General features: G+C 38.2%; 1 protein-coding gene and 2 pseudogenes across 1 annotated transcript; 1 reads left to right on the top strand and 2 right to left on the bottom strand.

Moving 5' to 3' along the window:
* Nucleotides 1–11,076: 11,076 nt before the first annotated feature.
* Nucleotides 11,077–11,168, bottom strand: LOC141565188 (U6 spliceosomal RNA; annotated as a pseudogene).
* Nucleotides 11,169–18,398: 7,230 nt separating this feature from the next.
* LOC141562624 (sulfotransferase 2A1-like) lies at nucleotides 18,399–32,904 on the bottom strand. Its single transcript, XM_074302629.1, has 7 exons — nucleotides 32,898–32,904; nucleotides 32,145–32,252; nucleotides 29,722–29,924; nucleotides 24,128–24,254; nucleotides 23,291–23,385; nucleotides 19,422–19,602; nucleotides 18,399–18,585 (listed from the first exon to the last, which is right to left on the bottom strand). Exons 1-7 carry the CDS (start codon nucleotides 32,902–32,904, stop codon nucleotides 18,467–18,469), a joined length of 840 nt encoding a protein of 279 aa, XP_074158730.1. The 3' UTR covers nucleotides 18,399–18,466.
* LOC141562623 (sulfotransferase 2A1-like) lies at nucleotides 32,903–54,772 on the top strand (annotated as a pseudogene).
* The last annotated feature ends 3,858 nt before the right edge of the window (nucleotides 54,773–58,630 follow it).

Here is a 58,630-nt window from a genome sequence, read left to right as displayed (position 1 = left end):
TGTTGCACAGGAAGAATTGGATTCAGAAGGTAAAAATAACAGTTTACACTCATTTCCCAGTGTTTCTTTTCTGGATGTAGCTGATTTTGTCTATTATTAATCAAATGGAATTGGATTAGCTCTTCTCTATGTTGAAGATATCCACTTCCATCAGCATACATCCTCGCACAGTATCATTGTTGAAGTGTATAATGATCTTCTGGTTCTGCTCGTTTCACTTAGCATTGGTTGATGTAAGTCTCTCCAAGCCTCTCTGTATTTCTCCTGTTGGTCATTTCTTACAGAACAATAATATTCCATAACATTCATATACCATAGTTTACCCAACCATTCTCCAATTGATGGACATCCATTCATCTTCCAGCTTCTAGCCACTATGAAAAGGGCTGCCACAAACATTTTGGCACATACAGGTCCCTTTCCCTTCTTTAGTAGTTCCTTGGGATATAAGCCCAGTAGTAGTATGGCTGGGTCAAATGGTATGCACATTTTAATAACTTTTTGGACATAATTCCAGATTGCTCTCCAGAATGGTTGGATTCTTTCACAACTCCACCAACAATGCATCAGTGTTCCAGTTTTCCCACAGCCCCTCCAACATTCATCGTTATAATTCCTGTCATTTTAGCCAATCTGACAGGTGTGTAGTGGTAGCTCTGAGCTGTCTTATTTGCATTTCTCTGATCAATAGTGATTTGGAACACTCTTTCATATGAGTGGAAATAGTTTTAATTTCATCATCTGAAAATTGTCTATTCATATCCTTTGACCATGTATCAATTGGAGAATGGCTTGATTTCTTATAAATTAAAGTCAATTCTCTGTATATTTTGGAGATGAGGCCTTTATCAGAACCTTTAACTGTAAAAATGTTTTCCCAATTTGTTACTTCCCTTCTAATCTTGTTTGCATTAGTTTTGTTTGTGCAGAAACTTTTTAATTTGGTGTAATCAAAATGATCTATTTTGTGATCAATAATGGTCTCTAGTTCTCCCTTGGACACAAACTCCTTCCTCCTCCACAAGTCTGAGAGGTAAACCATCCCATGTTCCTCCAATTTATTTATGATTACGTTCTTTATGCCTAAATCTTGGACCCATTTTGATGTAATCTTAGTATGTGGTGTTAAATGTGGGTCCATGCCTAGTTTCTGCCATACTAATTTCCAGTTGTCCCAGCAGTTTTTGTCAAATAATGAATTCTTATCCCAAAATTTGGGATCTTTGGGTTTGTCAAACACTAGATTGCTATTTTTATTCACTATCTTGCCCTCTGAACCTAACCTATGCCACTGATCAACTAGTCTATTTCTTAGCCAATACCAAATGGTTTTGGTGACTGTTGCTTTATAATATAGTTCTAGATCAGGTACAGGTAGATCACCTTCACTTAATTTTTTTTTCATTACTTCCCTTGAAATTCTTGACTTTTGTTGTTCCATATGAATTCTGTTGTTATTTTTTCTAGGTTATTTAAATAGTTTCTTGGAAGTCTGATTGGTATAGCACTAAATAAATAGATTAGTTTAGGGAGTATTGTCATCTTAATTATATTCGCTTGGCCTATCCAAGAGCACTGAATGTCTTTCCAATTATTTAAATCTGACTTTATTTTTGTGGCAAGTGTTTTGTAATTTTGCTCATATAATTCCTGACTCTCCTTTGGTAGATATATTCCCAAATATTTTATACTATCAACCGTCATTTTGAATGGAATTTCTCTTTGAATGGAATCTCTTGCTGTTGTATTGTGTTGTTAATGTATAAAAATGCTGAGGATTTATGTGGATTTATTTTGTATCCTGCCACTTGCTAAAATTCTGAATTATTTCTAATAGCTTTTTAGCAGAGTCTTTGGGGTTCTCTAAGTATACCATCATGTCATCTGCAAAGAGTGATAATTTGATTTCCTCATTTCCTACTCTAATTCCTTGAATCTCTTTCTCGGCTCTTATTGCCAAGGCTAGAGTTTCCAGTACTATATTAAATAGTAATGGTGATAGTGGGCAACCTTGTTTCACTCCTGATCTTATAGGGAAAGGGTCTACTTTATCGCCATTACATATGATGTTTACTGAAGGTTTTAAATATATGCTCCTTATTATTTTAAGGAATAGTCTATTTATTCCTATACTCTCAAGAGTTTTTAGTAGGAATGGATGTTGGGTTTTATCAAATGGTTTTTCTGTATCTATTGAGATGATCATATGGTTTTTATTAATTTTATTATTAATATGGTCAATTATACTAATAGTTCTTTTAATATTAAACCAGCCCTGCATTCCTGGTATAAATCCCACTTGGTCATAGTGTATTATTCTGGGGATGATTTTCTGAAGTCTATTTGCTAATATCTTATTTAAGATTTTAGCATCAATATTCATTAAGGAAATTGATCTATAGTTTTCTTTCTCAGTTTTTGATCTACCTGGTTTAGGTATCAGTACCATGTCTGTGTCATAGAAGGAATTTGGTAGGACTCCTTCAATCCCTATTTTTTCAAATAGTTTACATAGCATTGGAGTTAGTTGTTCTTTAAATGTTTGGTAGAATTCACATGTAAATCCATCTGGTCCTGGGGACTTTTTCTTAGGAAGTTGGTTCAATAGCTTGGTCTATTTCTTTTTCTGAGATGGGACTATTTAGACTACTTACTTCTTCCTCTGTTAATCTGGGCAAGCTATATTTTTGAAGGTATTCTTCCATTTCATTTAAGTTATCAAATTTATCGGCATAAAGTTGAGCAAAGTAGCTCCTAACTATTGTTCTAATTTCCTCTTCATTAGTGGTGAGTTCACTCTTTTCATTTTCAAGACTAACAATTTGCTTTTTCTCTTTCCTTTTTTTAATCAGGTTTACTAAGGGTTTGTCTATTTTGTTGGTTTTTTCATAGAACCAACTCTTTGTTTTATTAATTAATTCAATAGTTTTTTTACTTTCAATTTTGTTAATCTCACCTTTTATTTTTTGAATTTCAAGTTTTGTGTTTGTCTGGGGTTTTTTAATTTGTTCCTTTTCTAGCAATTTTAGTTGTAAGCCCAATTCGTTGGCCCTCTCTTTCTCTATTTTATGCAAGTAGGCCTGTAGAGATATAAAATTTCCTCTTATTACTGCTTTGGCTGTATCCCACACATTTTGGTATGATGTCTCATTATTGTCATTTTCTTGGGTGAAGTTATTAATTATGTCTACGATTTGCTGTTTTACCCAATCATTCTTTAGTATAAGATTATTTAGTTTCCAATTATTTTTTGGTCTATTTTCCCCTGGCTTTTTATTTAATGTAATTTTGATTGCATTGTGGTCTGAAAAGGATACATTTACTATTTCTGCCTTACTGCATTTGATTTTGAGGTTTTTATGCCCTAGTACATGATCAATTTTTGTATAGGTTCCATGAACTGCTGAGAAGAAAGTATATTCCTTTCTGTCTCCATTTAGCTTTCGCCAAAGATCTATCATATCAAACTTTTCTAGTATTCTATTTACGTCTTTGACTTCTTTCCCATTTATTTTGTGGTTTGATTTATCTAATTCTGAGAGTGCAAGGTTGAGATCTCCCACTATTATGGTTTTGCTATCTATTTCCTCTTGCAGCTCTCTTAATTTCTCTTTTAAGAATTTAGATGCTGCACCACTTGGTGCATATATGTTTAATATTGATACTGCTTCATTTTTGATGCTGCCCTTTAGCAGGATATAATGCCCTTCCTTATCTCTTTTAATTAGATCAATTTTTGTTTTTGCTTGATCTGAGATGAGGATGGCTACTCCTGCTTTTTTGGTTTTGCCTGAAGCATAATAGATTCTGCTCCACCCTTTTACTTTTAGTTTGAATGTCTCACCCTGTTTCAGGTGTGTTTCCTGTAAACAACATATAGTAGGATTCTGACTTTTAATCCAGTCTGCTAACTGCTTCCTCTTTATGAGGCAGTTTGCCCCATTCACATTTATGGTTAGAAGGACTAATTCTATATTGCTTGCCATCCTATTAACCCCTGCTTATGCTCTTCCCCTTTCTTTCCCTCTTACCCTCCTACCCAGTATTAAATTGGTGAACACCACTTGCTTTTCACAGCCCTCCCTTTTTAGGATCCCTCCCCCACCTTAAAGATCCTCCCCTTATTTTACCCCTTTTCCTCGAAATTTCTGCATTCCCTTCCCCTTAGCTTACTCCTTCCCTTTCACTTTTCAATGAAGTGGAAGAAGTTTCACCATAAATCGAATATGTCTATTGATACACACTATGTTCATCTCCCTCCTTTCTTCCTCTCAGATATAATAGGTTACCTTTGCCTCTTCATGAGATGTAGTACCACCACTTTACACTTTTTTATGATATAATTTCCTTTCCACCTCTAGTTTCTAAGACAAATTGTACATATGTTCTTTACATATTTTTTTGGCAGAAGTATAGTTCTCAAGATTTCTTTTTACCTTTTTAGAAATCTCTTGAGGTCTGTATTTGAAGATCAAACCTTTTATGTAGGTCTGGTTTTTTCATCAAAAATAGATGGAATTCATTTATTTCGTTAAATGTCCATCTTCTGTCTCTTTAATCTGGCGCTCTTCATCCTGGCTCCCTAGCCTGGGTGGCTAAGCCGAGATGGATAGCCAACAGAGGTAAGGATTTTGGTAGTGAACACGTGGGTCTTCTGACCAGGTGTTCACTCGGGAACCAACAAGTCAGGGCATCAGTTAGGGCATTATGTGAGTAGGTATAATAAAGGCTTTTAAGATTAAAAAAAAAAAATGTCCCTCTTCTTCCCTGGAAAACGATGCTTATTCTTGCTGAGTAAGTTATTCTTGGCTGCATACCAAGTTCCTTAGCCTTTTGGAATATCATGTTCCAGGACCTTTGTTCTTTTAATGTGGACGCTGCTAGATCCTGGGTTATCCTTATTGTGAATCCTCCATATCTGAATTGCTTTTTTCTAGCAGCTTCCAATATCTTTTCCTTTGTGTGATGGTTCTTGAACTTGGCCACTATATTTCTTGGCATTTTGATTTTAGGGTCCCTTTCAGTAGGTGATCGATGAATTTTTTCAATGTCTATTTTACCCTCTGTTTCCAGAACGTCTGGGCAGTTCTCTTTGATAATTTTTTCAAAAATGATGTCCAAGCTCTTTTTTTCCTCACATTTTTTCAGGGAGTCTGATTATTCTCAAATTGTCTCTCCTGGATCTATTTTCCAGGTCTGTTGTCTTTCTAGTAAGGTACTTGACATTCTTTTCAATTGTTTCATTTCTCTGGTTTTGCTTGACTACCTCTTGGTTTCTCCCTGAGTCATTCATTTCTACTTGTTCCAGTCTAATTTTCAATGATGTATTTTCTTCACTCACTTTTTTTTATATCTCTTTGTAATTGTCCAATTGAGTTTTTATCTTCTATGGAATTTTTTTCCATTTTATCCATTTTATTTTTTAGAGAGCTGTTTTCTTTTTCCAGCTCACTAATCCTGTTTTCCTTGGAGTTGTTTACCTTTTCCATCTCACTAATCTTGTTTCTCAATGATTTGATTTCTTTATCCACTCTGCCTTTGAATACATGGGATGACTTCTCCAGGCTCTCTTGCCAAGCTTCCCTTTCCTTTTCCCATTTCTCTTCCAGCTCTCTTGTGAGAGCCTTTTTGATTTCCTCTATGAGATTCTTTTGTATTGAGGAGCAGCTCATATCCCTCTTAGGGGATTCCTCTGGGGACAGTCTGTTTTTAGTCTCCTCAGCATTCGAAGTCTGCACCCTCTCCACACAGAAGCTGTCAATGGTTAGAGCCCTTTTGAATTTTTTGTTCAAATCGAAGAAAACAAACTGACAAGAGAAACAATTGGTCTGTTTTGCGGAGGATGGGGCTGGATGGTATTAATGGGCTTCCTGTACATACTGGGGGTAGGGCAGCAGAGAGCCACTAACAGAACAGCAATGACTGTATGGAGTCTGCGCTCTGAGGCTCTGAGAACGCACTGAGTCAGTCCAGGTGGGGGTTGGGGGTGGCTGGGTTCTGAGGGAAACTGGCTTTCTTGGGTTTTAATCTTCACCTCCAGTGTTTACACCCTCTCCACTGATCCTGGCTTGCTGCCAAGACAGAGTATCCACTCTGGGGAAAAAGTCCTTTCGCAGAAACGGCAGAGATCGCACCCCTCCCCCTCCGGTCTGAGCTGTGTGAGCTGCCTGTCTCGCTCTGGCTTGCCTGCCCTCAATCTGCACCCAGTCTGATTGACCCTCCCCCGAGCAAACATAGACCTTTTCTGGCGACTTTCAAGGATGTCTTCTCTTGGTGATTATTTGTGGATTTCTTTCTGGCTCAAGCATTAAGTCTGAGGCTTGTCATGAAGTAAGTTCTGAGAGAAAATGAGGAGCTCAAGCAGCTGTCTGCCTCCACGTTGCCATCTTGGCCGGAAGTCTCTCTCACTTGCTCTTGAAGTTCCTTAGAGAGCTGACATATATTAGAGGCCACAAATTTTATTTGGGCTGGGGCAATTCTTTGCACCACACCTACTGAATAGGCCAAATGAGATACATTTACATCTCCTAGATAATAAGTAAGAGCACATGATTGCATACAACTTATTCTGCTGAGTGGACTGAAAGGAAGTTCTGAACACTGGGAAATGAGTGTGGACTGCTTACATTTTTGTTTTTTTCCCCAGGTTATTTTTACCTTTCTAAACCAGATTTTTCTTGTGCACCAAGAGAACTATATAACTATGTACACATATGTCATATTTAAGATATACTTTAACATGTTTAACATGCATGAGACTGCCTGCCATCTAGGGGAGGGGTGGAGGGAAAAAAGGGAAAAGTTGGAACAGAAGTGTTTGCAAGGGTCAATGCTGAAAATTACCCATGCATATGTTCTGTCAGTAAAAAGCTATAATAATAAAAAAGAAAGGAAGTTCTCACTACTCTTTTTATAGCTAAGTCAGGAGAATGTACAGCACAAATATTAAATTTAGACATATCTATACAGATGGTTGGTCCTTTAAAAGGAACCTTTGAAACATTTTCTTCAAAAATCCACGGCCAATTATAATAATATCTGGATTATCTTTAAGGGGGATCCGTATGTAAAATTTGGAGCTATGGCCCAAGAATATTTGCCACTCTGGGATGGTTATAGTGTACATTAATTTGTGCATTGGTATAGAAGGGATATATCTTGTCAGGTTTTATCTCAGATAAATGTATTATTCATTTAATGGCCTTTAATAAGATTCTATCCACAAGCACTGGGTAAGGAGTAAGGCTTTTGTCTGGTTGTATTTGAAGGGTCACCCACTTGATTACACTGTTTCCTTGATGAAAGACTGTAGGTGCCTCTTTTATAGGAAAAATGGGTATTTCCAAGGGTTTTTTGAGTGACGCTTTCAACCACACTTAATAAAGTCAATTCAATCTCTCTCTGTTCAATCCCTTTTGGGCTTCTTTTGTAAGCTGGTGGGGTCTGCCTAAAGTACCTCCCCTTAAAATGTCATACAGTGGTTGTAATTGATAAGGAGTTAGACCTAACACTGGACGCATCCATTGGATATCTCCTAGCAATTTCTGAAAGTCATTTAAGGTGTTCAATTTCTCTGTTCTTAAAGAAAGGTTTTGTATGTAAGTACCTGGGGATATACTTCATATCCTAAATATTGAAAAGGAACATGTCTTTGAAGTTTTTCTGGGGCTGTATACAATCGATAGTTCCTTAATGTTTCTATGGTCTTTTGTAGACATGCTTCTAAAATTTGCTCCTCAGGGGCACACTCCAAAGAATCATCCATGTAATGTAATAACATGACTTTTGTAAATGCTATTCATACTGGAGTAAGAGCAGCAGCCACATACATTAGACACATAGTAAGGCTAGTTTTCATTCCCTGTGGCAAAACTGTCCATTCAAATCTTTTATAAGGCTCGGCTAAGTTAAAAGGCAAAACTTTTTATATTTTCTGTCTGGATCCTACCACCAGAGGCAGCTAGGGGTCTTACCATTACCAGTCTTCAGAATACTACTGGACAAGGCTAGTCATGTTCTTGAGAAGAAGAGTCAAGAGCCAGAGGAAAGAGAAGACAGCTTTATTGCCAACCAGTTACATGTTCAGGAACTTCTCCTCTGCCTCTCTCCCTGCCTCCTTTTTTATACCCTATAGTTCTTAGTGCCCCATATAAGCTGAAAGAACTAAAACCAAGTTACAGCTGGGGAGGGTCTCCTTAGATCTTTGTGCTCACTCCTGCACATTTATCATTGTCAAGGTATTCTCATGCATGACAGCAAACACTCTGAGATCCTCAGCAATGTTCAATAACCACAGTCTCAGTTTGATGGAAAACAGGTCCTGAGTACATGCACAATGAGTTCTGGAAGTACCACCAGCAGTCCTGCCTGTACCCATTCTTAGTCAATGCTGTTATCCATCAAGCTGATAAGCTGACCCTGCACTAATTCAGCTTGGTATTTTCTCATTTTCCCAGGCTATCTTAACAATTCTCCTTATCCAGAGGGATAGAATAGAAACAATCATTAATGTGTATAACCCAAAAATGTCATTCCTTAGGCAACTGAATAGGAGATGGATGCCCAGACTGAAGAGTTCCCATAGCTTCCATCTGTTCATTCACTTTTCTTAATTCAATCAATATCCTCCATTTTCCAGATTTTTTTTAATATATAGAGCAAAATACAAGGGGATTCCAAGGACTTAGAGAAGGTTGTAAATGTCCTTGGCCAGGTGGCTCCTGTCCTTTATCTAATAAGGCCTGAATTTTTCCCTTGGGTAAGGGCCACTGTTCTACCCACTGGTGTATCAATATTTTATTGGATGGAAATAGATGGAAGGGCTGGCAGACATTCATCAGCCACTCTGTCTAAAAAGCTGAAGTGCTCAATTGTAATCCCAACAAAATGTCTCTTCAGTTTTGTCTTGCTTCAAGACAGGAAGGCAAAACTGTGCTGGAGGTGCCCAGTGTGTCACTATCCCTCTGGCTCTCCTTCTCCCAAGCATGTAGGTGGAGTTGAGGGAGTTGTATCTGAAAGCAGAGGATACCCCAAGGGCACATGCTTTGGCTTAGGCAGAAGTGAAGGAAGGCTGAGAAACTGAGAAGCGCCCCGCCCCTCAAACTTCTCAGCACAGTCCTTATCTCCCTTCTGGCCCAACTGCCCAGGCACCTCCAATCTCCCAGCCCAGTAACAAATAACATAAATAAGCAAAATACTCTAAAAGACTTCCTTAGTTATTTCCCATGTGCTGTACCCTCCACAAATTTGGGCATAATCCCCTGGTTGTTTTTCTCCTCATACTTCCTTGTTTGACTCCCCATGCTAAAAGCTTTCTTTTTCTTTTTCTTTTTCATGTATGTCCCTAAGAAAAACAGTGTAAGGAGCCTTCACTTCTTCACTTGGGCCAAAGAAAGGGTGATAAGGTTCTGCAGCTGGAACATTCTCCTATCCAAATCCCTCTTCTAACACCAATGATTTTATTTGAAATTTGCCAAACAGGAAGATGGAAGCAAATCTGCCAATAATTCATCATTGATTATAAGGAGGATGTGACCTGATAATAAAGGGTAGGTCTAGTGATCTTGGCTCTGGCCAACTTGAGGATATACACTTTTATAAGCACACACCAAAGTACAGAGAAGAAATCATCTAATTGGTCAGCACCACCAAGGTGAGAGATTGTCACTGGCTGCTTCCAAAGAAGCAGACATAGGTGCCGTGTGTTATGAAGACCACCTCATTCACTACCTCCAAGGAATGCCTTTGGAAACGTACAGGTCCCAGCTACTCCCAGAATTCCCTGATGGCAACAGACTTACTGGCAATTGGGGAATTTGGTAAGATCACCCTAATTGTTAAAGATGGGACAAGGACAGGTTCTCCTGGCCAAGTTGTCCTGGCTTCTCAGGAATAGCCCAGAAACCTTGCAAGAGGTGCTGAAACAATTGTGACACAATGTTTTATGAGACTATTGAGAACATAGTATATCTTTAACTCATGGCAACTGTATCCTTAGTGTGTTGTAACATGCCTTCCTGGCAGTTACAATTACTAGTCTGTCCTAGGCCCAACAGAGTACCTTTGACCACTGACCTCTGCAGTGTCAACTCTACCCGGCTTGCCTCCTCTGAGGCCTTCAAAGGTCTCTGGCCATGATCTCTTGAATCTATAGTTTAATAACTGGTAGTGCACTCAAGAACAGCCACATGCAATCTTAAAAGCCTTTATTATACCTACTCACATAATTCTCTGGCTTAATTCCCTGACTTGTTGGTTCCCTAGTGAACACTTGGTCAGAAGACCCACGTGTTCACTACCAAACTCCTTACCTCTCAGCTATCCATCAGCTTGGCTTGGCTTGGCTTGGCTACCCCAGGCTAGGGAGCCAGGTTAAAGAGTGCCAGATTAAAGAGAGCGACTGCTGTCTGCAGTGGGCTTATAAAGGGCCTGTGAGGTCACACACACAGCCAACCAGCAAGAGTCGTCACCCATTACAAAGCTATCTCAATATGGACAAGATCCCACCAACAGGGCAGTCCTATATCCACAGAGAATACTTCTGGGCCACTCAAATCTCCCGTTGCACTGTGGTACCGCCCATTTAAAGGGCCCTTACAGTGTGTAACATCAGGGAGGGAAATGTGGACTCTAGCACTCCTAAACTTCTTCACCCAAAAATGAGAATATGAGCTTCATATTTAAGAGCATCATAATAATATGTGCTGGAACTCTGTCTTCCCAGAAATCAGCCGGAGTCAGGATAATCAAAAGTCTTTATTCTTAGTCTTTAGTGGTGGAGGTCACTAATCTTCACACCTCCTTTCTCTCTCTCCATTGCCAGGAGAATGAATCAATTTCCTCCTCTTCCTCCACCCACTCATGTCACTTCCCCTTCTTTGTCCACACCCACCAATGGAGTCAGCACAGAATAGTTGGGGAAGGTCATCCTTCAAACATGTTAATAGAGAATTGTCCAACTGGCAATTAGTCTCAAGTGCTCCATTATCCAAGTGCATTTGCTCAGTTCTAGCCCTTTACAAGTATCAATTAATGATTTTGTACAAGAATTGAATACAAGAAGAAGAACCAAAAATGAAAAATATATGGAACACCATGGATTTTTGTGTCATCCTTGTGCAGGGACCATGCCAATTTGTATCATTCCAATTTTAGTATATGAGTTACCCATGTGCTAATAATAACAAGACCTAATAATAAGTAATAGATTAAAGTTATGAAATCAAAGAATTCATGTTGAAAAAGGACCAAACCTCCTTCACATTACAACTACGACAACAATCATAATAACCTCTCCTTTACAGGCCAGAAAAGGGGGGTGGTTCGTTAACCTTTCCCTCCCTTTGGCCAAAAGTGAGAAAAGTCAAGTTCTCCATTACATAATCACCCTATCTCTTTTTACTATGAGGATGCATATTTCCAGAGTTGAAGCCCAACAACCAAACTGTGTCTTGAAACTGGCAGAACAACAATTCTTTGCACACAACATGTGGAGAACCTCAGCCACAGAACACTCTGAGAATAATTCCACATCAGCACTGGCTGACTATTTGGACAAGTACCTGTAATCCCCATGCTCTATTCATGAGTCCTGCTTGAAGGCAAATTTGTGCATTGTTGCTATTACCTCTCCATGGTTAGGGCTACTGCTTACTGTGTATTTATTAATATAAGTATTGAGATTTGCCCACTAAAGGGTATTTCCTCTAGAAGACCCAGAGCTCATGTGTCTTGATTTCCTCTTTAAATGGAATAAAGAAAGCTTTTTACTTATGGTCACTGTTATCTTTGTGTTTTTATTTCATTATTAGAGTTAACTGTGCTTGTGATAACCTATAGGAGCTCTCTGATCCCTTCAATGTTAATAGCTTGTTGCAGAGCTGCTATGACTGTCTCATTTTGACAGCGGTGACACCCATAAAGGGCTGCTCTAAGGAACTTGGAGCTCTCTAAGGTACTGGTGATTCACTATGGCCAACCATCACCTCTCAGTCTGCTCTCTGCACAGGAACCTCCAGAAACATAAACCTTGTATTCACAAAGGGAGAGACTGAAGGACTGACCATCTACTTCAGATTTTCTAGGGCTGCAAGTAGACATTTCTGGTGACAAATATGAAAGAGGCAGACTTGAATTCTGAACATTTCCTCTCAGAGGCCAGAAGATCTTTCTTGGCATTTATCCTCGACTGGTAGAATACTGGCTGGCTCAACAATCATTCAAACAGAAATGCCTAGATTCACTCCCCAGAACAAATCAATGTGTCCTAAGGACTTCTGCCTCTCATCAGGACTTCCCACCTCCAGTTCAGGGCAGGTCACTGTTGTTTTTAGCTAAACAGCAAAGTTCACAGTCAATAATGATTACCCCCAAAAAGTTTCAGTTGGTTACTTTTTTGTTCTTCATTTAACACATTCTGATGCCAAAATCCATTACAAGTAACATAAGAAATCGTACCTTTCTGGTGACTTTCACATAAAGTGAACAAATACATGATAGTTTATTCACAAGCCAGAAGAACACAGATTATCTTTATCCTGAAGAGTTTAAAGTGCTGTTCCATATTGACCCGTAGGGCCAAAGGGGCCATCTTTAACACTGGGGTAAATGAACCAAACTGGATTCACTGATGTAACTTAGACATGTCCCAGACGAGGAGAAGTTGATTCCATTGATTTCATAATCAACTGATGAACCTTGAAGTCAGGAAGGTGTGGGTGTGTGGGTGTGTCTGTGTGTGTGCAGGTTTTGTAGAACCCATCTCTTTGGATCATCATTACCCACATTCCTGCAGTTATTTTTCTTCTAGAGCTGAGAAGGTTTTATGTTCTTCCCAACACAGAACATCCATTCTGTAGTCTCTTCTCTGTTATTGAGAGTTCTCGAGGTCCCTTGTCCCTTTTGCTTAGTCTTTTTTTTTTTTTGAGGCTGGGGTTAAGTGCCTTGCCAAGGCTCACACAGCTAGGCAGTGTTAAGTGTTTGAGACCAGATTTGAACTCGGATCCTCCTGAATTAAAGGCTGGTGCTCTATCCACTGTGCCACCTAGCTGCCCCTCCCTTGTCTCTTTTTACCAATTCCTGAATGATCTTGACCTCTTTTTCCTCCTCTTCCTCTTCCTCCTCCTCCCTCCTTCCTTCTTCCATTTTTTCCTTCTTTCTTCTTCCTCTTCTTCTTCAGAAAACATAAAGTACCCATTTGAATCCTTAAGACTGTCTTTAAGTATAGGACACTCTTTTTTTCCAAACAAAATAATAACAATAATAAGTAACAAATCAATAATCTAATAATAATAAGATCTAATGATAAGTAATAGATTAAAGTTATGTAATCAAAGCATTCATGTTGAAAAAGGACCTAACATCCTTCACATAACAACTACAACAACAATAATAATAGCTATGAGAATATATGTGTATTTCTATAAGTATAATGTATGTATGTATGTATCTATCTATCTATAATGATTTATAGCTCTCTTCCCATTGTATTTTCACAATTTGGGAATTGGTATGATTATAATCCTTACTTTACAGATGAGGAAACTCAGGGAAACAGAAATTATGTGGATTCCAAGGATCCCACACCTGTAAGAACTTCCTTTGGTACCTAGGATCTGCAGTGACTCTGAAACCAAGAGGACCTCAGTTCAAATCCAGCTTCATACACTTATTAGCTGTGTATACTTAGGCAAATAACTTAATTTTGTTCTCACATAATTATACACTTTTATATATAATTAGCACCAAGAACCAGTCAGGGCCCAAACAATGACCAAGTGAGGCTTGGCTTAGGAACTGATTGTTGGTCAGCCATTGAGAAGCAGACTGATCCGGGTTTAAGCCATGGTCTTTACCTAGATGCTACAACCCAAGATATCTTGTGAGGTTTCAGCTATCAAAATGTACATTTCTTTGGGCAGAGCAGCTAGAGGTAACAGTATGATATCTGTGTGGACAGAGGAAAGGGAAGGGAAAGAACAAAGGTAAGGTAAAGCAAATCATGTCATGTACAGAGCAATAGCATTATTGTTCAACGATCAACTGATAACTCCTCCCAAGTGTAACAATGATTCCAGCTTATTCCAAGGTAATAGGATGGAAAATGCTACCCATATCCAGAGAAAGAACTCTGGAGTTTCAATGCATAGTGAGACATACTATTTTCCCTTTCCCCCCCTTTTTTTTTCTTTTTGTTCTGTTTCTTCTTTTACAACATGAGTAATAGGGAAATGTGTGTCACATGATTGCACATGCATAACATGTATCAGATTGCTTGCTGTCTTAGGGAGGAGGTAGCTCAGGGAGGGAGTGTAACATGCTGTTGTCTCCAGAAGCTGCTGATCGCTCTCTGGGAGGAGATCTGCTGTGTCAACTCAAATGTCTTGGACAGATTCTTCTTCCTGTAGTGAGCTGACTTCCCTTCCTGCAGAGAGCTGCCTCAAGTCTGTCTAGAGCAGAGACTGACTTTTTCTTCCAGAGCTGCCCTCTTTTATCCTCCCAGAGAATAGGCGTGGGATAATACAAAGGCTTCTGGGAAAAATTACTTCAACCAATGAACTTGCTCCTCCTAAGCATGCAAGCTCTTCCCCAGGAATTCACAAGTCAAACTCCCAGGAAAGGCCAGAACTAGAAAATTGTTAAGTACCGACTTAGCACTTAGTAAAAACCTAATATCTCATTATCTCATTTGCACTTAGTAAGAACCTAACATCTCCCCCTTTCTTTTGATTTAGAACATAGGGTGGTCGTGACCTTGAAACATAAATCCATCAATATGGGAGGCATTACACATAATTACATAGATTAAACACATAATAACATAGTAACATAACACATGCTAGAAGCATGTAACAAATAACATGATCAAATAATCATAAATTGAGAATTTATAAATGTCCATAAGTCCATTGTCCATTAGTCTCATCTTGTGTTAGAAAATCCAATGATTCCTGCTGGTTTTTAAAGTTCTTTAACAGTCTTCTTATTAGCCATGCTCTCTCTGTGTCAGATGTTTCTTAGATTTTCTCCTTTGTTTTGAGGTCTTTCTCTTTTTCTGTCTCTCTCCAATTGGAAAAAGCCAATACGACTCATTGGCACACATCTGATTCCTTCTCCATCTGAAGAAATACAAGCAAACCCTCTCTCCCAGGCAGTTAACCTATCTAAGTATCTTCTATTTACCGCTTTCTAAATCTCTTCTCATCATCTGACAATTACATTGGAGTTGTTTGCACTGGACACAGCCCTGTTGGTTTAAAAGGCCTGTATTCTCCCCAAGTGTAATCCATTTTTGCAATCTGATTGCCTTTTGGCTGACTTATCAGGTAATCCCTTTCTGCCATGTGATTGCTTTTCTGTGGGTTGATCAAATCAGAATCCTGATCTTCTAAAAGCTCTTTGGGTGTAACATCAACTGCCATCATGCCCCAAGTCTTTTTTGCCTGAGGCTCTGGACCTGGGCCCCTCACCCCATTTTCCTGAATTATTCTACACTCTGATGCCCAATGGAGTACTCTGTTGCATTTTGGACATGGGGTTTTAGGTCTTGTTCTCCCACCCTGTCTTCTCACTCTATCTCCATATTTACACTGAACTTTTAGATGTCCAATTTTTCCACATTGGAAACATCGACAAATTTCTCTACAAGTCCCTTGCCAGGAGGGACCCTGTCTTTCCATGTCCATCATAGTCTGGGTGTAAAAAGCATTTGTTCCCACTGTAGCACAGCGTCTTATGATATCTTCTAAAGGAGCATCTTTGTCTAATCCCCATATAATTCTTTTGCAAATCTCATTGGTATTTTCCTTAGCCAGATGTCTGGTCTTTATATCTGTAGCTGCATTTTCTCCAATAGTTCTTTTGACAGCAGTTTGCAAACGTCCCACAAAATCTGCAAAAGGTTCATTGGGACCTTGCTCTATTTTAGTGAAAGCCTCTCCGTGATCTTTCTGTCCAGGGAGGATACCCCAAGCTTTTATTGCAGCCTTAGCAATTTGCTCATATATTGTCATGGTATAATTAATCTGTTCTGAATTCTCTCCATACTGACCTTCACCAGCTAAGTGCTCAAAAGTGAATTTTGTGTTAACTCCTATTTCCAAATTGCATCTGACTTGGATTTTACATAATTCATGAAACTCTGCAAGCCATTACAAATTTTCTCCAGATTGTAGGCATGTCCTAACTATGGATTTCCAATCATTTGGGGTTAGGACTTGATAAGACAAAACATCTAGTAACATTTTAACATAAGCTGATGTAGCCCCATAAAGGGTACAATCTTTTTTCAAATCTTTAATTTTATTCAAATCTAAAGGTGCATATTTTCTCCTTTTATGACCTACAGAGTCAATATTTTCAATCACAGGATATGCATGTATAAAATCACTTATATCCTGTCCTTCTCTCTTAGCTTTAACCAGTGCTTTTTCTAATCTTGTCATAGGCTTAGGGTGCTTCACAGGCCATTCTGTTTGTGTTTCTGCCTCTTCCCCTCCTCCTTCTTCCTCCACCTCTGAAGGTGGACTTGATGTGGGCCCCTCAATAATCTGCTTTCTAGGCGGGGTTGAAGCTTCTTCAATAGAATTAGAGTCATAACACCCTAATTCCTCATTTAAATCCCTTTTGCTCTTGGGCAAGATCTTCATCTTTCCTTTTTTCCTCACACTTCCTCCTCTGTTCATTTTAAAAACTTTTCTTTGTCCTACAACTTGCTTGGTAGTTTAAGGCTAATTGAACTATGTTGTAGATATAAAATACCTCTGCAGAAATTGAATGAGGCCCATTTTTTGCAGGAAATTCTTTCATTTCAAATCCCACTAGCTTCCAGTTATCTACATCTATTTTTTCTTCCTCTAAGAACCAAGGGGACGTGCGTCTTAATGCAGCCAAGAGTTTAGCAATTTGTACCCAGGTTACAAGTAAACTCTGTTCCTCAATTATCTTAATTATATTCTCTATAGTACCACTCCTGAATGGGGGTGGAGCTGAGGCTGCCACTGGGGCTGGGGCTGACTTGGCTGAGGTTGAGGGATTGTCTTTAGTTAACACCTGCCCCATTTCAGCTATAGGAGATTGCTGGTTCAGCCCTTAACAAGTTAAATTACTTATTTATCTATTAGCACACTCACTTAATCTTTAACAAAGTTTCCTTGTTACTCTCGGTTCTGGGTCAGAGAGACTAAGATCTGGATCAGAGGCTTTTCCAGTGGAATCAAGATAGTGTCTGTCCTGTTCAGGTGCCAAATTGCAATGGTCCAGTCTTGCTCCTCCTTAAATGCAAAGGTCTGGGCTAGCTCCTCTGAAGGGGTCAGAATAAGTCCTTGTCAGGATAAGGAAAAGTCCTTGCCCCACGTTGTGGATGCCAATATGTAACGTGCTATTGTCTCCAAAAGCTGCCGATTGCTCTCTGGGAGGAGATCTGCTGGCATAGACTGCGGGCTTAAAGTCTCATTTGTTAATTTTTCATTTTTTTTTAATTCAAAATTGATCTTTGTATTAGGCTAATTCATCATCTTGATACCTATACTTTAATGGACATGGGATAGCATGGCTTTCACTCCTTTCTTTGATTTTGTTTCCTCTGAATTCCTCAGTATCTCACCCTCTATTGTTTTCCCTAAATTTGGGCTACAATTAGGTCTGAATTAATGCAAATGATGAATTCCATAAAGGAGTCCTATGCCTTCTAAGTTTCATTATTCAGAGTTATTATTATGAAAAATATACCCACTGGCTAGAGCCCAATGGAAAAATGCAATGTGAATCATGTGCACATTTGTGATTCATTATACACACTAACCAGGACCTGGCTGTAATTCTCTATAGACTCAACTTTGGTCAATCTAGGTAGACAGCTTTCTTTTTTTTTAACCTTTCCTTTAAAACTTTTCAGATTATATTTACAAAACTCCAAAAAAAAAGTCTTCTCACCAGCTCTCTTTATATGTAATTTATCTTTTGTTGTGTGCTGTTATTTTATTTATTTATGTTCCAGAAATCAAAGGATCAATTATAATGCAAAAATATCTCATTTTGCAAACTATTCTTCATGACAAGGTTGGGGTCATTAAATTTATTTCATCAAGGCAAGAATTATTTAACATTACATAATCTCAGCATTATCAATTTGTTGAGAAATTATTACATTCACCATCATCTCAACAGGCAGATCATGCCCACAACATTCAGCATTCATTTATGTTTAAATCACAGGCTTAAAAGGATTGTTCCACAATAGCATCCAGAGTATGTGTGTCAACGGTACAATTAGCATGTTGAGCAAGGGATCCCCACTGGAAGCTTTCCTTTGGGAAGCAGCATGGATGTCCTTTGTCTCAATTCTAATTTTCTTCCTGTTAGTTATAGCAATGAGAGTAAAAGCAGAAGAGTGATGCAAAGGAGGAGCCAGAATGATCATTTGTTGATCATATTTGGGTGAATCAGAGACGACCAGATGATCTCCATCTCAGCATTGATCCCATAGGAAGAGATCTTGGTCCATCCCCTTCATCTTCTCTTGGTACAGCTTGTTGAATGTTTCCATTTGAGTCACTGTGAAGTGGTTTTTCCAGTCTCCACAGATTCCTGTCACATATGGAACAACAGGTGCTGGGATCATGTCTTTAGTGATCATTTTTTCCCATCCCCTTCTTCCCTTCCTTCTTGGCTCAGGAAGGAGACATGAGTAGACTGCAGTGACTGATATTGATGGGATATCACCCTCCCCTGCAACCAGTGAGTTCTCTAACCCTAAACTCCCGCCATCCAACTGGCAGGGAGGCTTGCCTCTTCCTCTGCTTGGTTTTCCTCAGATGAACAAAAACTTGGGAGAGATTTTCTTTGAAACTCATGCATTCTATCTCTGAGTGTGTCATTGCATAAAAATATAAAGGGAAAAAGAGAAAACACTAAGGACAGGGGGAAAAGACATTAGAGTGGGTCCTAGGGAGTAGTGGGAATGGGAAGGAGGACGAAAAGGAAATCAGGTAGGGAAGGAGAGAAGGTAAACAATTTGAAGGTAGAATAGGAAACAGGAACAGGAGGTAAAATAAGAAATTATGCTGAGTTGATGAAGAGCTGGTATGGGAGGTGGAGATAAAGGAACAGAAGAACAGAGAACAATTGAAGCTAATAAAAGAAAGAAGAAACTTGTAGGAAAAAATGAGAAAAGAGAAAAAAACAGAGGAGCTGGGGTAAAATAGAAGAAGAAATAGAGGCAAAGACCAAGGAAGAAACAACAAATATGAGAAATTGAGAGAAAGAAAGAAATTAAATTCTTTGGCTGCCTCTTTTCTGACCTACTGTTTTGTGATTCCCACCTTCTCTGATTCTATTTCTGAATGCCCAGATGTCAGCTGGGATAGGGGGAGGGGTGAACCACCTACTTAACTCTCTTGTGGTCCTACAACATTGCTTCTCACCTTTTCTCATCAACATAATTTTGCAAGTTTCCATATTTTCTACTGGCATAGGTTCTTTGGTTTCCAGAATGTGGTTTTTCATAACTGGGAAGGAAGAATTCTCCATGACTGAATTGATTTTTTCCTCATTCAGCTCCTTGCCCAAGAATTGGCAAATTTTTTCCACACTGACCTTAGGATTCTAGGAAAAAATACAACCTATAATGGTGGGATGAAAGTCTTAGAGAAAGAAAAGGAGGGAAAGGGAAAGGCCAAAAGTGTAAAAGAAGCAGAAACAGGGATTTTAGATAGAGGGAGAAAGAAAAATCTGAAGGGAAAGTTCACTTATTTATTTATTTAATAATTATAACATTTTTTTGACAGTACATATGCATAGGTAATTTTTTTAAAAAGCAACATTATTCCTTGTACTCCTTTCTGTTCTGAGTTTTTCCCCTCCTTCCCTCCATCCCCTCCCCTAGATGGCAGGCATTCCCATATATATTAAATATCTTATAGTATATCCTATGTACAATATATATGTGCAGAACCGAATTTTGTTGTTGTTGTTGTTGCAAAGGAAGAATTGTATAAATAATCTGGGATGAAAAACAAAAAAAAAATGCTCACAGTTTATACTCATTTCCCAGTGTTCTTTTCTGGGTGTAGCTGATTCTGTCCATCATTGATCAATTGGAATTGGATTAGCTCTTCTCTATGTTGAAGATTTCCACTTCCATCAGAATACATCCTCATACTGTATCATTGTGGAAATGTATAATGATCCCCTAGTTCTGCTCGTTTCACTCAGCATCAGTTGATGTAAGTCTCTCCAAGCCTCTCTGTATTCCTCCTATTGGTTATTTTCTTACAGAGCAATAATATTCCATAACATTCATATACCATAATTTGCCCAACTATTCTCCAGTTGATGGACATCCATTCATTTTCCAGTTTCTAGCTACTACAAAAAGGGCTGCCACAAATATTTTGGCACATACAGGTCCCTTTCCCTTCTTCAGTATTTCCTTGGGATATAAGCCCAGTAGTAGCACTGCTAGGTCAAAGGGTATGCACATTTTGATAACTTTTTGGGCATAATTCCAGATTGCTCTCCAGAATGGTTGGATTCTTTCACAACTCCACCAAGAATGCATCAGTGTCCCAGTTTTCCCACACCCCTCCAACATTCATCGTTTTTTTGTTCCTGTCATCTTAGCCAATCTGACAGGTGTGTAGTGGTAGCTCTGAGCTGTCTTCATTTGCATTTCTCTGATCAATAGTGATTTGGAGTGGAAATAGTTTTAATTTCATCATCTGAAAATAGTCTGTTCATATCCTTTGACCATTTATCAATTGGAGAATGGCTTGATTTCTTATAAATTAAAGTCAATTCTCTGTATATTTTGGAGTTGAGGCCTTTATCAGAACCTTTAACTGTAAAAATATTTTCCCAATTTGTTACTTCCCCTTCTAATCTTGTTTGCATTAGATTTGTTTGTGCAAAAACTTTTAATTTGATGTAATCAAAATTTTCTATTTTGTGATCAATAATGATCTCTAGTTCTCCTTTGGACACAAATTCCTTCCTCCTCCAGAAGTCTGAGAGGTAAACTATCCTCTGTTCCTCTAATTTATTTATGATCTCATTGTTTATGCCTAAATCTTGGACCCATTTTGATCTTATCTTAGTATGTGGTGTTAAATGTGGGTCCATGCCTAGTTTCTGCCATACTAATTTCCAGTTTTCCCAGGAGTTTTTGTCAAATAATGAATTCTTATCCCAAAAGTTGGGATCTTTGGGTTTGTCAAACACTAGATTGCTATTTTTATTCACTATCTTGCCAAGGGAAAGTTTTGAGGGAAAAAGAGAAAACACTAAGGACAGGGGGAAAAGACATTAGAGTGGGTCCTAGAGAGTAGTGGGAATGGGAAGGAGGACGAAAAGGAAATCAGGTAGGGAAGGAGAGAAGGTAGACAATTTGAAGGTAGAATAAGAAACAGGAACAGGAGGTAAAATAAGAAATTATGGTGAGTGGATGAAGAGCTGGTATGGGAGGTGGAGATAAAGGAACAGAAGAACAGAGAACAATTGAAACTAATAAAAGAAAGAAGAAACCTATAGGAAAAAATGAGAAAAGAGAAAAAAACAGAGGAGCTGGGGTAAAGTAGAAGAAGAAATAGAGGCAAAGACCAAGGAAGAAACAACAAATATGAGAAATTGAGAGAAAGAAAGAAATTAAATGAAAATAGAAGAGTTGAAGAAAAAGAAATAAAGAAAGAGAACAGAAGGAAGAGATGGAGGGAAAGAAAAAGGAAAAGGAAATAGGAACAATAACTGTAGTGAAAGAAAGAAAGAAAAAAATTGGAAGAGATGGAGGGAAAGAAAATGGAGTAAATGGAGTAAAAAAAAACAGAAAGAGAAATGAAAAGAAATGAAAAAGGGAGAGAAGTAGGTGGAAGTAAAGACAGAAAGGAAGAGAGAACAGGAAAAAGACATAAAGGGAAAGAAAGAAAACAGGAAGGAGATATAAAGGAAAAGAGGAAGAAAGAGGAAGCTGGAAGAAGTATTTGAAGGGGAAGTTAAGGGACACTGAGTAGATGGGGAAAAACAAAATATATACTATTAGGAGATGGAGTGGTTGAGGAAGGAGAGAGGGAAAAGGGATTAGAGAAAACAGGGAAAAGAAAACCAGCAGGGTAGGGTCATAGGGAAGAATGCAAGAGATCTCTGAGGAAATTTTTTAAAGGCTAGGAAATGAAGAGGAGAAGGAAGATAGAAGAAAGAGATAAGGGATGAACAAAACCATAATGAAATGAAAGGAAGGACATTAGGCAGGAAGGAAAGTAGACATGGTTGGTGGGTAAGGGAAAACTCAAGAGATTCCTGAGGAGGAGAAAAGAGGTCCTTCTTACTCAAGATTGTGGAGCTCCTCCCACCAAGTTCTCAAACCCCACAGAGAAAATCAGCCTCCAATGGCTGTCACAGGAACAAGCTTCTGACAGATGTGGAGATATCCTGCAAAGAGCTCTTAACAAATGCCAGGATCTCCATGGAAGAGATTCAGAGTGAGCAGCCATGACTGGACCAGAGGATGGACCCAGGATCAGAACTGGCAGCTACTGTAAAGAACACTTAATGGTTTGTTTGTTTGTTTTTTGATAAATAAGTTACTGCACCATATGTTGGTACCTTCAGAACCAAACACTGGCATATGGAGTCCGGCCTCTTTGAACTGGGACTCAATCTTCCTTTCTCTTTCTCAGCTGCTCTGTTAATGCAGTTTCTGACATGCTGGGTTGATACTCCAGCTTTCTCCTTAGGTTTGTGTGATCTGTCCCGTTCCTAGATGTTTGTGGCTGCTTTCCCCTCTTTCTTGACCCAATGTCAGTCACTGATGAAGAAGAGCCTCCATGTCTTGGTTTGGGGCATTTGTTCTGACTTTCCCCCATGCTTGGAAAATACATCACTGTCCATTCTGTCTGACTTCCCTGGCTTTTAAAAAATCCTAATGGAAATCCTACCTTCTAAAGGAAGCCTTTCCCAAGCCCTCCTCATCCTAGCCTGCCCTTCTCCTGAATGTGTCCAATTTATTACAGTACTGTTCTTATTCATACAATGTTGTTTGCACATTCTCCCCAATTAGATTTTATGGTGGCTGAGGGCAGGAGCTATCTTTTGCCTTTCTTTGTATTCCTAGCACTTAGCAAAATGCCTGGCACATAATCCTTAGAAAATATTGTTCCTTTTCTGAATGAAACAATATGCAACCTGTCATGCAGAACTAAGATATATGCAAGATTAATTGGAAAGAATTGAAAAAAGAGAAGGCCGTAACATTAATGGGGACCCCTGGAAAGATGAAAAGGGAAAAGGACAAAGACCTTACTTGATGAAGTTCCTCATAGGTTAGGAACAAAAACTTCTCTGAATTTCTCATGGGTAGCCATCCTTTGATGTGGTCAAACCAGGACCCATATAGAACTGGAAATGAATAGAAAAAGAGAGATGGGAGCCCAGGTTATTTCTGTTTCATACTGATAAGGTGCTTACTCTGCCCTAGATGTTTGTCAGAATGAGAGTCTTGGACAAAGAACTAAGTTTTACTCTTACCTTACAGTGTGTGTCTAGGAGAGAGGGTAGGGGGAATAGTGAGGTTGGGAGTAGAGAGGGAGCTTGATTCCTAATCACAGCAAAATGTCATCCAAGAGCAGTCTAGCTAGGAGGAGAGCCCCAGGGAAGTCACAAGTACAACCAAGAACATGGCTCAGGTGCTGGCCTTAGCCTGAGAGTTCTCAGCAAGACAAAAAGCTAGGTTGGCCCCTGAAGTAAATGGAGGAAGTAGGGGAATTGAATGATTTACATTTCAATCCAGGCCCTGAGATGGTTGGTGTCTTGAGCTCTGCCTTTCCTAAAGAACACTGGTCTTGGACTCAAAAGGCCTGGGCTCCAATGAGTGTCAGCTCTGTAAATTTCTTGGTCATATAGTCTTGAAAAAATCCCTTTTGCAGTCTTCTCTTCTAACACTCTTCTCTAAGATGGGGGAGGCAGTCTTTGCTCTGTCTATATTGCTGAGCTGTTGGAAGGCATGTGCCTCCCACGAAATGAAAAGATGTCAATAAAATAGGGATTTTCATTATGATGCCATAAGGGTGTGGAATAAATATAGGGAAAAGTGATAAGGATGGGAAGTAGGATGCAGTTCCAGCATTCCTTCTTCACTCACCTTTTCCCTGCAGGAAATCTTCGAAGAAATGCTCAAAAGTTGAGTATAACGGGTAACATGGGATATAATTTTTAAAATGGTATAAAGATACAAGGATGTCCCTTGGATTCCTGGCAACATAAAGGATCTGAAAGAGAATTTGGAAGATTGCATGGTTAGCACATCCATTTTCCTTCCCCATGAAGCATCTGTAGCAGGGAGAACATTTGACCCAATTTTGGAGCTGCCTTCTCCATCCATTTCTTATATCCCTAGTCTTTACTACTGTGCTGGCAGATATCAGGTGCATAATAAATCCTTTTTGGCTGGCTGACTTAATTATCTTTGACCATTGGTGCTACTGGTAAACTGTTTCTATTGTATGTAATTACTCATAGATGGATCACTCATGTTGGTAACTACATATTTCTGCTATGGTCATGACAGCACCTACTCACCCCAGGGGCTAGATTGCTTTTCCCTAAATACTCTCATAATATCAGATCCTGCTTCTCATAGAAAAACCACCTCAGAATTGGAGTTACACTTAGATTTTGTCAAAATTCTACACATGATTCTTTTGTGAGGAATAAAATTTCTTCATTCATGACTTTAGTTTTTTAGTTCTTGCCAATGTCTTTCTATTAATGCAAAGCAGCTATTCACAATAATGTGAATATTAGATATAAAATATAGTCATTTACTTAGCAATAAGGAAAAATAAGGAAAGAAAGGGAATAAACATGTATTAGATAGTGACTTAGAATAAAGGCATGACAATATCCTGGCTGAGGATGGCATTCAAATAAAGGACAGATAATAATGTGTATGGCAGCAGTTTGTAACTCAAATTAAACTAGTTTTCAACTGAAAAGTATGGAAAAGGGAAGTATATAATAGAAAGGATGTCTATTCTGGAGGAAGTGGAAATTTTATAAAGAAAGGACACAGAAGAAAGCAATTCTAGGAGCACACTGAGTGCTTATTAAATGTTTCATTTGATTGACTAGAAGAAGTAAAGGTTCTATGATCAGAAGGAGTACATGAAGATGCTCTGGAAATATGCTTATTAACAAACAGGGTGCAGACAATGCAAAGAAGGACTGTGGTTTGGATGACTGCTGCTATATAATGTAGCTTTAGATCAGGTACACCTAGACCACCTTCATATGACTTTTTTTTCATTAGTTCCCTTGCAATTCTCGACCTTTTATTCTTCCATATGAATTTTGTTGTTATTTTTTCTCCATCATTAAAATAGTTTCTTGGGAGTCTGATTGGTATAGCACTAAATAAATAGATTAGTTTGGGGAGTATTGTCATCTTTATTATATTCGCTCAGCCTATCCAAGAGCACCGAATTTCTTTCCAATTATTTAAATCTGACTTTATTTTTGTGGCAAGTATTTCGTAATTTTTCTCACATAATTCCTGACTCTTTTTTGGTAGATGGATTCCCAAATATTTTATACTCTCAACATTTGTTTGAAATGGAATTTCTCTTTGTATTTCTTGCTGTTGCAGTTTGTTGGTGGTATATAAAAATGCTGAGGATTTATGTGGATTTATTTTGTATCCTGCAACTTTGCTAAAATTCTGAATTATTTCTAATAGCTTTTTAGCAAAGTCTTTGGGGTTCTCTAAGTATACCATCATGTCATCTGCAAAGAGTGATAGTTTGATTTCCTCATTTCCTACTCTAATTCACAAGACAATGTTTTTTTATGATTGTACATATAATTTATATGAGATTGCTTTCTTCCTAAAGGAGGAGTAAGAGGAAGGAGAGGAGAGATAAAGTTTGGATGTCAAATTTGAATAAAAATCAATGAATGTCTAACAATTATTGTTACAAGTAGTATACTCATAGTTGGGGGATAATAAAATGTTATTTTACAAATTTGAAACAGATATCAAACAGTTTGAACTGGGAAAAAATATTTCCCAAGTTTTTTCTCCATTTTTTCCCTCATAAACTGACTCATTATAAAATGATCAATTTAAATGAGTCTATTTGAAATCTCTTTTATGAAACTGTTGGGAAAACTGGAAATTAGTATGGCAGAAATTAGATATGGACCCACACTTAACACTATATACCAAGATAAGATCAAGATGGGTCCATGATTTAGGCATAAAGAATGAGATCATAAATAGATTAGGGGAACAGAGGATAGTTTACCTCTCAGACTTGTGGAGGAGGAAGGAATTTGTGACCAAAAGAGAACTAAAGATCATTATTGATCACAATATAGAGGAAGTAACAAATTGGAAAAATATTTTTACAATTAAAAGTTCTGATAAAGGCCTCATTTCCAAAATATATAGAGAACTGACTCTAATTTATAAGAAATCAGACCATTCTCCAATTGATAAATGGTCAAAGGATATGAATAGACAATTTTCAAATGATGAAATTGAAACTACTTCCACTCATATGAAAGAGTATTCCAAATCACTATTGATCAGAGAAATGCAAATTTAGACAGGTCAGAGATGCCACTACACACCTGTCAGATTGGCTAAGGTGACAGGAACAAATAATGATGAACATTGGAGGGTATGTAGGAAAACTGGGACACTGATGCATTGTTGGTGGAGATGTGAAAGAATCCAGCCATTCTGGAGAGCAATCTGGAATTATGCCCCAAAAGTTATCAAACTGTACATACCCTTTGATTCAGCAGTGCTACTACCAGGCTTTTATACCAAGGAAATATTAAAGAAGGGAAAGGGACCTGTATGTGCCAAAATGTTTGTGACAGCCCTTTTTGTAGTGGCTAGAAACTGGAAAATGAATGGATGCCCATCAATTGGAGAATAGTTGGGCAAATTATGGTATGTGAATATTATGGAATATTATTGTTCTGTAAGAAATGACCAGCAGGATGAATACAGAGAGGCTTGGAGAGACTTATATCAACTGATGCTGAGTGAAATGAGCAAGACCAGGAGATCATTATACACTTCAACAACAATATTGTATGAATATCACCTGATGGTCCACATAGAAATCTCATTCTTTATATATTGTGCATTCAAATGTGGAGAAACGCTATGTAGTCAGTTAAAATAAAACCTAAAGCTGACTATGACTCAGATCCTGAACTTCTTGTAGCACAATTCAGATTTCAGTGGAAGAGAGAGGGGGAAACTATCTGACCCTATAGGTATGAACTAATTTCTATCATTCATGAATATAAAATGAAGATTAATTGATAGATTAAAAGGATAAAGACTGGTATATAGAGTGCCTAAATATCTCTGGACAAAAGTTTGAAATATTGTCTGGGAGGCAGCCACAAAGACAAAGCATTCCAGATAAAAAGAAGTGTGAAAAAGCTAAATGGTTGTCTGCTGAAGTTTTACAAACAGCTGAGGGAAGAAGGAAAATGGAAGGGAAAGAGGTAGATTAAATATATGCCCAAATGAATGCAAAATTTCAGAGAATAGCAAGGACCCAAAAGAAGGTTTTCTTAAGTGAGCAATGGAAAGATTTAGAAGAAAACAATAGAGTAGGATGGACAAGAGATCTCTTCAAGAAAATTAGAGATTTCAAGGGAAAGTTGGATGCAAAAATGGACAAGATAGAAGATAAAAATGGTAGGGGGTTAGCAGAAGAGATTAAGAAAAGATAGTGAAAATACACAAAAGAAGCAGACAAGACATCTCTTACCATCACTAATAACCAGGATGGTGTGGCTACTGATCTAGAGCTAAACATTCTGGAGGAGGAAGTCAAGTGGTTTTAGGAAGCCTTACTGAAAATAAGGTTAGGAAAATGAGTCAGAACATTTCAAGCTCTCCAGATTTTCCCCACAAACAGAACAAATTTGTGCCTCAGAGTGAACATAGACTTCAGAGAAACAAAGACTTGTAGAACAGTGTTCCTCCTGAGAACAGAAGATGAGAAGAAAGTCCCCAGGATGAGGTTTCCTTGGGTGAAATGCAAACAGCTCCAGGCCAGCTCCACAGAAATAGCAAATGAAGAACCCTGGGGCTAGTTAAATTTGATTGGAGACTTAGTCAGAATCACAGATAGTGTGAGAAATCAGGAGTCTGAATACAAGAAGACTGGGGGAATTAGGAATACCTGGCCCAGCTGTACTGCTGAGACATGGCTCTGCAAAAGAAGGAACCAGCATACCCAGTGAGTAGTATAATTCTTTGAAATGTTTCCCTGCCCAGAGAGAATTAAAGAACTCAAAAAAAGAATTTAAAAATTAAAAAATGAGACATCAAGAAAAAAATCCAAGAAAAAACAAGAAGATTGTGGGGAAAAGTTAACCATACAGAGTCTCACAGATGAAAATAGCTCTTTGAAAATTAAAATTGGACAAAGGTAAGCCAGTGAAGCGATTAAGAGACCAGGAAATAACAAAATAAGATAGAAAAGGATGAAAAAAAAAAATAGAACAGAATATAAAACATTAGAGAAACAGATCTAGAGAACAGATTAGGAAGAGAAAATATAAGAATCATTAGGCTGCCTGAAAGCTGTGACCAAAAAAGTAACCTTGAGTACAGAACATGAGGAGAAAGTAGAAATGGGGAAAATCCACTTACCATCTCAAAGGGATCCTTTTAGCCTCAATTAGCTCTATTTGTCACTTTTCCTCTTTGCTCCTGGCTTTCTTCCTTGGAGCAAGGCATAAAACAAACAAACAAAACCTAACCTTGTATATATATTGGCCCATTAGATACTGGAAGAAGAGCTCTTCTGTCTCTCCTGAATCCCATCCTACTATTAAATCTCCAGGAAACCTTTCAATTCCTTTCAAATTTTATCATCTCAGTGTCGTGTCTGAGGCCAAATACAGTTTTCAGCATTTCTTCAAACTTATCCAAATTCTCTTCATGCTTTCATTTTCTCTCCTTTCCCTTCCTTATCTCTTGCTCTTGTCCTGAATGTTCTCTGTAAAGTCCTGTCATCTCTCAATTATAATCCTTCTCTGGGAGGAGGTTTCTTTTCTGTAAATCCTTTTCTCTGGGAGCAGGTTTCTTGGGAGGCTTCAGGAGCCTCCAGCCAGAGTAAAGGTAGACATGAGAATGAAATCTTGACTCAGAATCTCCTAGAGTATGGGAGTCAGACTCTGCCTCCAAGAGTGTAGGAAGTCTTCTCCTTGACCTTCACCAGAATGACTCTTCCAGACTCTAACTTCTCCTTTTATCCTCCCAGAGAATGGGCTTGTGGGTACTCCCAGGGGCTTGTGGGAATTCCTATAGCTAATGGGACTAGCTCTTTTTAAAGGTGTGTAAACTCCTTTTCAGAACTCTTTTTAAAGGTGTGAACTAAAGGTGTGAACCCTGAGCTAGAGAATTAAATACCAACTTAGCACCTAGTAAGAATCTAACATTTCTCCACATAACCTTTGTTCTTCCTCACCAGAGGAAAAAGTGGGCAGTGACATAGTCAGATGGAACAAGCAGGAGAATTATGAGGCAGTGTGTAAAGGATGGAGAGCAGAGAGAAACCTCCATCTGCTTCCTCCCGTTCCTGAATTCCTATGAAATATGAACCAGAAATGTTGCTCCAGCCTCTCTCTGTCCCATCCTCCTTCCACCTCCTAGATACCTGTTTCTTTCTCTTTTAACTGGGGCCCGCATGTGCTCACCTTGGCCTTGCTGGTGAAATAGGACTTAGGGAAGAGATGGACTGGGAGATGGGAAGTGAAGAGACGGCAGTCTGTCCTGTTATCAGCCATTTGTTTTTCTCCCTCTATCCAGGGACAACGTTTCCAAGAAGGGACAGATTTAACCCAAGTGGGATCCCCTTTTGAGTAGATCAGGCTGAGGATCTGTATCATCCAGTGGGTTCCTGCATGGAATAAAAACAAAAGATGGGTTAGGGTCTCATGATTATTCACAGAATCATAGGTAGGAGAGGCAGGAGAGACTTCACAGATTTCAGTCTTGCCCACATTTGAACAAGCCAGTGGAAAACTTCCACAGGAGGAGGGGAAAGGACTCCCAGCTCTACCTGAGAGAGTGCTACTTACTAAGTTGAGATGAAATTCAAATGTGCCTGGGGAGGTGGATGGCTACACCAAAGAGCCTATGGCGATTCCACCAGCATCTTTGGAGCACTTATGGGGTGCCAGACACTGTGCTGAATGCTGGGGACCAGAGGGAAGGAAAAACTCAGTCTCTTACCACAAGGGGCTCATAATCCAAGGTAAGAGGAGAAATGTGAATAACTGAGTTCATATCAGTGACATAGAGAATGGATGCAGGGAGATCTCAGAGAGGAAAGAGCAGGGAGTTGGGAGTTTCATGGAAAGCTTCTAGTAGAAGGTGATATTTGAGCTCAGTCCTGCAGGAAGCTAGGGAAGGTATGAGACCAAGATGAGGAAGGGGAACCTTCCAGGCATGGGGGAGCCGGCCAGCACAAAGTCTAGGCTCAGTGTACAGTGTGTCAGTGTATTGTGATCAGAGTTGGGAGACTTAAGCATGTGGTCCCAGAATTCACGTTGTTCACTATAGTGGCGTGAGATGGACCAGACAGTGCAACTCTGTGAAACATCCCACTAGCTAATCCTGCCTGGAAGTTTGCATGAGAGATGGAAGAGAGAACCAGCTGTCATGGGAAGATCTATCCCTGATGGGACTAGGAAGTTAAGAGAGAGATTTCTGGGTTATAAATGAGGGATAAGACTTTACCAGAGAGTTTGGTTTCATTTGTTCATTTGTTTATTTGGCATTTTTGCTGAGGCAACTGGGATTGAGTGACTTGCCTAAGGAAGTGTTAAGTGTCTGAGGCCAAATTTGCACTCAATTTCTTCTGACTTCAGAGCTGCTGATCCATCCATTGCACCACCTAGCTGTCCCTGACTTTACCAGAGAAATGGGTATGGGAAGTGCATTCTGTCTTTTAAATTCTGCCATAAGCAAAGGTATAGGAGGAGGTTAGCAGGCAGTGTTTCTAGGGGTGGGTCAGCAGCATATATACAAGTGCCCCTTTGTCTTTTTGGTCTGAGGACTTGACTTGAGTTCTAATCCTGGTTGTACCATTTCCATGCAAGCTAGGGTCCTTCCAGAGACCTTGGAGTGTTGGAGTTAATGAAGCATTAGATGTAGAGTCAGGAAGCCCTGGGGTGGAATGTTGCTTCTCCCAAAGTCTTCTGATGAAACGTCAAATGCTGTCTCAGTTTTAAGTCTCTCTGGAGCATAGTCCCTTTCCAGTCTTCCTACCAGTGACTCTTTCCCTGACTACCAGTGACACTGAGCTCTGGGAACAGGAGCATGAATCTGGCCTGGCCCTCCTGGGGTGTCTCAAACACTTCTTCCTTTAAAGAGGATCAGGACACATTCCTGAGGGACAAACACAAGCAAAGGGGGACCATGCTGTCAGGATTATGGGTCTTCTCTGTCTCTCTTTTGGTGGCCTTATGGCTCCTGGCCAGCTTCTTTTCTTCTCAGACCCTGGTGTTGGTGTTCAGATTTGAAGTCTTAGCTTACACTTCCTGACACCATTTGGGGTTTTCTTGGCAAATATATTGGAGTGGTTTGCTATCCATTCTCCAACTTATTTTACAGGTGAGGAAACTGAGGCAAAGAAGACTAAATGATTTGTCCAGGAAAACAGAGCAAGGAAGTGTCTGAGTGTATATTTGAACTCACAAAAATGAATCATTCTCACTCTAATGTACTTGTCCCAAGACACTCTGTTTATATTTTAGGTTCTTAAGCTGAGGTCCATGAATCTCCAGAGTTATCCACAGAAGATTTCAGTGGATCCATGAAATTGAGGGGGACAACTTTGTTTGTAACAATCTCTTAATAAAGTTTAAAACTTAGTTTAATTATTTCAACTTTTTATTCTGAAAAGGGGTATATGAGCTTCACCAAACTCCCTGCCAGAGAGACCAGGGTGCACCAAAGTTTAGGAATCTCTGGTCACCAATGAGAAGGCTGGGCTACCTACAGTCTAAAGTCTCTTTGTTCTCAGAGGTCTGAGCCTGGAATGTGGAGGAATAGAAGAAAGCTCATCTCTTGTAGCCTCCTTCCCCAGGTCCTGTTTCCTTTCCCTGCTCCTTACCTGATTTAGGGTAGGTCACTATTATTACATCTTCATCCTGAAGTTCAAACTCATCCCGCAGCCGTTGAATATATTCCACATCATAATATCTGTGAAGGAAAGGGATTCCTTTGAAAAAAAAGAATTTTGTGGGATTCTCCATGTAGGCTGTTGGCTTCTGGTTAGGTGATAGGTTTTTCCTGGATCTTTGTCACTGCTGCTTCTGTTCCTGTGTCTGTTTTCTTGACTCTGCCTCTCCAGTCAACTACCCTCCCTTGATTAACCAAAGGGAAGGTGGGAGGATTAAGAAGCTTTGGATTTCACTTTTCTGATATAAGAATGATCAAAGCCAAGTAATATAAATCCCCTGGGTCTTCCTGCAAAAAGATACAGCTGTCACTGTATTTCTTAGTACAGGTGTCTTGGTCACATGGGCTCAGAACAACAAATATTAGCTAAACAAGACTTTATCCTAAGTCAGTTTCCATGGCACATATGTCTTTAAACTTCTGAAGAGGTGTCATAGAAAAAAAGAGGTCAGATCTGTTTGTTTTAGCTTCAAGGATAGAGTGGAAGAGAGATACAAAGAGTAATTGGGACTACATGTCCAGAAACATTTTCTAACAGCTACAATTATGGTTACAAGTTATTATCGATAAGCAATCATCAGCCATTAATAGAATACTTCCTGATAAGATATAGGAGGAGTAGAAGTACAACGAAATTTCCCTGAACTGTTGAATTTATCCTTGTGGAGAGTTGGCTCCACGTTACCTGGCATGGTCCCCCCAGGTAAACTTCTCAATGTGGCAGAACTTGAGGGTGAAGCCATTGAGCACAAAAGCCCCTACATTCTCCTTATCTTGATAGAGAGACCACCCTCCCTACATTAACCAACCCATAATAAGCAGCTCTGGATAAATGACAAATCCTCTGTCTTCTGTTGAGTAACCAAAGGCCAAGAGGAAAGCCACTGCATTCTGAAAGTGACCTTGTGAAGGACTGTTCTGGGGAATTTGAAGCTCTTTAAGGCTATTGATTGTTCCTTCTGACTCTCCTCCTCGACTCAATCTGGTCTGTAGCCAGAGACCTTCAGAAAATCATGGATGTTGCAGGACTAAGGGGAGAAACTGAAGAACCATTTGCTTTTGGTTTCCCAGAGCTGAATTCAGCCAGGACTGGATCATATTCATATAAGCAGACTGGGACTGTGATCATATCCTCTGAAAGGCTGGAGAATACTTCTTGGCATTTAGCTTTAACTGGTAAAGTTGGTTTAATAACCATTCACACAGATATACGAGGATCTATCACTAAAAGCAAATCAAAGGCTCTTTTAAGAGTCCTTACCATTCACCACAAGTTCCCTTGCCTGTATCTCAGGGCAAGCCACAGTTGTTTTTCAGTTTAACAGCAAAAGTAGTATTTTCACAATAAATAATGATTGCCACAAAAAAAATTTCATTTTGTTTTTTCTTTTCTTTTTTTTCTTTTTTTTTTTTTTTTTTTTTTTTTTTGGTTTGTGTTTAACATATTCCTATAGAAAAAAAGTTATCATTAAATATAAAGGAAGTTATCATATTTACATTTACATAATGGAAATGAATTGTAGTTCACTCACAACCCAGAAGGGCACAGAAAGTAGCTATCTTGGATAGATTATTGTGCTGCTTAATGTCAGTCCTTAGGCCCAAAGAGGAACTGGGGCAGAATCTTTGCAGTACATCACTGCTATTGGCACTCGGGAAAACTCATGGCTTAGTCATCCAGAAGTCCTCTGGAGTCTTTCCAGGAACCCTCAGAACTATGGGTAGAGGTGTGGGATTGGGGCTGTGTTTGGGAATTTTTAATTTAACTTCACTAATTTATTGTTGAAATTTAGCACTCTCAACTATTTGAAAAGTGTGTTCTGATAAGGGGTTTATGGAATTCAGCAAACTTTCTGCCAGAAAGTGTTATGGGCCAGAACTCTGAAACAAGGATTCTCACAAGGTGTTAATTCAGTGGAATTGATAAAGACAATGGTTACCTAGTTTAGCATGGTGATTAATAGTATACTAAATTTGGTATGATTGATTTAATCTTACAACAAATAATGGTTTCCTAGTGATATAATGATTCGTTTATAGTCAATGTAGAACATATAAATTGGGAACCTCAAACAAATTGAGATTGAGGGAAGAGAAGCAGACTGGAGAGAGAGAGGAGGCAGGACTATTTTGATTGTAGGGGCAGAGTTAGAAAGGCTGATTTGGGCTGGGTGTCTGGAAAAACTTTCTAATGACGAGTATCATGGGCAGTCATTATCACTGATAAACAATCATCATTGATTAACTTCTCCAAAGGGATAGTTCCTGAGAAGACATAACAAGAACAGAAGCAGAAACACATCCCCTTGAACTGTGTACACACTTTTCTCTCTAGAGCCCTCGGCCTTGGGGAGAGTGGTCTTCAGGTTGTCTTTGCTGCTACACTTATTTCCTCTGACCAGATTCACTTGTGAATGTGGCAGACCTAATGGATGAGACCATTTAGCAACAGAAAGCCCTATGTTCTGCCTCTCCTGTCAGAGGGACCATCTTGCATCATTTTGCACATAATAGGCAACTCTAGACAAAGGAAATTATATGATCCTGTATTTTCTATTCATTTGCAAAGAAGACCCAGAAAGAGGCAAACCATTGCTTTTATAAAGTGATCTAGATTTCTATTTTAGATGAAGAAATTGAACACATCATATATGACCTCCCTAAAAAGAAAACACTAGGACCAGATAGATTTACAAGTGAATTCTATCAAATGTTTAAAAGTCAACTAATTTCAATATTAAGTAAAACATTTGGAATAAAAAGAAAAGAAGGAATCTACCAAACTTGTTTTGTAAAACAAATATTATACTAATATTTAAACCAGGAAGAATAAACATAGAGAAAGAAAACTGTGGGCCAAGTTCATAACAAATATGGATGCAAAAATCCAAATTAAAATAATAGCTAAAAGATTATACCAATATATGACAAAGTGGGTTTAATACCAGGAATGCAGATATGGTTTAGTATAAGGAAAACTATTAACATAATAATATCAATAATAAAAGTAAATAAGTATGATTATCTCAACAGATGCAGAAATTGTTTTTGTAAAGTACAACATACAAATTATTAAAAAAAAAAAAAAAACCTTGAAGGTATTGTTATAAATGGATTTTCCCCCTTAAATTGATTAAAAAACCTCATTAATCTAAAACCATTAGCTGGTATTATTTGTAAAGGGATTAAGCTAAGAAGTCTTTCCAGTAAGATCAGGTAAGAAACAAAGATAGTCATTACCTCTAATATTGTATTGGAAATCCTAGTAATAGCAATAAGAGAAGAAGAAAAAAAAAAGACATAGAAGGGATCTGAATAGAAAATAAAGTGATAAAACTCTCTCTGTCTGTCTGTCTGTCTTTCTCTCAAATGTGATATACTTGGAAAATCCTAAAGATGCAAATAAAAAGTTAGTGGAAATAATAACTTTAGGAAAGTAACAGGATATGAAGTAAATCCACACAATTCATCAACATTCCTATGTATCACAAAGAAAATTCTGCAAGAAGAAATAGTAAGAAATATCCCATTTAAAATAGCTCTATATTGTATAAAATACCTGTGAGCATATCTGCCAAAACAAACCCAAGAAGTATATAAATAAATTACATTAAAATGTTTTATACAAATAAAATCAAATGTAAACTGAAGAAATATTAAATATTTGTGGATAGACAGAAGCAATATAATAAAAATGATAATTTTACCCAAACTAATTTATTAATTCAATGCCATCCTAATCAAATTATCAAAAAATCCTTTTACTGAATTAGAAAAAAACCAAAATTCATTTGTTAAAACTGTCAAGAATCTCAAAGGAATTATTTTAAAAATGTAAGGAGGGCAGTTTAGTAGTACTAGTATCTTATATGGCAGTAATTATAAAAACTATCTTGTAGTGACTAAGAAATAGAAAGTCAGGTCAATGACTGAAAATAGATACAACTTGTAGCAGCAAATAAATATAATACTTAATAATTGACAAATATGAAAACAAGATTGTGGGATAAGAAATTAATTTCTGATAAAAAAATTTTGGGGAAAACTAAAAAGCAATATGGCATAGTAATGGGCACAGACCATTGTCTTACTCCATTTATCCAGATAAGATTAAAATGCATATATGCTCTAGTTATAAAGAGATATATTACCAGACATTCTGAAGACTATGAATCAGATTTATATATAAGCAATAATTTATGAATAAATAAGGGAGAGGAAACACAGTAAAGTGCAAAATGGCTAGTTGTGCTTACATTCAATTAAAAAGGTATTGTACAAATAAAAGACATGTAGCCAATATCAGAAATAAAGCCAAAAATTGGAAGGAGGAATGTTATAGACAGTACTCAGAAAAATGTTTGATATCTTATATATATATATATATATATATATATATATATATATATATATATATATAAACATCATTGATATAAATATGATTCACTATCTATCCAAGTGATAAATAGTCAAATAATATGAACAGGCACTTTTCTATTCTAGAAACACATTTATGATCATATGGAAAAATTTTCTAAATCATTGATTAGAAAAATTCAAATTAAAACATTTTTGAGATGTCAAAAATAGAACAAGGAGATTGGCTAAAATGATTGAAGGGAAAAAGCAATAAATGTTGGAGGGAATGTAGAAACATTGGGATGCTAACTCATTTTTGGTGAAATTGTGAACTGATTTAACCCTTTTGGAGAGCAATCTAAAATTATAATCAGTTATTAAATTCCCTTTGATCCAACAATACCTCTGCTTGGTTTATTTTTTTTTCAAATAATCAGGAAAAAAGGAAAAGACCTTATATCTTTTAAACTATTTGGAATAGCAAATTCTTTGTGTGATGAAAAGAACTGGAATCTGCAGATACCTATCAATTGGGGGAATTGTAAACTCTGGACTAATTCTCTGGAGGACCTCAGGGTCAGCCAGAGTCCTTGGTCTTAGTGGGGGAGTGAAGGAGGCAGGAGAGCTACCACATGGCTTGTCAAAGATGGAGTCTGGAATCTGGAGTCTGGCATCTTCTTTTGTGTTTGTGGCTGAGAGCTGTGGCTGAGAGACTGTCTTCTGTCTTTGAGATGCCCTTAAATGCCTCAGTAGGATTTCATCACTACACTGAGCTGGCACAACCATTACACCACTATACTAAGTACTAAGTATATGCTTAACTATAAGTACCTTGCTGACCTAGATTTAAGTATACCTTTTCTGAGTTCTAGCCATCTACAGGAAATGACTGAACAAGTTGTGGTATATTGTTGTAATGAAATACTACTGTGCTATAAGAAATGGTGAGCTCAGTGATCTTAGACTTGCATCAAATAATGAAGAGCAAAGGGAGCAAAACCAAGAGAATATTGCATATAGTAACAGCGATTCTGTTTTGTTTTAAGAACAACTTGGAAACTTATATGAACTGATGCAAAGTGAAATGAATGAGTGAAACCAGGAGAAGATTACGCATAGAAATAACAATATTGTATGATGATCAACTGTGAATAATTTAGCTATTCTCAGCCATACAATGATCCAAGACATTTCTGAAGGATTTATGATAAAGGACATGATCTATCTCCAGAGAAAGCACTGATAGAGCCTGGGTGCAGATCTAAGTTACTTTTTCTTTATTATCTTTATTTTCCTGTTTAAAAATATTTTATCTTTCCTACTTACATATAAAATATTTTTTTATATTTGTTTTAAAACTTTGAGTTCCAAATTCTTTCCCTTTCTCCCTCCTCTCTCTCCTCATTGAGAATGCATATGGGAAGTTACATAAAAAAACCTCATCAAGATAAATAGTTTTTCTTAAAAAAAACCTCTTCTTTAATCTGCATTCAGACACAATCAATTCTTTCTCTTGATGTGGAGATTTTTCAACATAAATGCTTCAGAGTAATCTTGGATTATTGTATTAATGTATTGTATGAATAGGGAAGTCATTCACAGCTGATCATCCCACAACTTTGCTATTACTATATACACAGTACATTTGAATTTACTTGGGCTCATGGAGGACTTTCCAGGTATTTCTGATAGCATCCTACTCATCATTTCCTACAGAAAATAATATTTCTTTATAATAATATACCAGAATTTATTCAGCCATTCCCTATTTAATGGACATCCACTCAATTTTCAGTTCTTTGCTCTGAGAAAAGAGTTTATATATGTATACATATATATGTATGTGTGTATATAAATATATATACATATATATTTATATACACACATACATACATACATACATATATTTGATAAATTTCCCTATACTTTGAGGAAGGAGGCCTCCATCAGAGAAACTGGCTTTAAAATCATTTTCATGATTATGATTGCTAACTACATTCCCTCCTTGTTAATTCTATTCTCTTTTGTTATGGGCCAGAAATAAAGTACTAAGTCACTGGAATTGATAGAGACAATTGATTATGTACTTAGTAGTTATTAGAGTTCAGACCTTTAAGAAAACATATATAAGGAAGAGCTCCCACAAGCCCACAGAATACCACAAGCCCACTCTCTCAGAGTCGGAGTCAGATTCATTTGTGTTGTCTGGAGGCTTTGGATTCAGAGGGACCTAGAGGCTGAAGTTGGAAGAAACAAAGGACTAGCAGCAAGAGCTTTCGGAAGCAAGGAGAGAGATAGGCCTCTAAGAAAGCTAACAGGCTATTTTGAAGGAGACAATAAAGGATTTGAACTTTTAGGGCCTGTCTGTATTTGGGGTGATTATTGAACTGAACTGAAACTAAAGCTGCCTCCAGAAGCTCCCCAAGAAATCTGCTCTCAGAGAACATTATACTTTAGAGAAGAGAACATTACATTCTTTCTTTTTTGTTACCCTCTCCCTCCTCAAAAATATTTTGCTTCTGATCACCCCATTTCCCAATATTCTCTCTTTTATCACCTTTTCTGTTGCTCATAACCCTTTTCTCTCCTACTTTCCTACACGATAAGATAGATTTCTCTTCCACATTGATTTTGTATATTATTCCCTCTTTGAGCCAATTCTGATGAGAGTCACTCACTCTTCCCCCCATTCTTCTACTTTTGCTCCATTGCAAAAGTTTTTTCTTGATTCTTTTGTGGCAGATAATTTACTCCATTCCACCTGTCCCCTTCCTTTGTTCCTCTGTCTTCCCTTAATTTTATTTTTCTAGCTATTATCCCTTTGTATTCAATTTAAACCTGTGCCTTCTGTCTACATACATACATACATATATATATATGTATGTATGTATGTATGTATGTATATATATATGTGTGTATATATATATATATATATATACATATATTTCTTCAACTGTCCTAATAATAATAAAAATGGTTACAAGTTGTAATATTCTTCTCTAAAATGTAATATTTTCTTGTTGGGGTTTTCTTGGGGTCTGTGGAGGCAGCTTTCCTTTCAGTTCAGTAATCACCACAAATACAGTCAGGGATTAAAATCCAAATCCTTTATTGTCTCTTTCCAAGTCTTGTCTCCTTTCCTGGTGGCTCACTTAGCTTTCTTACAGTCCAGATCCTTTATTATCTCCTTTCTGGGCTGGGCAACTTTCTGGAGAGCCTTTCAGTCTGGCCTTGGTTCCCAGAGTTTGAGCTCCTGCCTGTCTTCTCTGGCTTCTGAATCTACCCAACTTCCAAGGGTTTGTACTTCAACCTCTTCTTACCTTCTCTCAAACCAACAGCAGATTAAGTCCCTAAACTAGTTTTGGAGTAAATAATCCACCAATATTTGGAGAACAACCCATTCCCAGAAGAAGATACCTTGGAAGAAGTTCAGAACAGTTCTGTTTTAAATGGGCAGGGGAACAGTCTGCTGAGCCCAGATCCCAGCACAGACCAGTGCAAGGAGCTGGGATGGGGAGTCAGATTGTTGAACCTTCCATGCATCTGGCAATCTTCTGTGTGCCTCTTAGGCTATTCTGTCCTGGTTTCAAGAAGTTGATTTGGCAGATTTGCTACAAAAACCAAATTGTAAACCACTGAGCTGCTTCTCCCCCAGGAATGCCAGATCTAACCGCCATTACCCAGCACTGGAACTCAATCAGCAGAATTGCCCCAGGGCAAATTAAAGCAGCTGTTATTCCTTTGCATTGAACAAACCTTAAGCCTTAAAAAAATGAATAAAAAATCAAAAAGAACTCTCACTATAGACAACTTTTATGGAGACTGCAAAATATAGGCCTCAAATCCTGAAGTCTCTAAAGGTAAAGCAACTCTAGATGAAGCCCCAAAGGGAGACATGAGCTGGTTTCCATTTCACAAGGCTTTCTTGGAAGATTGCAAAAAGGATCTTAAAAGAGAGAAGAAAATTGGGTATATGAAATGAGATCATTGCAAGAAGTAATGGAAAAAGCATATGATGCTCTACAAAAGAGATGAAAATGACATCAATTCACTGAAAAACTTAATTTGTGAAATGGAAAAAGAATGCAATGAACAAAAAAATTCAATTGGCCAATTACAAAAGGAGCTAAAAAAAAAGTCACTGCAGAAAATAATACATTAAAAATTAGACTTGACCCCCAACCAAAAATTAAACTTGAAATACAAAAATTAAAAGGAGAAATCAATAATATTGAAAGTAAAAAAACTATTGAATTAATAAATAAAACCAAGAGTTGGTTTTATGAAAAAGCCAATAAAATAGATAAACCTTTGGTAAATCTGATCAGAAAAAAGAAAGAGGAAAATCAAATTGTCAGTCTTACAAATGAAAAGGGGGATCTTTCCACCAATGAAGAGGAAATTAAAGAAATAATAAGGAGTTACTTTGCCCAACTTTATGCCAATAAGTTTGATAACTTAAGTGAAATGGATGACTTCCTCCAAAAATATAGGCTTTCTAGATTAACAGAGGAGGAAATAAATTGCTTAAATAGTCCCATTTCAGAAAAAGAAATAGAACAAGCTATTAATCAACTCCCCAGGAAAAAATCCCCTGGACCAGATGGATTTACATGTGAATTCTACCAAACATTTAAAGAACAATTAGCCCCAATGCTATATAAACTATTTGAAAAAATAGGGAATGAAGGAGTCCTACCAAACTCCTTTTATGACACAGACATGGTACTGATACCTAAACCAGGTAGATCTAAAACTGAGAAAGAAAATTATAGACCAATTTCCTTAATGAATATTGATGCTAAAATCTTAAATAAGATATTAGCAAAAAGACTTCGGAAAATCATCCCCAGGATAATACACTATGATCAAGTAGGATTCATACCAGGAATGCAGGGCTGGTTTAATATTAGGAAAACTATTAGTATAATTGACCATATTAATAATCAAATTAATAAAAACCATATGATCATCTCAATAGATGCAGAAAAAGCATTTGACAAAATCCAACATCCATTCCTACTAAAAACCCTTGAGAGTATAGGAATAAATGGATTATTCCTTAGAATAATCAGGAGCATATATTTAAGACTGTCAGTAAGCATAATATGCAATAGAAATAAACTGCAACCTTTCCCAGTAAGATCAGGAGTGAAACAAGGTTGCCCACTATCACCATTACTATTCAATATAGTACTAGAAACTCTAGCCTCGGCAATAAGAGCCGAGAAAGAGATTCAAGGAATTAGAGTAGGAAATGAGGAAATCAAACTATCACTCTTTGCAGATGACATGATGGTATACTTAGAGAACCCCAAAGACTCTGCTAAAAAGCTCTTAGAAATAATTCAGAATTTTAGCAAAGTGGCAGGATACAAAATAAATCCACATAAATCCTCAGCATTCTTATATATCACCAACAAAATGCAACAGCAAGAGATACAAAGAGAAATTCCATTCCAAACAAATGTTGAGAGTATAAAGTATTTGGGAATCCATCTACCAAAGAATAGTCAGGAACTATATGAGAAAAATTACAAAACACTTGCCACAAAAATAAAGTCAGATTTAAATAATTGGAAAGACATTCAGTGCTCTTGGATAGGCCGAGCGAATATAATAGAGATGACAATACTCCCCAAACTAATCTATTTATTTAGTGCTATACCAATCAGACTCCCAAGAAACTATTTTAATGACCTAGAAAAAATAACAACAAAATTCATATGGAAGAATAAAAGGTCGAGAATTGCAAGGGAACTAATAAAAAAAAAAGTCAGAGGAAGGTGGTCTAAGTGTACCTGATCTAAAGCTATATTATATAGCAGCAGTCACCAAAACCATTTGGTACTGGCTAAGAAATAGAACGGTAGATCAGTGGAACAGATTAGATACAAAGGACAAAAAAGGGTACATCTATAGCAATCTAATCTTTGACAAACCCAAAGATACCAACATTAGGGACAAAAATTCATTATTCAGAAGAAACTGTTGGGAAAACTGGAAATTAGTATGGCAGAAATTAGATATGGACCCACACTTAACACCATATACCAAGATAAGATCAAAATGGGTCCATGATTTAGGCATAAAGAATGAGATCATAAATACATTAGAGGAACAGAGAATAGTCTACCTCTCAGACCTGTGGAGGAGGAAGGAATTTATGACCAGAGGAGAATTAGAGATCATTATTGATCACAAAATAGAAGATTTTGATTACATCAAACTAAAAAGTTTCTGTACAAACAATACTAATGCAAACAAGATTAGAAGGGAAGTAACAAATTGGAAAAATATTTTTAAAAGGAAAGGTTCTGACAAAGGTCTCATTTCCAAAATATATAGAGAACTGACCCTGATTTATAGGAAACCAAACCATTCTCCAGTTGATAAATGTTCAAGGGATATGAACAGACAATTCTCAGATGATGAAATTGAAACTATTTCCACTCATATGAAAGAGTGTTCCAAATCACTACTGATCAGAGAAATGCAAATTAAGACAACTCTGAGATACCACTATACACCTGTCAGATTGGCTAAGATGACAGGAACAAATAATGATGAATGTTGGAGGGGATGTGGGAAAACTGGGACACTGATACATTGTTGGTGGAGTTGTGAAAGAATCCAGCCATTCTGGAGGGCAATTTGGAACTATGCCCAAGAAGTTGTGAAACTGTGCATACCCTTTGACCCAGCATTGCTGTTATTGGGATTATATCCCAAAGAAATACTAAAGAGTGGAAAGGGACCTGTATGTGCCAAAATGTTTGTGGCAGCTCTTTTTGTGGTAGCTAGAAACTGGAAGTTGAATGGATATCCATCAATTGGAGAATAGTTGGGTAAATTGTGGTATATGAAGGTTATGGAATATTATTGCTCTGTAAGAAATGACCAGCAGGAGGAATACAGAGAGGCTTGGAGAGACTTACATCAATTATTGCTGAGTGAAATGAGCAGAACCAGAAGATCACTGTACATTTCAACAACAATACTGTATGAGGATGTATTCTGATGGAAGTGGAAATCTTCAACATAAAGAAGATCCAACTCACTTCCAGTTGATCAATGATGGACAGAAATAACTATACCCAGAGAAGGAACACTGGGAAGCGAATGTAAATTGTTAGCACTACTGTCTATCTACCCAGGTTACTTATACCTTCGGAAGCTAATAATTAATGTGCAACAAGAAAATGGTATTTATACACATATACTGTATCTAGGTTATATTGTAACACATGTAAAATGTATGGGATTACCTGCCATCGGGGGGAGGGAGTGGACGGAGGGAGGGGATAATTTGGAAAAATGAATAAAAAAATAAAAAAATAATAAAAAAAAAGAAAAAAAAGAAAAATGAATACAAGGGATAATATTATAAAAAATATATAATAATAAAAAAAATTGAATGCCAACACCAGGGTCTGAGAAGGAAAGAAGCTGGCCAGGAGCCATAAAGCTACCAAAAAAGAGACAGAGAAGACCAATAATCCTGACACCATGGTCCCTCTTTGCTTGTGCTTGTCCCTCAGGAATGTGTCCTGATCCTCTGTAAAGGAAGAAGTATTTGAGACAGGCCAGATTCATGCTTCTGTTCCCAGAGGTCAATACCAGTGACAGTCAGGGAAAGAGTCACTTGGAAAGGGATTATGTTCCAGAGAGACTTAAAACTGAGACAGGATTTGATATTTCAGCAGAAGACTTTGGGAGAAGCAACATTCCAACACAGGGCTTCCTGACTCTACATCCAATATTTCATTAACTCCAACACTCAGAGGTTTCTGGAAGGTCCCCTAGATTGCATAAAAATGATACAACTGGGATTAGAACTCAAGTCAAGTCCTCAGATCCACAGGGCAAAGGTGCACTTGTACATATGCTGTGCTATAAACCCTGCTGACACATCCCTAGAAATGCTCCCTACTCCACTCCTCCTATGTCTTTGTCTACATGAGCAGACCTCAAGACCCAGAATGCACTTCCCATCCCCATTTCTCACATGAAGTCTTATTCCTCCTTTATGGACTAGGAATCTCTGCCTTATCTTCTGAGTCCCATCAGGGATAGATCTTCCCATGACAGCTGGTTCTCTCTTACATCTCTCATGCAAACTTCCAGGCAGGTCTAGCTAGTGGAATATGTTTCACAGAGTTGCTCTGTCTGGATCCACCTCAAGTCATGACATTGAGCAACATGAACACTGGGAACACATATTTAAGTCTCCCAATTCTGATCACAATACACTGACACATTGTACACTAAGCCTAGACTTTGTGCTTGCCGTCTCCCCCATCCTGAAAGGTTCCCCTTCCTCATCTTGGTCTCATACCTTCCCTGGCTTCCTGCAGGACTGAGCTCAAATATCACCTTCTACTAGAAGCTTTCCATGAAACTCCCAACTCCCTGCTCTTTCCTCTCTGAGATCTCCCTGCATCCATTCTCTATGTCACTTATATGAACTCAGTTATTCACATTTCTCCTCTTACCTTACAATATGAACTCCTTGTGGTAAGAGAGTGAGTTTTTGCTTTCCCTCTGATCCCTAGCATTCAGCACAGTGTCTGGCACCCCATAAGTGCTCCAAAGATGCTGGTGGAATCGCCATAGGCTCTTTGGTGTAGCCATCCACCTCCCCAGGCACATTTGAATTTCATCTCAACTTAGTAAGTAGCACTCTCTCAGGTAGAGCTGGGGAGTCCTTCCCCCTCCTCCTGTGGAAGTTTTTCACTAGATTGTTCAAATGTGGGCAAGACTGAAATCTGTGAAGTCTCTCCTGCCTCTCCTACCTATGATTCTGTGAATAAAATAATCATGAGACCCTAACCCATCCTTTGTTTTTATTCCATGCAGGAACCCACTGGATGATGCAGATCCTCAGCCTGATCTACTCAAAAGAGGACCCCACTTGGATTAAATCTGTCCCTTATTGGAAACGTTGTCCCTGGATAGAGATAAAAAATCACATGGAAATGGTCAAGAATAAGGTGGACTGCCATCTCTTCATTTCCCATCTCCCAGGCCATCTCTTCCCTAAGTCCTATTTCACCAGCAAGGCCAACGTGAGCACATGAGGGCCCCAATTAGAAGTGAAAGAAATATATCTAGGAGTTGGAGGGAGGATAGGACAGAGAGAAGCTGGCAGAACATTTCTGGTCCATATTTCATAGGATTTCAGGGATGGGAGGATATTATGTGAGCCAGCTGCTAGTGGCTGCTGGGATCTAATTCTGACCAGTAGATCCCTTCCTGTGAGAGCATGATAATGATATAAGGAGACTGAGAGGAAGGTGCATTCTCTGACCTCTTTCCTCTTCCCTCTTTGCTCTGATTTATTTCATTCCTACTTCAGGAGCAACATCTCTCAGGAAAGGGTGATTTGCAATTCCTAGAAGTGTATTATGATTCACAGCTGTGGGGGCTTTAGAAGAATTGACCTTCCCCTTCACACTTAGGCGAGGTCCTTAATAGGAGGCAGACAGAGGGATCTCTCTACTTAATATCCTTTATACGTGGCCTCCTAATTCTCCTACTTGTCCCTTCTGTCCATGTCATTGCTCAACTTCTACTGTGGTGAGCAAGGCAAAAGTACTGTGGAGAACATTCAGATTAAGAGCATGAGATAAAGGAGAAGGGAAAGGAAAAAAAAAGGGAAGCATGAAGAGGATTTGGATAGGTTTGAAGGAATGCCTGAAATTGTATTGGAGAAGAGCAAATTTCAAAGGAATTGAGAGGCTTCCTGGGGAATTAGGAGTAGTAGGAAGGGCCTCTGGAGAGATAGAAGAGCTCTTCTTCTAATATCTAAAAGGCCAGCATACATAGGAACGATTAGGTATACCTGGTCCCAGTAGAGATCTAGGAGTAATGTTAGGAGATATGACAATAGGGCTAATTGAGGCTAAATGTTAAGAACAACTTCTTAATAATGGGAGCTTTCATGGTATGGAATAGGCTTTCCCACGAAGTGACAGAATCTCCACCCTACAGGTTTTCAGGCAGAAGTTTAGAGGCCATTTTTTGCAATATGATAGGGAATATTCTTTTTTTTTTTCTAAAAATATCAGTGACAATGTCATTGATATGATATTTTTCCAGATCTCTAGATAATATTAAAGTAAAATAAGTAGATGATTAAATAGGAACATTAGATATCATCTTCCAGATAATCACATATTAGTCTTTTCTCCAATCAAATGTTAAAATATCTATTGTTTGATAGTACTTATTTTTGTAACAGAGGAATGCAAACATAGTGTGAGGAGACATAGCTGATTTCGACTCTTGGACTGAAAAAATACTTTGGTCAGTTCACCAGAAGACTTTCTTTTTTCCAGTCCAATATTAATATTCAATAGTCTGGATAATTTTAAAAACAAAACAAAAAATTGCAAATGACTTCACAAAAGCAATATGATGTCACATGGATAGGTTCAGCAGATGTCCTGTTCTCTACACAACCAATGGGAAATCAGCTTTTTCAAAATGATAATAGAATAAAGCCATGTCCTGAACTGATTCTTTAGAGTTCATTTTATCTTTTTTTTCTTTAAAATTGATTCTTTGATTCTAGCAAGAACATACTAAAAATATAGGTAACTAAGATTTTTTTATTGGGGCTATTTCACTGGTGAAATTCTCCAGGCTACATCCACACTACTTTAGGTATATATCACTGGACTTGGGTCTTTCTTTGGTTCAACTTCTGGATCACTTTCCTCATCACATTTCTCATTCCATTCCTTGTCATCAATATGTTCACAACTTCTCCTCCTTCTCATTTCCCCCTTCCTCTTCTTCTTCCTCCTTTTCCTCCTTCTCTTTTCCTCTCTTCCTCCTTCTTTTTCAACATCATCATTATCATTTTCATCTCTCTTCCTTCTCTTATAGAATATAATACTGATCTTTAGACTTTACATTTACTGTTGGTCAGTCATGTAGTCATATGGGTCTGGTCATAACACTATGGACCACAGCATATCAGGCTCTTCCATCCTCTATATCCGTTGAGGTCTGTCCAAGTTTATGTTCCTTTTTTCCATGACTCTACCTCTCCATCTTATTCTTTGCTGCCTGCCGTCTCAACTCTGTCTCCCAGCCAGACTCTTCTCCAGGCTCAATGTTGCCTCTCTCTAGCAGAGAATGGGCACGTGATAACTCAGGGGCTTGTTGGAAAATTCTTCAACCAATGAACTTGCTCCTTTTAAAGGTTGTATAAACTCCTTTAAATATGTAAACTCTCCCCCAGAAGTCCAAAGGTGTAAACGCCTTTCAAAGGCCTGAACCAAAGGTGTGAATTCTGAGCTAGAGAATTATTTAGACAACCTGAGTTATCACCTTGTAATCCTAACATCCCCCCCTTTCTTTTGATTTAGAACATAGGGTGGTCATGGCCTTGAAACACAAATCCATCAATATGGAAGGTATTAAACACAATTACATAAATTACATAAACACATAGTAACAGAACACATGCTAGAAGTGATGTAACAAACAACATGATCAAATAATCATAAATTGAGAATTTATACATGTCCATAAGTCCATTGTCCATTACTTCATGTGTCAAAAATCCAATAATTCCTGCAAGTTTTGAAGTTCTTTAACAGTCTTCTTATTAGCCATGCTCTTTCAGTGTCAGATGTTTCTTAGGATTTTCTCCTTTGTTTTGAGGTCTTTCTCTTTTTCTGTCTCTCTTCAGGTGCTTATTGCCACCCATCTGTTTCCTTCCCCATCTGTTTCCTTCTGCCTATTAAAATACAAGCAAACCCTCTCTCCCAGGCAGTTAACCTATCTAATTTCCTCCTTTTTATCACTTTCTAAATCTCTTCTCATCATCTGGCAATTACATTGGAGCTGTTTGCACTGGACACTGCCCTGTTGGTTTAAAAGGCCTGTATTCTCCCCAAGTGAAATCTATTTCTGCAATCTGATTGCCTTTTGGCTGACTTATCAAGTAATCTCTTTCTTCCATGTGATTACTTTTCTGTTGGTTGATCAAATCAGAATCCTAACCTTCTAAAGGCTCTTTGGGTGTAATCTCAGCTGCCATCATGCCCCACCTATCTTTTGATTGATATCGTGGACCTGGGCTCCACCTCTCATTTCCTGGGGTCAATCCACATTCAGAGGCCCAGTGCAAGCCCTTGTGACATTTTGGACATGGGGTTTTAGGTCTTCTCTCACCCTGTCTTCTCATTCTATCTCCATATCTACATTGAGCTCTTAAATGTCCAATTTTTTCCACATTGAAAATATCACCGAGTTTCTCTAGAAGTCCCTTGCCAGGAGGGACCCTGTCTTTCCATGTTCATCATAGTCTGGGTGTAAAAAGCATTTGTTCCTACTGTAGCACAGCATCTTATGATCTCCTCTAAAGAAGCATCTTTGTCTAATCCCCATATAATTCTCTTGCAAATCTCATTGGCATTTTCCTTAGCCAGATGTCTGGTCATTATTTCTGTAGCTGCATTTTCTCCAATAGTTCTTTTGACAGCAGTTTGCAAACGTCCCACAAAATCTGCAAAAGGTTCATTGGGACCTTGCTCTATTTTAGTGAAACCCTCCCCCTGATCTTTCTGTCCAGGGAGGAAACCCCAAGCTTTTATTGCAGCCTTAGAAATTTGCTCATACACTATCATGGTATATTTAATCTGTTCTGAATTCTCTCCATACTGACCTTCACCAGCTAAGTGCTCAAAAGTGAATTGTGTGTTAACTCCTGTTTCCAAATTGCATCTGACTAGGATTTTACATAATTCATGAAACTCCACAAGCCATAACAAATTTTCTCCAGATTGTAGGCATGTCCTTACTATGGATTTCCAATCATTCAGGGTTAGGACTTCATAAGACAAACCATCTAGTAACATTTTAACATAAGCTGATGTAGCCACATAAAGGGTACAACCTTTTTTCAAATCTTTAATTTTATTCAAATCTAAAGGTGTATATCTTCTCCTTTTTTGACCTACAGAGTCAATATCTTCAATCACAAGATATGCATATATAAAATCACTTATATCCTGTCCTTCTCTCTTAGCTTTAACCAATGCTTTTTCTAATCTTGTAGTAGGCTGCTTCATAGGCCATTCTGTTTGTGTTTCTGCCTCTTCCCCTCCTCCTTCTTGCTCCACCCCTGCAGGGTTAATTGAGGGAGGAGATGGGAAATGCTCCTGTTGCTCAGAATTGTACTTAACTCCATTGTTATCTGATTCATCCTTTTCACCTAGTTTAGTTGACACCTCCCCATTTTTCTCCTTCTTTTCCTTTAGAATAACAATTTTTAAAGCTACTTGGATTAAATTGTAGGTATTAAGTGTATCTTTGGAAATTGAGTTTCTTTTGGAATTGTAGTGTTCATCTAATTGCTCTCCTACTAATTTCCACTCTTCTGGATCCAATTCTTTTTCCAGAGAAAAACAATGACATATGACCTGCATAGTTTTTGAAAGTTCAATAATCTCCTCCAAAATTATAATCAATCCTTGGCTTTTCATAACCTTGATAAAGCTCTCTAAACATTTTCCTTGAACAGAAGGCATTTGCCCCATTTCACGGAAATTCTACTTTAGCTCTTTAACAAAGTTTCCTTGTTACTCACGCTTCTGGGTCAGAGAGACTTTTCCACTGAGAAGGGCTCAATGTTGCCTCTTTTATCCTCGCAGAGAAGGGGCATCTGGGAACTCAGGGGCTTGTGGAAAAATACTTCATCCAATGAAGTTGCTCCTTTTAAAAGTTGTGTAAACTCCTTTAAACATGTAAACTCTCTCCCAGAAGTCCATTTTCCCTATGTTATCTGGGCGCATTTTGACTTTTAGTGTCCATTCTCTATGATTTCTCCTTGTTTGCATTGTCTGCACTCTTTTAAATGTGTTAATTAGTATATACCCAGAGTATCTTCATCTGCTTCTTCTGAACATTATCCCTTTAGTCAATCAAATGAAACATCCCATAAGCACTCCATCTATCCCCAGAATTGTCTCCCTTTGTGTCTTCAGGATTTTTTTATATAGAATTTCCACTCCCTCTAGAACAGACATCCCTTCTATTGGATACTTCTCTTTCCCATACTTTTCAGCTGAAAATTATTTTAAGTTATAAGACTCCTATCATATACATTACTATCTGTTCTTTATTTAAATGCCATCCTCAGCCAGGATATTGTCATGCCTTTATTCTAAGCTACTGTCTAATAAATGCTTATTCTCTTTCTTTCCCTCTTTTTTCTTATTGCTAAGAAATGACTATATTCGATATCTAATAGTGTCATTATGGTAATAGCTGCTTTGTATTAACAGAAAGACATTGTCATTATCAAAAAACTCAAGTCATGAATGAGAAAATTATTTTTTCCACAAAAGAGTCATGTCTACAATTTTGACAAAATCTAAGTGTAACTCTAATTCTGAGGTAGTTTTTAATTCTGGTGAGCACCAGGACTCGACATTATGAGCACGTTTAGGGAAAAGCAATTTAGCTCAGAGAGTAAGTATTCCCATGACCACAGCAGAAATATGAAAAGCTACCAACATGAGCAATCCATTCTACTGAGTAATTATATACAGCTGAGTGTAATGTCAGGCTAGCTTTCTGGAGGGCCTTGGGAACAGCCTTGGTCTCAGCCATGAGAATAGTCAGGAATATAGTCCAAAGTCTTTATTGTCCCCTTCACAGTCTGTATCTGTTATAGTTTGACCCACTCTTCTCTGCCAGTCTGATCTTAGTACAGGAAGCAAGAGAGCCACCAAGAGGATGATCAAAGATAGAATGTCTGTGGCTGACTTTATCCTCAGTTTAAATACCCTATTACAATTACATCAACTATAGAATTATTACATCACCATGCTAAATACTAAGTATATGTAAACTAGATAATCATTGTCTCATCAATTCCACGGAGTTAACATCTTGTTTCAAGTATACTTCTCCAAAGTTCTGCCCTCTACAGCTGGGGAAATAGTCAGTAGAAACAGTTTACCCAGTAACAGCAATTGACAGAGATAATTCAGTCAACCAGCCAAAAAACATTTATTAAGCACCTGCTACCTGCCAGCACAGTAGTAACGACTAAGGATAGAAGGAATGGATGGAGAAAGCAGCTCTGAAAAATGGGTCAAATGCTCTCCCTGCTAGAGGTACTTCATAAGGAAGGAAAATGGATGTACTAACCACACAAGGTTCCAATTTCTCTTTCAGCTCCTTTATGTTGCCAGGAATCCAAGGGACATCCTTGTATCTTGATACCATTTTAGAAATTATATCCCATGTTACCCATTATGCTCAACTTTTGAGCATTTCTTTGAAGAGTTCCTGCAGGGAAATGGTGAGTGAAGAGGGAATGATGGAACTGCATCCTACTTCCCATCCTTATCACTTTCCCCTATATTTATTCCACACCCTTTTGCCATCATAATGAGAATCCCTATTTAATTGATATCCTTCCATTTCCTGGGAGGCACATTCCTTCCAACAGCTCAGCAATACAGACAGGGCAATGACTGTCTTTCCCACTTTAGAGAAAAGTGTTAGAAGTGAAGACTGCAAAAGGGATTTTTTTCAAGACTATATGACTAAGAAATTTACAAAGATGACATTCATTGGAGCCCAGGCCTTTTGAAACTAAGACCAGCTGGAATCTGGATTGAAATGTATATCATTATAGTTCCCTTACTTCCTCCATAAAAAGGACCATTTATTTCAGGGGACCCAACCTAACCTCTCCTCTTGCTGAGATTTTTCAGGGTAAGGCAACACCCAAACCAAGTTCTTGGTTAAGCTTCTGACTTCCTTAGTTCTCTTCTCCTAGCTAGCTTTCTGTTGGATCACAGTTTTCTGTGACTAGGAATTCCCTCCCCATCACTGTACCTATCCACCCCTATCCCCACAGACACACATAATGTAAACTAAGAGCAGAATTTATTTCTTTGTCGATGATTCTCATTCTGACCAACACCCAGGTCAGAGTAAGCACCTTATTCATCTAAAACAGAAATAACCTGGGCTCTCATCTCTCCTTCCCAATTCCTCTCCCAGTGACATATGGGTCCTGGTTTGACCACATCACAGGGTGGCTAACCATGAGAAATTTGGAGAAGTTCTTGCTCCTAATCTATGAGGAATTTCATCAGGTAAGGTCCCTGTTCTTTGCCTTTTTCATCTTTCTAAGGGGGCTCCATTAATGTTACTGCCTTCCCTGTCTAAATGATTTCCAATTTATCTTGTATATATCTTAGTTGTGCATAACCAGTTGTATGTTGTATCAATCAGAAAAACAAAACAAAACATTTTCTAAGGGAGTATTATGTGCCAGTTACTTTGCTAAGTGCTAGGAAGACAAAATAAATTCTTAGGAATCTAAGGTCGAAAAAAAAATAGGTCCTGCCCTCAAAAAGCATAAAATCTAATTGGGGGAAAATGTGCACACAATTTTCTAAGAACAAGAATAGGACTGTGCCATAAATTGGACATCCTCAGAAGAGAGAAGGTGATAGGATCAAGACTTGGGAAAGCCTTCCTGTACAAGGGGGAATTTTAGTTAGGATGTTAAAGAAGCCAGGGAGGTCAGAAAGAATGGACAGCTGAGAGCTTTCAAAGCATGGGGGAAAGTCAGAACAAATGCCCCAAACTAAGACATGGAAGTTCTTCTTCATCAGTGACTGATATTGGGTCAAGAAGGAGGGGAAAACAGGCACAAACATCTAGAAATAGGACAGAGCACACAGACCTAAGGAGAAAGCTGGAGTATCAACCCAGCATGTCAGAAATTGCATCAACAGAGCAGCTGAGAAAGAGAAAGGAAGATTGAGTCCCAATTCAGAGAGGCCAGACTCCATATGACAGTGTTTGGTTCTGAAGGTACCAACATATGATGCAGTAACTTATTTAAAAAACAAGACAAAATAAAACAAAAAACAGACCATTAAGTGTTCTTTATAATACCTGCCAGTTCTGATCCTGAATCCATCCTCTGGTCCAGTCACGTCCACTCACTGTGAATCTCTTCCATGAAGATCCTGGCATTTCTCAAGAGTTCTTTGCAGGATATCTCCATATCAGAATCAGAAGCTTCTCTCTGATAGCCACATGAGGCTGATTTTCTTTGTGTGGCTTGGGAACTTGGTGGGAGGAGCTCCCAAAATCCTGAGTAAGAAGGCTGTCTTTTTTCCTTACCAGGAATCTCTTCAGTTTTCCCTTACCCACCATCCATATCTACTTTCCCTCCTGCCTAACATCCTTCCTTTCTTTTCATTATGGTTTTGTTAATCCCTCTTCTCTTTCTTCATCTAGCTTCCTTCTCCTCTTCATCTAATCCTTTTCTTCACTCTTCATAGCTTAGTGTTAAAAAAATTTCTTCAGAGTTCTCTTTCCTTTTCCTTTATGATCTTATCCTACTGGTTTTCTTTTCCCTATTTTCCCTAATCCCTTTTCCCTTTCTCCTTCCTCTCCTCAACTACTCCATTTCCTAATAGCATATATTTCACTTTTCCTCATCTACTCAGCATCCCTTAACTTCCCCATTCAAACTCTTCTTTCAATTTCCTCTTTATTCCTCTTTCCCTTCATTTTCTTCAATTTTCTTTTCTTCTTTTCTCTCTTTATATCTACTTCCCACATCAGATGTTCATTCACTCAACGTAATTTCTTATTTCACTCTTGTTTCTCTTCCCTACAGTACTTCAAATTATCTTCCTTCTTTTGTTTCCTATTTCATTCCTTTTTTCATTCCTACTTCAGATCTTGTCCTCCTTCCCATTCCTACTACACCCTATCACCCACTCCAATGTCTTTTCTCCCTGTAATTAGTGCTTTCTCTGTTTCCATCACATCTTTCCCTTCAGATTCTTCCTTCTCTCTTCATCTAAAATCCCAGCTTCTGCTTCTCTTATTTTTAAACTTTTCTTCCCACTATTCCTCCTATCCTCCATTCACGTTTTATCTACTTCATCCCGATCCTCTACTCCTTTTTCCTTATCACTTTTGGCCTTTCTCTTTCCCTTCTTTCCTTTTTCTATGACATTTTCACCCCACTATAATAGGGTGCTGTATTTTTTCTAGAATCTTAAGGTTAGTGTGGGAAAAGTTTGCCAATTCTTGGACAAGTAGCTGAGTGCAAAAGAACTCAATTCAGTTGTGGAGAATATTTCCTTCCAAGTCATGAAAAACTATATGCTGGTGTGTGGAGCAAGTATGAAGTAAAGATATGATGAAGAACTTACAACAATGTTAAATTCCTGTTCTGTATTCTATCTTCTCTAGGTCTCTGTGACCTGCATAGGTATGTTCAATGTTTAGGCTACTAATTGCTTAGACTTTGAGATATATGATGACATTTATGTCTGTCCAGGCTGTCAATGTTTAGGCGACTAATTGTTTAATGTGTGGTTCTTCCCTGAACTGGAGAATCTGTTGCTTTTGACATGAATGATAACACTCAATTAACTTGTGGGGAAGAGGGGGGCACCTATCTCTTAATGTTCTCCAAACTCATGATGTAATCCTTTTGCAATTAAACCTATAAAAACTGTATTCTCATGAGAATTTGTTAAATAAACAACTTTTCTGCTTTTTACTTCGAGAGGTCTCTGAGAAATCATTTTTGGACAGGATTTTCTATCCCTCACAATTTGGGGGCTTGTCTGGGATGAGTCTTTGGGGGAGAAGGCTGCACATCTCGAAAGGGGATATTCATGCACATGGATAGTTTTTCCCGTGATCCCTGGCTCTGAGTGGGTAGCCTCCCTCCCTCTCTGGCAAATGACCTGAGGCAGAGATACTCAGTGAAAAAGCAGAATTGAAGACGAAAAGGAGAAATAGAGTACTTACAAGCTAGCGGTGGTCTAAGAAAACACGTGTTTCTCGAGGTGAGCTTGGGAGTCTGGGGGCCTATTGGCTGGGTCAAGGGAGACCCAAGGGATTAGCCCTCCTAAAAATTGTTTTGTTCTGACTGCTTCTTTGGCTCCAAGGAAAGGACTCTCTAAGGCAATTCTCTCTCGAGTAACCATGCAGTGAGACAGGTGATCTCTGCTCACAATTTGGTTTGAGACCAAGTTGTAAAAATGGGACAGAAGCAGTCCAAAGATGTATGTCAGGACATTAGTCAGGGAATTCCAGCCAACAGCCCACTTGGGAGTCGACTCAGAGACTGGGATAAATTACCCAGGTATAAAGGGAAAGATAAGAAGATAATGATTAAATGTTGCTGTTTTGTTTGGGGCAATCAGGATATTGGTGGGAGAATAATTTGGCCAAAATATGGTTCTGCTGAGGATTGGATATGCCAACAATTGAATATATATGTGAATAATAGAGATCTGTATAATCCAGAGGAATCTGCTTATGCTAGCCTCTGGCTGCCAGAAGTTGCTAGAGCTATGAGAATTTTTCTGAGTGAATTAGATTACAAGCAGCCCTGGAAATAACAACTAGCCAGACTGTTCAGGCACTTGATTTGCTAGCTGATCAAGCCACTCAAACACGAGAAGCTGTTTTACAGCTTCGACTAGTTTTAGATTATTTGCTAACAGAGGAAGGAGGGGTCTGTGGGAAATTAAACTTGTCTACTTGTTGCATGCAAATTGATGACAATGGACAAGTGGTAAAAGAAATTACAAAAGGTATTCACAGAATAGTTCATGTGCCTGTACAGGTATGGAAATCCCCTTTTTCTAATAACTGGTGGTCCTGGTTTGATGGTAGCTGGTGGAAACAACTTTTATGGTATGGACTAATTGCTATCAGTGGTATTATATTGTTACCATTATGTTTGCCTTGTATGATTAAACTAATAACCAAAATAGTTCAATTATTATTTCAAAATTATTGCATCCAGAGGATGCTGTTAAAATGATGATTCTTCAGAAAAGAGGCTGGAGAGTGTTGGAAGGGGATAATTTTGATAGTGAACTTGATAAACACTGTGTGAGCTTGTTAACTGACTTTGAGCAATGTGTAAGTTCTTCATAGAGCATGTGATAAAAATCACTTACATATTAGGAGTGGGGAGCTATGTGGAGCAAGTATGAAGTAAAGATATGATGAAGAACTTACAGCAATGTTAAATTCCTTTTCTGTATTCTATCTTCTCTAGGTCTCTGTGACCTGCATAAGTATGTTCAATGTTTAGGCTACTAATTGCTTAGACTTTGAGATATATGATGACATTTATGTCTGTCCAGGCTATCAATGTTTAGGCTACTAATTGCTTAGACTTTGAGATATATGATTACATTTATGTCTGTCCAGGCTATCAATGTTTAGGTGACTAATTGTTTAGATTTTGAGATATATGATGACATTTATGTCTGTCCAGGCTGTCAATGTTTAGGCGACTAATTGTTTAATGTATGGCTCTTCCCTGAACTGAAGAATCTGTTGCTTTTGACATGAATGATAACACTCAATTAATTGGTAGGGAAGAGGGGGGCACCTATCTCTTAATGTTCTCCAAACTCATGATGTAATCCTTTTGCAATTAAACCTATAAAAACTGTATATCTTCCCTTAGTTCTTTAGCCCTTCTACCGTGAGCTTTCTTTCTTTCCTTCCTTCCTCATGGTGGAATTGCTCATTCTCATGAGAATTTGTTATATAAATAACTTTTCTGCTTTTTACTTCGAGAGGTCTCTGAGAAGTCATTTTTGGATAGGATTTTCTATCCCTCACACTGTAAAACAGAGAAGTTATACCATTCAATATTATGGTGATGAGAAACGGTGAGAAGCAATGGTCTAGGCCTAAATGGAGTTAAGGAGCTAGTTTTCTCCTCTACCCCCCAAACATGACATCTAGGCACCCTGAAATAGAATCAGAGAAGGTGTGAATCCCAAAGCAGTTGGACACAAAGAGGGCAGCCAAAATTTTATTCAATCTATGTAATAGACAGTGGTATATTTTTATGCAATGACACACTCTGAGATAGAATCCATGAGTACCCAAGAAAATCTCTCCCAGGTTTTCTTGCATCTAAAGAAAAACAAGCAGAGAAAAAGTAAGAGGAAGAGGTAAGACTTCCTATCAATATTACATGAATGATAAAGAAAAGAACTTCCTGGTTGTAGAGGAGGATGCTGTCCCATAAATATCAATCACTGCACTCTACCCATTTTTTCCTGAGCCAAAAAGAAAGGGAGAAGGGGATGGGAAGAAAATGATCATTAAGGACATAACCCTAGCACTTGTTGCCCTCATTCTATATATGACAGGTATCTATGGAGACTGGAAAAACCACTTCACAGTGACTCAAATGGAAACATTCAACAAGCTGTACCAAGAAAAGAGGAAGGGGATGGACCAAGATCTGTTCCCATGGGATCAATACTGAGGTGGAGATTATCTGGTAATTCTCTAATTCACCCATATATGGTTGACAAACAGTGATGATTCTGCCTGTCCCCTGCATCCCTATTCTTCTACTTTTCACTCTCTTATTGCTATAACTAGCAAAAAGAAAAGGAACACTGAGACACAGGACATCCATGCTGCTTCCCAAAGGAAAGCTTCCAGTGTGGGTCCCTTACTCAGCATGCTAATTATAACTTTGATAGACATATTCTGTATGCCATTGTGGAATGATCCTTTTTAGCCTGTGATTTAAATATAAATGAATGCTGAATGTTATAGGCATGTTCTACCTGATGAGATGATGGTGACTGTAATCATTTTTCAACAAATTCATAATGCTAAGAGAGTATGTAATGTTAAATAATGCTTGCCTTGATGAAATAAATTTAATGACTCCAACCTAGTCATGATGAATAGTTTGCAAAATGAGATATTTTTTTTCTGTTGGACTACATGGGAGCCACCTGACAGTGGTTGCTTGGAGATCCAACCCTAAATGGATAGAGAATGATACAAGGAGACTGAAAGGCAGTTGTTCTCTGACCTTTCTGACTGAGAGACTGTTGCATTGTCTGACCTCTCTCCTCTTCCCTCTGCCTCTAATTTATCTCATTCTTAGCCTGCAACACCTGTGTCAGCAAAAGCTGCCCTGCAACCCCTTCTAATTTTATGATGCCCAGCTGTGGAGGCTCTCAGAGAATTGACCTGTCCCTT

Source organism: Sminthopsis crassicaudata, chromosome 3, assembly GCF_048593235.1.
Source record: "Sminthopsis crassicaudata isolate SCR6 chromosome 3, ASM4859323v1, whole genome shotgun sequence".
In the NCBI taxonomy this organism is placed as follows: domain Eukaryota; kingdom Metazoa; phylum Chordata; class Mammalia; order Dasyuromorphia; family Dasyuridae; genus Sminthopsis; species Sminthopsis crassicaudata.
The sequence above is the reverse complement of the archived record's forward strand: the minus strand, read 5'-3'. Positions and strand labels throughout refer to the sequence as shown.

Excerpts from the sequence above, each read along its gene's own strand:
- LOC141562624 (XM_074302629.1), bottom strand. Across the intron at positions 23,386-24,127 it reads AGATTTCCTGCAGGGAAAAG|TTCTATATGGGTCCTGGTTT; the intron begins GTGAGTGAAGAA and ends ATTCATTTCCAG. Across the intron at positions 18,586-19,421 it reads AATTATGTTGATGAGAAAAG|GAATCTGTGGAGACTGGAAA; the intron begins GTGAGAAGCAAT and ends CATATGTGACAG.